This window comes from Chenopodium quinoa, unplaced genomic scaffold, assembly GCF_001683475.1.
Source record: "Chenopodium quinoa cultivar QQ74 unplaced genomic scaffold, ASM168347v1, whole genome shotgun sequence".
In the NCBI taxonomy this organism is placed as follows: Eukaryota; Viridiplantae; Streptophyta; class Magnoliopsida; order Caryophyllales; family Amaranthaceae; genus Chenopodium; species Chenopodium quinoa.
In genome coordinates, this window is record NW_018745617.1 from 4,947,248 (window position 1) to 5,019,336 (window position 72,089).

The window sequence follows — 72,089 nt, forward strand, 5'->3', positions numbered from 1 at the left end:
TTTCCACCCAAAATTCACTAGTCTTGGGCGAAAACCTGGGGTCTGGGCCAAAATCGACATTAAAAACGAGATTAAAATAAATAAAACCGAGCTACTAATCTAATTAGCAACTTAAACCAGAAAATTAAGCCAAAATAAACCTTGAAAAACATGATTATAAAAATAAACGAGCGGGGCTCCGATACCGCTGTTGGGGTTTGGTGAGTCCGACTCACCGCGGAAACAACCCCTACCCGAGGAACCACTCGCAATAATTAAAATCATAAAGCATAAATAAATAATCACAAAGAAAAGATAACAAATCTTACCCTCGAAGCGAGCTTCGCCCAAAAACCGGGGCTCTTACTTGAAAGCTACGAGCACGTCAAGCGCCGCGCCTCCGACGGTATCCACCCACAAAAAGGGCGAACACAACTTTAAGGTACGCTACCTTGGGTTAGCAAGGTCCGGCCAAAACCCGAGCGTTATATGAGTTTAAGAGTTTTCCCAAAATTTATGGAATGCTCTTTTTAACTCCCACTCAAGCACCTCACTCCAAATGCCAAGGTTGGTATTTATAGAGGAAAGTATGAGTGGGAATTTCTATCCCATCAATGTGGGATCATGAAATTCCACAAATTAATTTAAAGTTAAATTAAGGATATTTTGGATTTTAACACCTGACAAAAGGCTGAAAATGGTTTTTAACACCCCCCAAAAAAAAACTTTTATTTTAACACCTCCCAAAAATATAAAAGTTGGAAGTTAACACCAGTTAACGATTTCCGTCACGGAAATTTAACGTGGGTCCCACAAATTGGCTTCAACTTCAATTTTCACCCAGCAAAACACGAAACTTCCTCTCTGAACCTTCATTTCATTGATTTTATCCATTACAGATTTTTGGTGCTCATAATTTACAGATTTACAGATTTTTGGTGCTCATAAATCAAACCATACAAAAAATAAATAAAAATTCAACACCGGTTCATCTTCTCCTTCGTTGGAGAACAAAGCGACTGAGAACTTCCATTTTTTTTACCACCAATTCCGCCGCCCATAAAGGGCCCTGTACGGCTACTGACCAAGCCTTCGCAGCCAGCAAACATGTTAACTGGGGACCGGCCACCAAAATTAAATCAACCACCCAAGAAACCAACCTTGCCCCATCCCGTTAGCCACCCAGCTCCCTCCCCCGACCGACGACCGGCGAACCCATCCCACCCCTTTTCCCCACAAACGCAACCCAACCCTCTCCCTTTTCCCCTGCTGCCCCGACCCAAGCCACCACACCGAAACCACAATCAAAGATCTGAATCGCCGCAACCACCACCACTACCACCACTCTTCTGCAACACTTTGCTCCAAACCCTAACGAATCGACCCGCCTTAACCTTTTCGGCCACCCTAACCCCTAAACCACCACACCGTAACTTTTTTCGGCAAACTTAAATTGATTTCTAGACGAGGTTCGATGGATCTGCGATTTGCTCTGATTTCGGGAATTGATGTTGGGAATTGATTTTTTGCGGTTTGAGTGAGGAGGTGGCTGCAGGGGTTGCGATTGTGGGCTGGTATTTGGAGAGGAGCTGATTTGGTTGCGAGAACGGGGAAAGGGAAGGGGGGTGGGTTCGGTTGGCAGCGTAGGGGTGGGGGAAAGGGAGGGGGGAGGGAAGGGGTGGCAGTTGAGGGGAGGGTGGGCAAGAACGAAGGAAAGAGTTTGGGATGGCAGCCATGAAGATGAAGGGAGGAAGAAGACGAAGAAAAGATGAAGGGAGGAATAAGAAGAAAAAATGGGATGGCAGCCACGAAGGTGGGTTTCGTAAAAAATTGAAAACGAAGGAGAGTTGAAGCCAATTTATGGGACCCACGTTAAATTTCCGTGACGGAAATCGTTAACTGGTGTTAACTTCCAACTTTTATATTTTTGGGAGGTGTTAAAATAAAAGTTTTTTTTTGGGGGGTGTTAAAAACCATTTTCAGCCTTTTGTCAGGTGTTAAAATCCAAAATATCCTTAAATTAAATTAAAATTGCAAGCTAATAATAAATGTACAAGTGGCATTACCATGTGAGATGGGTTGGTGAGGACCACATGGAGAGTAGGGGACCATACTTGCTCCCTACTCAATGCTCTCCTTGTGCCACATGTCCTCTCCCACTTGCTCCCATATTCCATGCTTCCCCTTAATCCACGGCCCTATGGCCCGAGCCAAGCCACGAGCCAAGCCTGAGCCCGGCCTGAGCCCAGCCCGCACCTAGCTGCTGCTGCTGTGCTAGCGTGCCTAGCCGCGGCAGCTAGCTGTTGCACGCACCACGTGCTGCGGCTGCTAGCAGCTGCTGGCCGTGGCTCGGCTTGGTGCTTGCTAGCCAGCTTTGCTAGGACATTTTTGCCCCTAGCATTCGGATGCTCGGGGCACTCTGATGTTAGGGGTATTTTGGGAATATGGTCGATTTATTATTATTTTTGCGCATCTCGTCTTTTATTATTTTGACTCGACTTTCGACGATCGGTTTCGACGCTCTAAGCTCGAATTACCGATGTCTAAAATATTTAACAATCGGGCGACGAATTAATTTCTTCCGAATTAATTCGTCGAGTTGGTTCGTATATTTTGCTTGGGTGTGACCCGAAGGGTTCAGTCAAGATTAAGTTGTAATATTAATTATATTAATAATACTGATTGGAAGCGGCCTCCACCCAGGTATTCCGATCACTTGACCTTACTGAATATATTAGCTTTCTAATAATTCTGAACCCGCTATCAGAATAATACACTTGTTCGAAGGACACCATTCCTTTCACATAGGGGGTTTTATCCAATTTCTTATGGGGCACTCTATTGAGTACATAACAAGTGGAAAGAATCGCTTCTCCCCATAAGTTATCGGATAAACCGGAACTAAGAAGCATGGCATTCATAGTCTCTTTTAAAGATTTGTTTTTCCTTTCGGCAATGCCATTTGATTGGGTGTGTAAGGTGGACTAGTTTCATGTATGATGCCATTGGCTTCACAAAAATCTTTTAAAGAATCTTTTCCACTTTTAACCACCTTTATCGGTTCTAACTCTTTTGATTTTAAGGTTTAATTGATTTTCAACTTCGGCTTTGTACTTTAAAAATGCACTTTCGGCTTCATCTTTAGTTTTAAGCAAATAAACTTTGGTATAACGAGAAAAGTCATCAACAAAAGTAATATAATAATTTTTACCGCTCCTACTAGTGCATTTTTTAAAGTCCGCTAAATTCGAGTGAATCAATTCAAGTAATTTGGTACTTCTTGAGACCACTTGCTTATTAAATGGTTTCTTAGTATGTTTGGCCTCAATACAAATATATATTTGTCAAGTTTATCATCCATTGGAAAATTAATTAAATTCATGTCCTTTAACTTTTTCAAATAAGAGGAATTCAAGTGTCCCAAACGGTTGTGCCAAACATCCAAAGACTCAACAATATAAGCAAAAGAAGTACTTCCATTCTCATTCATAACATTCAAAACAAACAAACCATTATTGAGGTAACCTTTCCCAACAAAGACTCCATTCTTAGTCATTACAATCTTGTCGGCCTCAAAGACAAGTTTAAGGCTGGCTTTGTTGAGAAGGGCTCCCGAAACAAGATTTCTCCTAATAGAAGGAACATACAACACATTATTTGAAAATAAATTTTTTCCGGAGGTGAGTTTGAGATGGACCTTTCCTTTGCCAAGGACTCCCGCGGTGCTACTATTGCCCATGTAGACATGACCACCATCGGTAACATCTTCAAACTCGGTCATCAAGGCCTTATTTGCAAAAAAGTGCCTAGATGCTCCGGTGTCCAAAATCCACTCCACTTTGTTCTCCACCAAGTTGGTTTCTACCACCACCGCCGCAATGATTTCTTCTTTTTCCACAACATTGGCTTGGGAGGTATTGCCATCTTTCTTTGCACCATGCCTCCGGTTGCATTGGTATTCTTTGTGTCCAACGATCCCGCACACATAGCAAGCACCCTTTGGCTTTTAGATTTTGTTGTTTGGAGTGAGATTGTTTTTGGACTTGTTGTTTCCCTTCTTCTTAGAATTGTTCCTGTTTTTAGACACATTCAAGGAAGACTCGACAAGATTAGCTTTAGAAGAATTAAGAGACAAATTCTCAAACTTATCCTTAAGGGGATTAGCCTTTTCGGTTCTCATGTGACTAATGAGCTCTTTGAGGGTCATGTCCTTCTTCTTATGCTTCAAAGAGTTACGGTAGTCATTCCAAGAGGGAGAGAATTTCTCCAAGAGAACATTAGCTTGAAGGATCTCACACATCTTCATGCCTTCACCAAGAATTTCAGTCACCATGTTCTCATATTCATGGACTTGAGACATGATAGGCTTCTCATCATCCATCTTGAAATTGAGCAACTTGCCCACCACGTACTTCTTTTTCCCGGCATCATCCGCTCCATATTTTTTCTCCAAAGCGTCCCAAATAACCTTGCTTGACCTGAAATTGACAAACAAATCAAACAAAGTATTGTTCATATGGTTGAGGAGATGTCCACGAACAAGCTTGTTGTCCTTCTCCTTCTTCTTCAAGGCATTGGTGATGGCCGTCGGAATGGGATCTATTGCAATCTTGGCCGCTTCCTCCGCCTTCTCCAAAACTTCAATGACATCTTCATTCAAAACATAATTTATTTCCACTTGTTCAAAAAAGATTAGTAGCTTTTGTGTCCACCTCTTGTAGTTGTTACCACCAAGAGGTTCCAACTTCGAGAGGTCGGGAAGAGACTTCATAATACTATTACCAATAGACATAATTTCGTTTTCAAATTGTTGTAAATATAGAAGAAATCTATAGTAATAGTATAAAGAAATAACAAGTAGACCGAAAAATTGATCTCACAAAACAAAGGAACAAATGGAGTGTCGTGATGCAAATCACTGACTTGAAAACGAAATTCCGGCGCAACCACGGTGCTCAATTGTATTCGCCGGCACGTTCCCTAAGGTTAACACACCTCTTCCACACAAAGGCACTTTTGGGTAGAAGGTTGGAGTCAAGTATCTTATGCCCAAAGAGAGATGTGTTTAAGCTATTGTGTTTGAATGTATTTTCAAGTGTATGAAATCAGAAAAATATTCTCTAATTTATAATAGAGATTGAGGTAGATGAAAAGATCTTAGAGAGAATATTCTTGAACAAGAAGAATGAAATCAGAATTTTTATGGTGGTTAAAACACCATAATAAACCTCTTAAATGGGGGGTTACAAGAAATCAAACTAGAAGAGTAATCCAAGGGATCCGTTGGAGTTCAACGGACAAACACGCGCCCGATCGGGCGGAGCTCGCCCGATCAGGCGGACACTCTTTTTTTCCAGACGTCTTCTCGCGCCTGATCGGGCTGCGGAACTCTAGAATTTTACGACTCTTCTCGCGCCCGATCGAGCGGAGCTAGCCCGATCTGGCAATGGGGCTCCAGAATTTTACGACTCTTCTCGCGCCCGATCGGGCGCCCATATCTGACCCTTTGAATTTCCTTTCTTTATTTCCAACAAAAACATCATAATCAAACTAATCTATCTCCGATAAAATGAGAAAACATTGACCGTAAAAAGGTCCTTCCATGCCATTTCTTCTTTTTTCCGGTATTTCTTGAATTATCTCTTGGTATTGTCAGTTTTTTTTCGCCCCAATTTGATTTTAATTGTTCTTAGTTCCCCATGTGATTTTAATTGTTCTTATGTAATTTTGTGATTGTGGAATTAAGTACTTTAATAGAGATGGTGAACAGAGATAGAGAAGAAATAGAAAGTAAAATGTTCAAAAGTAATCAGTTTTTCAAGGAAGGTGAACGGAGAATGGAGGAAGAAAGTTCAAAACTCATAAATGGTTAAGGAAATGTAAGTGCAATTTCCCAATAAGAAAGTGTAAGAAAAATTACCACAAAATTATATATGGAAATAATATGGTAAACAAACATTTTGATGGGTATAATAATCCGTGCACTATTCATAAAAACAAACTTCTAGATTTTGTTTTATAAGGCAGGGATAAATAGTACGCCCTCCGTCCCTAAATTACATTCCTCTTTCTAGCATTTATTCCTCACATAATAGAAAGAAAGAGAAATGTAATTTAGGGACGGGGTGAGTATTTAGTTTTAAAAAAAATATTTACTCGGTACGGAGTACAGTTCTTTTTAGACGACAAGATGTGATCTTTGTTTATGATTCTGGTCTTGGGATTTGATCATTGATCATTTGCAGTTGCAGAGGAGTTAATGTGCCTTGAAGGAAGTTGCCGACAAATGGATGTACTCTTATATCAATCCGAATTATACTAGTAGCTAAATCTAGAAGGTGGACTATATTTTAAAATATGTAATTCATCTGTCTCTAATTGTTTGCTCCACTTGTCTTTTTTACATGTCTCTAAAATATTACTCCATACTACTTTTGACATGTTTTTTCACTTGCAATCTCTTTATCTCCTCATTGATATTTGTGTCAAACTGTCAACCCATGTACACCATTTTTTGCCCAAGCCTTAATAAAGTGATTTTTTTTGTTTAGGGCAAACAACTGGGGACGGAGGGAGTAGTTGTGAACTGAATTTTATTTACACAACTAGGTTAGCTCTTGTGCCCTGCACGATAATTTCTAATAAATAATTTTTAGAATTAACACTATATTATAATTTTCAATAACTATTTTTAAAATTAACACCAAAATAAAAAAAATAAAAAAAAAATTTACTTTCGTATGTTATATTCATATCAATTGAATGGAACAACAAAATTTGGCAAGAAATAATTACACTAATAATAATCAACATGTGCCGGACTTGGCAAATTTTATTGAAGTATCCATATTTAATTATAATATAGTATTAATTGATTAATATTCTAGTCATAAATAATTCAAGGAAATAGCAAAAGTTTCATTAGTTGATTTAATATGGGCATTTCATTGTTGAAGCTTGTAGCTTGGCTTCTATTAAGAAAATATATAATCTTATTGTAATAAATGTACTACGTACTACGTACGACATACATAATACATACATATATAATACGTACATATATAATACGTTCATATATAATGTATGTCTTTCCTAAAATAAATACTCCGTATGTCACAAATATGATAAGAATATTTTTTTATTTTATTTTTTGCTTAATTTAAGTTCATAGTTTTCAATTTTTTTTTTTGGAAAGACGCATCAAATCTTCTATAATACTTTATATATGTAAAGGATTTGATTCTTAAATAATTTTTTTCACAAAAAAAAAAAAAAAAAAAAACTAAAGACACACTAGGAGATGACATGTGTTATTGTTGGTGTGTCTTTTAGTATATAGTTATTGATGATTGATATTTAGTTATTTGCTACGTAGCTTTTATTTTTATTTTTTTAAAAAAAAATCCATTTTTATGTGTTATTTCTGTTTTAAATTATGTGTAACAATTAAACATTTTTTACTCATACTTTATATAAAATCGTTGCAAATAATTTTAGTTTTTGGTTTAAAAAAAAATGTAGTATTCTTTTTTTACTTTTTTTTTAGTTCTATTAGTACCAATTTCTTATAATTTCATTGAAGGGTCTAACCTTTACTAACTAAAATTATTTTCACCATTGTATATTTGTAGTTAACTTTGACCCGGAAAAATGTAGATTAGATCCTTAACAATGAAAATAAATGGTTTATAGTCATAACATTGAAAAAAGTAAAACTCTCGACTCTAATTTTATACTTAACTAATTAGGGTTTGTTCTTAGATTATTTTCAATTCAGTTCAGCTCTAATAAGTTTATGTCTAATGATATTACTTGATTTAAAGCCAAAATTTCATACTTTTAAGCTTATATTGAAACAACGACAATAATAAATTATTATTATTATTATTATTATTATTATTATTATTATTATTATTATATATTTTAAAAATGTTTTGGGGTTCCATGTTTAAATATATTTTTCATAAATATTTTAATTACATAGTAAATTTTTCATAAATATTTTAATATGTATATTTGTATATACACATATATATAATAATAATTCCCTCAAAAAAAAATATATATATATATAATAATAATACTAATAAATAATCAAAGATCATTATGTTGAATTTATATTTTATGTAAAGAAAAAAGATAATAAAAAATAAAGTTTCTCAACAAATAAACACAAAATTGATAATATTACTTGATAGAAATTATGGAATACAAAGGATAATATATAGCAAATAAAATAAACTAACTAATCGTATCAATTAGGGAGATATTCCATGATCTTAGCCACTACTGCACTACTCTCACGTACTACAAAACTCAATGACAAACTAATAAAGTAAGCATACCACTAACTCTCCAACTAACTTGAAAAATAGCACTAAAAACGTTTGAATCATTAATCCAACACACCCCCTTGATTCAAACTTACAAACAATTACATTTAACTTAATCTAATTTTATGGACTAAATAAACTCATACTTCAATCTTAATAAAACAGCAAACTGCTAGAATCAAGAATGAAGAAATGAGAGTTTGTTCTCTTCTGTGACTTCTTGAGTGAAACCTTGCGGCCCCTCTAATATATACATGCATATTAGGTTAAGACTAATTAAGGAAAGACAGCTATACAAGCCTAAATATATACAAAAGATATACATCAATAATATGCCTAATACTCCCCCTCAAGTTGGAGTATGAAGATCTCGAATGCCCAACTTGCGAAGAAGTACTAAAAATTGTGATTTCCCAAGAGCCTTCGTAAAAATGTCCGCTAATTGATCAGTTGTTTGTATGTAGGACGTAGCAATATTACCAGACTTAAGCTCATCGCGAACAAAGTGACAATCCACCTCAATGTGCTTCGTACGTTCATGGAATACTAGATTTGCTGCAATATGTAATGCCGCCTGACTATCACAATACAATCGCATAGGTCAATTATGTCGTACACCAAGGCAAAATAAAATAGACTTCAACCATTTTAATTCACAAGTAGTCGTAGCCATTGAACGATACTCTGCTTCAGCGGAAGATTTAGAAACCGTAGGTTGCTTCTTTGTCTTCCAAGAGACCGGAGAAGACCCAAGAAGCACAAAATACCCAGTTAAAGATCGTCGTGTCATAGGACAACTTGCCCAATCACTATCACAAAAACCATATATCTGTAAATTGCACTCACGACGTAGCAAAATTCCTTGGCCGGGACACCCTTTGAGATATCTAAGGACACGAAGAGCTTCCTCCCAATGGGCTATCAAGGGAGAAGACATGAATTGAGCCAACACATGCACTGAATAGGATAGCTTAGGTCGAGTTATAGTCAAGTATACTAACCGCCCAACAAGGCGCCGATACTTCTCAGGTTCGGAAAATAACTCCCCCTCAACACGAGCTAATTGATGATTTTGCTCCATCGGAGTAGATATAGGCTTAGATCCTAATAGACCGGCCTCACTTATGATATCAAGAACATACTTTCTTTGACTCAAAAACAAGCCATCAGGACCACGAGCTACCTCAATGCCAAGAAAGTATTTAAGGACCCCGAGATCCTTCATATGAAAACAATCACGCAAATATGCCTTAAATTTTAGTATCGCATCATGACTCGAACCTGCAATGATTAGATCGTCCACATAGACAAGAACATATAATGACACATCCCCCTTAGTGTAGCAAAACAATGAATAATCTACTGTTGCTTGTTTAAAGCCAAATAATTTCAAGGCAGAAGATAATTTGGCAAACCATTGACGAGGTGCTTGCCTAAGGCCATACAAAGCCTTTCGAAGACGACACACCTTACCACTCGAACCCGATGGCGTATAGCCAGGGGGTAGTTTCATATATACCTCTTCCTCCAAGTCTCCATGAAGAAATGCGTTGTGGACGTCCATTTGATGAAGTTCCCAATTTCAAGTTATAACAACTGCTAAAAACATGCGTACTGTCACCATTTTTGCAACGGGAGCAAATGTTTCATTAAAATCAATACCAGGCAATTGTCTGCTGCCAAAAACAACAAGCCTCCCCTTCAATCTCTCAAGACACCCGTCTTGTTTGAGCTTAGCCTTATACACCCACATGCTACCAAGTGCGACCTTTCCGGGAGGCAAAGATTCCAACGTCCATGTGCCTTGTCGTTCAAGAGCATCAAATTCTTCTTTCATGGCCTTACACCATCCTGGATGTTTAACCGCTTCAGAGTAAGATTTTGGTTCAACCCAAGTAGTCACCGCCGCAAAAAATTGCCTATGTTTCACAGAGAATTTATCACAGTTAACATAATAAGCTATGGGAAAAGGCGTACCTGAGGAACGCTTTGGAGGAGATGAACTAGGGAGTGTGACAGGAGTATTGGTTTGAACTGTGTTGGTGATGAAGCCTTTTAATCTCGTTGACGGAGTTTGGATACGTTGCCCTTTACCAAGAGGTGCTTCAATAGAAGGTTGTGAGCTAGTTTGAGGCTGCCACAACTAGGCTGCGGCAGGTGCATGATCGCCACACCCAGGTTGTGAAGCTTGCTGCTCCATTGCAAGTTGTTGCTGGCAGGCCACGGGGTGGCCGTGGCTGATGAGTCTGTGCCACGACCAGGCCATGGAGCCTGCTATTTATCATGGGGAGCAGCAACAACATCGACATTATCCTTAACCTCATGACTCCCCCTAACTCCAATATAAAAAAAATCAGAGAAAAAAAATCGTCTTATAGAGCAACCTGCTCTGATACCATGCTAGAATCAAGAATGAAGAAATGAGAGTTTGTTCTCTTCTGTGATTTCTTGAGTGAAACCTTGCGGGCCCTCTAATATATACATGCATATTAGGTTAAAACTAATTAAGGAAAGACAGCTATACAAGCCTAAATATATACAAAAGATATACATCAATAATATGCCTAATATAAACCGATCATGCTCCTACGAACAATGCACAACACAACGACAATAAATTCACGACTTTAACCCGACATGCTTTAATTCTCGACACATTCACGGTACTACGACTACAACTTTCACGACACATGACTTTAGAAGAGAAAAATCCTCTTCTTCTTGAACTTTCTGAGCAAGATTGGATTGCTCTTTCTATTTATTAATCCATAGTTAAAAATCACTAATCAATAAGTTCGGTTCAATTTATTTCAGTTCAGTTCAATTCAGTTTAGTTCATTTCAGTCAATGAGAACAAGCCCTTAGTGTCCGAGCTAATTCTACTTCATACCTTTTAAAAAAAATAAACTTCATACTTATTAAATAAAGAAAAAAAAGGTGGGTTTGAGGAGGAAACAAATTAAATTTATTATAAGTAAATAGAAAATAGATTTCACTTTTATACAATAACAACACTGTAGATTTTTTTTCTAGTTATTTTTAATTTTTTGTTGTAGTTATTAATGTTGAAAGATGGGAGGACAGAAAAGAGGGATTGCACTGTTATTGATCTGATCTATATTGTAATTGTATAATGTAACCAAAAAATAAAAATAAATGCCTTTAAAAAATTTATGAGTGTGGCCATTCTTGATAAACAAAGTCATAATTTCGGAATTTCCACACCTTTGATGTAGACATACCCATTTAGCTGGTCTAATAAATAGGTTGAGCCATTTGAGCTAATTTTAGGAATTCCATTGTAAATCTAAACTTTTATTTTCTCCAATAAGTATTTGTTAGTTTGATCATGGATTTTAAGAGCATAACTGAGTTTTTAGAAAACAAAACTATCTTAATTACTGGTACTACTGGCTTCATTGCTAAGAGTACGTGTTCTTCTTACTCTCGCTCTTCTAATAGCTACCCACCTTGATCTCTCTCTTTATTATTAATTTTTTATAACTTGTTTGTACGATGAATTATTTATGTAGTTCTCTTGGAGAAGATACTTCAGATTCAACCAGATATGAACAAACTATACCTTCTTATAAGGGCTAGTGATGTTCAAGCAGCCGACGCTCGGCTACAAGATGAGGTATTCATTTGCCGATCACGTACAAAGGTTATGTAACATAGCTGATAATGTACTTAGGCCCTGTTTGGTTTGATGTAAAAGGTTTTCATGGAAAATAAATTTTCTATTTTTTCTCATTTTCCTTTGTTTGGTTTGTTAAGGAGTGGAAAACAGTTTTTCAAGGGTGGAAAATTCCATCCTTAATGATGGAAAACAATTTCCTTCCAAAAACAAGGAAGCCACATTTTCATCTTTCCTCCTTACCTGTTTTTTTTAGTTCTCTCTCATTTATCCTTACATTTCCACTCTTATTTTTTATTTTTCTTGGACTTTTCTTGTATGCAACCAAACAAAGGAAAACTAATTTGCAATTGTGTTTTTCCTTGAAAATATGTTTTCCATGAAAACTAATTTTCCATTGAAAATGTTTTACATTAAACCAAACGGGGCCTTATTGTGGATCCAGGTGTTAGGAAAGGAGTTGTTCAACGTACTTAGAGAAAAATGGGGATCGAGTTTTGACTCAATCGTGTCGGAAAAAATACGTGCAGTTGCCGGTGATACTTCCGACGAGAACTTGGGACTTTCAGATGATCAGCTAAATGAAATGTCCAGCGATATAGATATAGTTATTAACGTAGCTGCAACCACAAGATTTGACGAAAGGTAACGGTTAACTCTGCAATACTAATTTTTTAAATTATAGTTAAGAAACATTTTGTGAATTAATACTCCATATGTGTTAAATATCTAATAACTGTGAAATTGAACTAGCAAAATTACGAGTGCAAATTTACGATAGTCATCTTGAAGGGCAGTGTCCATTCTACACCCATATATGAGCACATTGGCCGAAAAAATTAGGTGTAAAATTACACCCTATATATACATGTAGCTTGAAAATTGTCATGAAATTTAATTTCTGTTTGATTGGATCTAGTAAAATCAATGATAATGAGTCAAATATTGGTTAAGGTTGTGTCAGTCCAACATCAACATGTACTTGTTTATCACAAAAAATGTCTTAATTAAGATGTGTACATATCACAACATGGTTTGAAATTTGCAATACTAAAAACGATATAAATATAGTTATTAACGTAGCCGCAACCTCGTTTAGCAAACAAAAAATATATCGATTTGTGAGTAAATATTTTTTGCTATAAAATGAGGCACTTACGTTATTTATTTTTGCTGATTCCGAGCTCAATTCGGTACCTTTAAGTTTAGAACCGAATATATTTCGACACGTAAACCAATGATAATATTAAATTGATTTACATTTTACAATATATAAGAACTTTTAGGGTGCAATTTACAAATTGTTTTTTAAATCCTGCAATTTGAAAATTTTCATAAAACATCCTTATAAGTTTATGCCTACATTCAAATTACAAAGGGTTGATGTTAAAGATCACATTTGCATGTTATTAGAAAACAAGTAACACAATCTTGTCATTCTTATGTGATAAGAATCATAGTAATGAAAGCAAAATAAAATGAAAGCTAAGAGAATTAATAAATTTTATAATTATGGATATATAATAATTTAATTTTATCTTGCGTGGTTATTAATCACTATTTCCTCTATCTCTTATCTAATGGCCTGTATGGCTGTATTCAATTTTTGGGTAGTCATAACTAGATTAATTCCATACGTTGCACGGTTTAAATAGATTTTATTTGTTTAAAATTATTGTCAATATTCTTTATTCGAAAAAGTTTAATCATAATCTTATCAGAGGTTTTTCTGTGCGGCAAGGATTACTTGTTGGGTGTTACTTGTATTCTAGGGTTACTTATATTCTGGGGTTACTTGTAGGGTGTTGCTTGTATTATAAGGTTACTTGTATGGATTACTTACTTAGTTGTATGGGTGATTATGAGGTTACTTATATGAGTTTCTTGTATCGTGGGGTTACTTGTATCGCGTGGTTACTTGTAGGTGTTACTTGTATTCCGAGTAACTCTTACAAGTAACTCTAAACCAAAACCTCATACTAAACCAGTAACACCCTACAAGTAACCCCAGAATACAAGTAACCCCTGACAAAACCAGTAACACCCTACAAGTAACCCCTAACCAAAACTAGTAACACCCATACTAGTAACCACAAAATACAAGTAACACCTGCAAGTCACCCATGACAAAACCAGTAACACCCTACAAGTAACCCCTGACCAAAACCAGTAACACCCATACAAGTAACCCCATAATACAAGTAACACATACAAGTAACCCCTCAGAAAACCAGTAACACCTTACAAGTAACACCTGCCGCACCATGTGGCCAGCCGCATACAAAAATTTGTATAATCTTATTTATTAATTTTGAAAGAAATATTGTAATTGTTTAGTTTTAGAACTTAGGAAAAAAAATAGATAAAAAAATGATGATGTCAAAAATAGTTTTGGCGGGAAAAAATTTCATAAGAAATTGACAAGTGTCCTTAATGATGTCAGCATGTTTTTGTTTTAGTAATATTTAATAGATTAGTGGCCTAATTCTATTTAAAGAGTGTACTTTAAGATAAAATTGTTTTTTTTATGAGTTGTCATCATTTTTCTTTTTATTTTTATACACTTTTGACATCATTTTCCAACATTTTTTCTCACCACCCCTTCATTAATTACCAACTATCTTTTCTTTCTCTCTATCTCTCTCTAATTTCTCATGCAAATTTGTACTCTTAGTCGTTATTGTTAAAATATCTACAACTTTCTTAATTCCCGTGAAAAAAAATTCCAAATAAGCCATTAAATAAGGACTAAGGAAGTACAATTTTAAAAAATATAATCTAATAATTTAATTATATGTAATTTAAAGATATTATGCTACAATAGATTTTACGCAATAGATAGTTGTACTACAATTACTATTACAAGTTGTAGCAATTAAAAAGTTTCAACTAGGATCGTTCGTTTATAAATATTAAAACCAACATCGTATCTTTAGTTGACTAGGTAGATAATCACTAAAAACTAATGTAGAATTTACGGATAAACTAATATTAATCGAGATAATATTAAATCATCATATCTTTAGTGTATAATTTAATATTAAAACCAACATCATGTCATTTAATTAATGTAAATGGATAAATTAATCCACTCCCTCCATCCCTGAAAAAACGACCCATTTGGGTTGATTTCGCAGGTATTAAGAAACTTAATTTGCAAGTATAAATATATGGGAAAACACAAGTCAACAATAATTTGCAATTACTCCCTCCGTTTTTAAATACTTGCTCCATTTCTATTTTTTGCACTATTCATTTACCCTACTTTGATTAATGTTTGTGATTTGCAATCATCTCAATGAATAAATTATTAATTTTCAATTGTTAGAAGTTATACCTATTGATAATTAAAGATATTAGTGATCAAAGATTAGCATCGGCATGCGTGTCCAAGAGAAATGGAACAAGTAATTAAAAACGGAGGGAGTAATACATAGAGAGATGGGACAAATATCTGAAAAAATACAAGGGTAAAATAGGGAGACGGAGCTACATGACAATGCAAAAATATTTGAGGATATATTGGTAATTTTGTTATTTTAATAGATGTTGGGAAAAACAAATAGGTCATTCTTTTTGGACTAAAATTAGGTCAAATGGGTCGTTCTTTAAGGGACGGAGGGAGTAGAAAATTAATACTCCGTACATTGTACCCTTTTATAATCTTGGTCCTGAAATTATTATTTTGATAAAGTAACTCGTTTACCTAGTCTAATCACTCTAAAATTAATGTAGAATTTAATATTAAAACCAACACCATGTCATTTAATTAATGTAAACCAAGAAATTAATCTAAAAAATATATACATGTAGTACCTAACCCTTCTATAATCTTGGTATTGAAACTATTATGATAAATTAGCTTGCTTACCTAGTCCAAAAGCGTGCCAAAAAGGTGTATTACATTTAAAAGAAAATAGAGGAAGTACAAAAAGATATTGAATTAAATTAAATTTTCCTTCATAAAAACTACGATCGTTGAGTAGATCTTACACTATGAAACATCTTCTGCTTATATTGCTGGAAAATACAGCCTTGTTGGAGAGATAATCTAACAATATTTTGTAGCTGTAAGAATGTTTTCCTTTTGATTCATCTGTCTGTATTCGAAAACTTGATAACTTTTTCACTAACGAAATATTTTCACGACAATCCATTAAATCTAATATGATGGATTCAAAACTAAAAAATTTCTCCCCTAAAAAGAGGAAATAAACTTTGTCTTTCGAAGGCAGTCGAAAAACTCTTGTCTATCGAAGTAGATCGGAAACCCTTTTCTTTCGAGTGAGAAAAACCCTTCTAAAAAAATAAGAATCATTATTGTAAATCCAAAAAAAAAAAAAAAAAAAAAAAAAAAAAAAAAAAAAAAACCTTTTAATAAACAAGGATTGAGTGTTTCCACCGGTTAAAATTGATGAAAGCCCCTTCAAAATTCAACAATACAGGCTAGGGTTTTGGCAAGAGGGAGGAGGAGAGATGACAGAGTTTTTGTTATGTTAAAAGAATTATAGACAATTATAGAGAATTTCATTTATTATCATTTATTGGAATTTATTCTATCTTGCATTGGAATTTGCTATCAACTTTAATTTTTAATGCTTTTATTAGCTGAATTTTGGGAATTAAAGGCCCGTTAAATGAAAAGAATAGAAAGCAAAAATTAGATAAAAGAAATGTTATATGTAGCCTTAAGGGCTATATATAATCATTAATTACATTTTTGAAAGTTTTATAAAATTAGGAATTCATGACAAAAATATGCGTAAATCAGTATAATTAGTGTCTATATTTTTTGTATGATTTACTAAATTTATACGATTTCCTAGTCTATATTTAATGTTTATACGTAGCCCTATGGGCTATGTATATCATTTTTCATTAAATAATTGAGTGCTCCTTTTAGCGCATATTCTTAGGTGCACACTCATGCACCTAAAAATAGGTGTAACAATAGCACAAATATGAACATTAGCTTTCTTCTCCTCTATTTTTCACCTTCGTTTTTTATTTTCTCTCTCCTCTGTTTTTTAATTCCCCCTTTTTTACACTTTTTTTTTTATTAAATTTGTTTCTTACAACATGAAAGTAGTTATTAAGTATGAATTTTTGTGTGAATTTCGATTTTGTGCTTTAATTTCGATTGATTAAGGTTTATATGAATCTTTGAATTCACAAATTATACTCGGTTTTTTCTCCTTCCTTCTTTAATTCCTTTTTCCTCTATTTTTTTCTTCTATTTTTCTCGTTTTTTCGAGTTAACGATTGAATTTGTTTCATATTATATGGAATTGGTTGTTTATCTGATTTTTTGAATTCATATGAATTGAATTTTTTTAGCTTCGATCAATTTCATTTGTGTATGAATTTCATCCGATTTTCTAGCATTGTTTTTTTATCAATGAACATAATCATGCAAAATATGAACATATGCATAGGTTCCCTTAAATGTGAACATTAGCTTTTCAGAATGTGAACATAGGCATAAAACATATGAACATATGCATTTCAGAAAGTAAACATAACAATTCAAAATATAAACGTAAGCATTGGTTTCCTTAAAGTGAATATAACCATTTAAAAGGTGAACATATGCGTAAAAAAATATGAACATATACATTTAAGAAAGAGAACATATGCATAAACAGACTTAATGAGAATATTATGAACAACAAATATTTACTATGAATATATACATTATGAACATATAAAATATTATTATGAATATAAGGCATTTAATTGTGAACAAAAAAATTGAAGAAATAAAAAATAATATGATTATGAAACATATGCATCATAAGTATTAGAAATATGAACATATGCATTCAAAATATGAACATATGCATTGGTTCATTTTTGAATGCGTATGAACATAATTAAGCATTTCAGAAGGTGAACATATAGATAAAAAAAAATATGAACATATGAATTAAGAAAGTGAATATAAGCATTTTAGAAAGTTTACAAAAGGATTCAAAACATGAACATAAGAAATTAAAATATGAACATATGCATTTCGCAATGTGAACATAAGGTATCCGTTTAATTTCACTAATTTTTTTGACAATTCCAATAAAAATTTCGAACAATAGCGAGTATCGAATAAATATTCAAACAAATTTAAGTGATAATCATATAAATTCAAACAAAATTAAGTGAAATTTACATAAAATTGTCTTTTTTTAAGGGAGGATCCTTTTGATTTTGCATCTCTTCTCTAATGTCCATTAATGTTTTTGCAGTTTTTTAGTGAGGAAATGAAATAGAGGAGAGAGAAAGTGAAAAAGAGGAGAGAGAAAGGGAAAAAGAGGAGAGAGAAAATCATATAGAAGAAAAAAGTTTTGAGTTTGGAGGTGACATTACATTTATTGGGTGAGGGTGGGTGTATTGGATATGAGTGCGTGGGTTTATTGTTGTTTCCGTGTTTTTTAGTTTTAGGGCTTTTTTTAATTGGTTTGTGTGTAATTGGGCTTTTTGGCTGCATTGTTACACCAATTTAAGGTGCACAAGGATGCACCTTAGACTAATTGCTCCTTTAGCAATTGGTTGAGAGGTTTTATTGGGCCTCTTCAACCGATGATGGGCTCTAGGTCGTTGCACTTATGGCCTACCCTCAGAGCCGGGCCTAAACATACACAAAACATTTTGTTAGTATCAATATAATTCCTTGCTGTTATTAAAATGATCATTTAAGTACAATTTAATACCATCGAATACTATTGTCAGAGTTATTTTGACTCGACATATAAGAGGCAAAGAAATTCTTAATCATAAACGCCAATGACGTATTATTTCATTAAATGAGTGTAGGTACGACGTTGCATTGGGCGTGAATACACTTGGTCCTAAGCATGTTGTCAACTTTGCAAAAGCATGTGCTAAAATACAGTTGTTTATCCATGTATCAACAGGTAAGAAATTAAACTTCTATTTTTTAAATATATGTAAAAGACCAGCTAACTCAATCAAAAGTCCAATCTAATACTCTTGAATTTATTTATATTCGAGTAATTTGACCATGCTCTTCATACGAGAATCCCTTTGAGTTTAAAGTATGCATGTAGCTTAAGTGTTTTCATGCCAATAAATAAATGGTGAATGAGATTTAAACTCGTGAAATCTATATTACTCTTGCTATACCATGTTAAATATAACCAAATTAAAAGTTTGGCTTGATAATTGGAGTTTTGAGGTTAATTTATTATATATATAATAAACTATGTTCAAGAAGTAATGATTATGAAATTAAACTAAATAATTTTATATCTCAGCATATGTATGTGGAGAGAAAACAGGTATAATATCGGAAAAAGCACATGTCATTGGTGAAGCTTTGAATGGTGTGGTTGGTTTGGACATTCATAATGAGAGGAAGATTGTTGCGAAAACTATAAGCAATCTTAAAGCCAATAATTTTCGTGAAAAGGTTATCAGACAAACTATGAAGGATTTGGGTAGTCAGAGGTATGAACTATTTAAATTTTATTCGTTAAAACATACGGAGTATACGACACATTTTTTACTTGCATTTAAAATTTAAATGTATGGTCATATTCTCTTCGCTTTATTTTCGAAGAATTGAAATAATTTTTTTTGCTGTAACCATGTTTTTTTTGAAACAAGAAATCATGTTATTTTTATTAAATTTAAATTATTCAATGATTTTTTTACCTATTTGTTCTTTAAAATTATTGATTTTTACTGATTAAAATTTTTTTTTAATTGAAATTAATTTTGTTAAAAATGGACGTATTTTTACTGAATAACAGTTATTTTTACTAATTATTATTTTAGGTGAAGAAAACAACATCAAATCTAGCTAACTAAATAATATTTTATTTTAAATATTAGTTTATTATTAATTATTTCCTTTGGATTTTCATATAACAAACCAAATTACCTTTTTTTTGTTTGTGTACTTTAATTTACTAATACCTCTACCCAAGTTTCCATATATAGTGTTTGGTTTACTAATTGAGATACATAATCCCTACATTTGGTTGATTACAAACTCAAAAATGAAACTTCAGGCTTTATTCACTTCTCCCAATTTATGTTAAGGGCTTTGTGTCAGAAACTACCTATTAAAAGCCATTTGTTTTAGAAACTACCTAATAATATAATGCTGTAAGAAACTACCTATTAAAATGAAAATGTTGTAAAAGACTACCCTTTCATCGGATTTTAACCGTTGACTAATTTTTCCGGCGTTGACCACCCACTTGCCAATCACGTGAACTTTAGAACCTTTATTTTTCCATATCCCACCAACAATGCCACCTATCATGCGACCGGCCGAGCATGGTCAATGCCGGAGAAATTAGTCAAAGATAAAAATCCGACGAATAATAGCTTTTTTACAATATTATTTGCTTTAATAGGTAGTTTCTTACAATATTTTTATGTTAATAGGTAGTTTCTTACAACACTTTTTTATTAGATATTTTCTCACAAAAAATTACTTTAAAAGGTGGGTTCTGACAAAATTACCTTATGTTAAACTGAAATTTATCTTTACAAAGCTGAAATTACTTTTGTTGAAATTAAATTATTTATATTAATATGAAATTGATTTTACAGAACTGAAATTATATACTGAAAAATTATTTACTGATTTTATATTATATTATTTTTTTTAAATTACTGATTTTAAATATACAGAGATTAATTTTACTTAATTGATATTTTTTTTTTATCGAAATGAAATAATTTTTACTGAATTTTTTTTATTGATTATTATTTTTACTTTAGCCTAATGTTGATGCACTAGTACATAATTAATAGGGCAAAGATGTATGGGTGGCCAAATGCTTACGTATTTACTAAAGCAATGGGAGAGATGCTTGTCGGAAAGCATAGAGGCAACTTACCTGTGCTAATCATGAGGCCTACCATTATGTGTAGTACATTGAAAGAACCGTTTCCCGGCTGGGTTGAAGGTTGTAGGTATGTATTAGATTTTTGGTACAAGTGCTTATCAATGTGACTATTAATTTTCTTCTTACTAACATTTTATTATCAAAAGCAATACATGCATATTCAATAACTAAGAAGCGGAGAAAGTATTAAATTTTAATCTTGATCGATTGATGTTGGAGATAGTTGGACTTACCATCCAGCTAATTAATTCATATAATGGCCTGACAGGACTATTGATAGTATTGCCGTAATGTATGGAAAAGGATATCTTGGTTTGTTCTCTGGAAATGGAAGCTCAATCATGGACTTGGTTAGTCTTCTACTATTCTCTAAATATGTGAGTAAATTTTAGAACATGTGAATCAAATTAAAATTTAGAACATTTGAGTAATAGTTTAGAACAATTGCGTGAGTAATAATAATTTACAACATCATATTTAAGAATTAGAACATGTGAGTATAAGTTTTTTTTTTATTAAAATTAAAACATATGAGTAAAATTTAAAACATCTGATTTAAAATTTTTAACATGTGAATAAAAAATTTAGAATACCTAGTATATAATATAGAAAAAGACATTTTGTGAAAAACTACCTTATAAAACACTTTTTTTTTTTTTTTTTTTTTTTCAGAAACTACTAAATCAAAAAAATATTGCAAGAAACTACCTTATAAAAGGGTAAATGTTGTAAGAGACTACCATTAGTCAGAAAGTCACCGTTGACTTTCATTTTCCGGCGCTAACCACATCAGGTGACTTTTTATTCACCCTTTCCCTTCTTTCTTAATTGGCACATGACATGGTCATCAACACCGGAATGTAAAAGTCAATGATGACTTCTCGACTAGAGGTAGTAACTTATTACAACATTTACCATTTTATAAGGTATTTTCTTAAAACATTTTTTATTAGGTAGTTTCTCACAAAAGAAAAAGCATATTAAGGTAGTTTTTCACAAAATACGTGAGTAAAAATTTTGAACATACAAGTTAAAATTGGAACATATGCTTTCCAATCCAGAACATATAACTAAAAAACTTATGCATTAGGAACTCTCCTCGTGAGGAAGGTTTGAAGGGTTTTAGGTACTCTAAGCGGAATTTCATGAATCTCATTCATACGCACCTAAACAGAATCTCATGCATATACAAATAAAGGATAACATAATAGTTTAGAATTAACCTTTGAAGCGCGAATCCTCTTAGCAATCTTCTTCTCTAGCGGAGATAAAGAGCCTCAAATGCGACTCATCTATTTGGTCCACCGGGTTGAATCAACACTCCACCAATGCTAGTTGGACGAGAAAAACCTTTCACCTTTCTTGGAGTAGAGAACCGATATTAGAGAGAAAATATGGAGAGGAAAACTTACGTTGTTTTCAGAAAACTTAATACTGTACTATTTATTTTTCCAAAAAACTAATTAATATATAATCACATTATCATTAATTAGGTTAGGGTTTTCCTCTCCCCTTTCCCTCCTTGGCCGATCACCCTAAGGCCTACTTTGGGCTTCGGGTTCCTTTATTGATCCAAACCTAATGTGTGACCTTGTAGGATCCGTTTAGGCGGGCTTCAGATTTGTTACTTACTAACCCAAAGTTCTATAACATTCTCTAGCAAGACGAATAGACGACCCAAATAAACGAATTACTATCTCCATAATACGATCCATAATTATATTAAGTAATTGCACTAAAGTCGAGGACACATTTCCTTCAATCTCCCACTTGTCCGAGACAAGTATGCAATATTCAAATTCCTTAAGTCTCTTAGTGTCTAATTTGATAATATGATCACATCTCTATGCTATCCATACTAGCGTTCAAATTATTTCTTGAAATCCGAGTTTGAATTGCTAAGAAAATGATCATCTTATGACCCATTTGAGCACGGCCATGCATTTTCAATTCTTACTCTTCAAGAGGCCAAGATACCCATGCTATCAAACATAGGAGGACCTATTCAATCTTGTGGCAACCAAAACTCCCACTCAACTTTTGGCACAACCAGAGTGTTGCCTTTATAGTCCCCCTTTTACGGCATGACGTTTGACAACATCAAAGTTACACTAATCATTGAATTAAGTAGTGTTCCACTCGTGTCTAAGGAATCCACTAATATAATTTGTGAAGTTTTAGAACTTCTAAATAGGTCTGTTCGATCATGTATCGACTATACATATCCATATGATTGACTAAACATCTCCATGTTTCCATAGCCCATGAAAAAACACTATCAATCAATCTTATATGCTAATCCTTTTATTAAGTCATTTATGTCCAAATTAACAACTCAGATTAGGAACTTAAATATTTTATGAATTCAGTTCACTTATGGGATTTCATTCATCAAATCACGTATTTGACAAGCCCATTAAATTCAATAAAATATATTGGACATTTTATTTATTACTAAACCAAAATTAAATAAAATAAAATTTTCATACCATATAAACATAAAACATGAAAATCATTTCTTTAAATTTTAACAAGTTTCTCTAAACAAAAAACAATCTAAAGCCATTCTAACACTTGCTTCAACCCTACAGCCCTAGCGTGACGTTCATGCTTGGGTTGAGGGAGAGGTTTAGTGAGTGGATCAGCAACATTCTCATCCGTGTAAACTTTGCAGATCTTGACATCATTCTTGTCTACGTACAATCTCGCGAGTGAGGTAATATTTCCTCATTACATGCTTGGATTTGTCGTTTGATCTTGGTTCTTTTGCTTGTGCAATAGCTCCATTATTATCACAAAACAACTCAATTCCTTCTAGAACACTAGGTACAATGCCTAGCTCTGTTAGGAACTTCTTTATCCAAACAACTTCCTTAGCTGCTTCTACTGCCGCTAAATATTCTGATTCTGTCGTAGAGTCTGCTATAGTGCCTTGCTTTGAACTCTTCCAGCTCACTGCTCCTCCATTCAGACAAAAGATGTACCCTGATTGCAAGCGATAATCATCTCTGTCTGTCTGGAAGCTCGCATCAGTATAACCTTTAACAACCAACTCATCTACTCCTCTATAGACCAAAAACATTCCTTCAGTCATTCTCAAGTACTTTAGGATGTTCTTAGCCGCAGTCCAGTGTGCTTCATTTGGATTTGCTTGGAATCTGCTACATAAGCTCAGAGCAAATGCAACATCTGGTCGAGTGCATATCATGGCATACATGATAGAACCTATAGCCGAGGCGTAAGGTATGCTACTCATCCGCTTCAACTCATCAGGATCAGATGGGCACTGACTCTTGCTAAGTGAAATGCCATGTGACATGGGAATGAATCCTCTCTTAGAGTATTCCATGTTGAACCTTGCAAGAACCTTATCAATATAAGTCTCTTGGCTCAGTCCAAGCATCCTTCGAGACCTATCTATATGGATTTTGATTCCCAAAATGTACTCAGCTTCTCCAAGGTCTTTCATGGAAAAACAACTTCTCAACCATTCCTTGACTGACTCAAGCATTGGTATGTCATTTCCTATGAGTAGTATGTCATCTACATACAAAACCAAGAAGACTAAGCTACTCCCACTAAATTTCTTGTAGACACAAATTCTTCTTCACTCTTGAGAAAACCAAACTGTTTGATTGCCTCATCAAATCGAAGGTTCCAGCTCCGAGACGCTTGCTTCAATCCATAAATGGATCTCTGAAGCTTGCAAACTCTTTTGGGATTTACTGGATCCTCAAAACCTCAGGTTGTGTCATGTACACATCCTCCATCAAGAACCCATTCAAGAAGGCGGTTTTGACATCCATCTGCCAAATTTCATAATTATAATGTGCAGCAATCGCCGAAAGTATCCGAATTGACTTAATCTTTGCCACTGGAGAAAAGGTTTCATCATATTCTATACCATGTATTTGTTTGAATCCTTTTGCAACCAGTCTTGCTTTATAGATATAGACATTTTCATTTTTGTCTGTTTTTATTTTGAACACGCACTTGCATCCAATAGGTTTGACCCCATCAGGCAAGTCGACTAGGGTCCAAACTTTGTTCTCAGACATGGAGTCCATTTCGGATTTCATGGCTTCAAGCCATTTCTCAGAGTCTGGGCTCGTCAAAGCTTGTTTGTAGGTAGTAGGTTCAAAATTTTCCAAAATCAATATTTCAAAGTCTTCCGTTAACAAGAAATCAACCAACTACTTGTTTGGGATCCTTGTTCTACTCGACCTACGTGGGGCTTGAGCATCAATAGAAATATTCTCTTCAACATCTTGAAGATTTTCGCATGAATTAGATTCAAGTGGGACGATAGGAGTTTCACTTAATGAATTAGCTTGCTCCGGCACCTGACGTGTCATAGCAGAGTCATGCGCTGGTCACCCTAAGGCCCACTTTGGGCTTCACTTAATGAATTAATATATAATCACATTATCATTAATTAGGTTAGGGTTTTCCTCTCCCCTTTCCCTCCTTGGTTGGTCACCCTAAGGCCCACTTTGGGCTTCGGGTTCCTTTATTGATCCAAACCTAACGTGTGACCTTGTAGGATCCGTTTAGGTGGGCTTCGGGTTTGTTACTTACTAACCCAAAGTTCTATAGCATTCTCTAGCAAGACGAATAGACGAATAGACGATCCATAATTACATTAAGTAATTGCACTAAAGTTGAGGACACATTTCCTTCAAGGTCCCCTAATGTTTTCTTTAGAGCATTTGATTCAATTTGGAACACATGAGGAAAAGTTTAGAACATCATATTTAACATTTAGATCATATGAGTTAAAATTTAAAACATAAAATTATGCAAAAAAAAAAAATTTGATATTATGAAAAGTTTATTAATACATATCTAATATTTTATGGTAAAATTTGTCTTTAATATATAAAACAAAATCCCATAAAATAAAATTAAAAAAAATCTAGGATCAAATATGTCAATTATTTTGGATAAAGGAAGTAAATCGGTAATACTTTTGGACCAAATTTACCAAGTCAACCTGCAAGTAAATCAGTGATTATATATGCAGATACCGGCGGATATGTTTGTAAACTCGATTATTGTCGCAATGAAGACTCACATAAATCAATCAAAATTGATTTATATCAAGTCGGAAGCTCATACAGGAATCCAATATCTTTTAATGAAGTGCATGATATTCTTTTTCATTACTTCACTAAAAATCCATGGACTAACCGCGAAGGTAACGTTGTCAACATTAGAAGAAGTTTGGTGCTGAGCAACGTGATGATATTTGAAATCATTTTCTGGATATTGCACCTGTTTGTACAAATGGTTAGTTATTTATTTCTGATTTATTCGAAGTTTAATTACATACTCCCTATTATACTACCTCCGTTAATTTGTACGTGGTTGCAATAAAAAAAGGTTTATTTGTGAGTTATAAGAAATTCCTTTGTTGTAACTATTAATTAGCGGAGGTGGTGTAACACAATATACTCCATAGTTAATTATGATAATGCTAAAAGTTGTATATAGGCATTGATATAGTATTTCCTAAAATAATATTATGATAAAAATATGCGTAGATTACATATGATTCTTGATTATATATTTTATTTTACTTCTCTTGCTTTGTATATGCTGCTCTTATTTTACGCTTAACAAAGTGTTTGATATGTTTTTATAGGCTTTAGTTTTTCCTTGTAGTCGAATGGGTGGTAGTACCTTCCAATGTAATTTGCTTAACATCGAGAAAAAACTGAAAATTATCACAAGGCTCTTGGAATTATACAAACCTTACGTATTCTTCAAGGGCATGTAAGTTCAACAATTGCTCAGTATACATTATCTGTTACGTATGGAGTAATTTTTAACCACATAAACAGTAAGGGAAAAAAATAAAAAGATTTTAAAAACTAGAGGAAAATGTTTTCCATTGTTCTATTAGATATCCTTCTTGTTTTTTTAAGAAAAATGACTATTATTTTTTTTTTTTTTTTTTTTGGTGTTTAGAGAGCCACGCGGGAAATAATGTCCTAAATAACTAAATAAGAGTTTTATGGTTTGCAGTTTTGCGGATATAAATACAGAAAAGCTGCAAATTACTGCCCGTGAAAATGGTTTAGATGAAGATGCTTTCAACTTTGATCCCTTAAGGGTTAATTGGAAAGATTATTTCTTCAATATCCACCTTCCATCAGTTGTTGAGAGCCTATTCTAATAGTATGGGGTGTTTGTGTTACATTTGCAAGGCCCCTAGCCACTCTTTCCATTTGAACAAACTCGTTACATAATTATTAATTTCTATTGTGCTAGATACATATTTAATTAATTATTAATTCTACTATTGTACTTTTGTAAATGCTGTAAGATTTTTAAAAAGGAATATATTTATATATTTTTTTAATTAGAGAATATCTTTTTTTTTGACAAAACCTCCACTTAGCAATATTATTAAACAATCAAAAGAGCAGTATCATTACAAATAGCTCCCTGTATCTCAACAGGGGTGTCTTCAAGCCAAACTCTATACTCACTAAACTTAAAACTCATGTTTGCTAAGCAATGAGCAACAACATTACCCGTCCTTCTCACGAACGAGAATAAAATGCACTGACAATGATGCGGTTCCAAGACATCAATATTGTTATTATAATCATTTTTATTGTTATTTTTAGTTTATTATTAGATGACCGAATTTATTAGGATATTTTTGTTAGTTTAATTCGGTTAGTATAAGATAAGCTTAACTTTAAAGATCATATTTGCAAAATATTATCTTTACAAGTTAGAGTCAGTTTCCTAGTTAGATTAGAATTTGTTTTACCGATTTTTAGGCTAATTATTTAGCTTATAAATACGTGATGGTGTTTAACGAAAAGTATGATTGATTGATTTGAAATTTATAAAGTTTTACGTAAGCTTGTGCTTGTGTATTCTTGGCCTAGTTTAGGTTTTAAGCTCGTGTTGCTTAGCGTTTCTTGACCGAGACTCAAGATTCCAAACCTTTCAACTGCGATTGAAGGTTATATCCATCAAAATTCATATCAAATTGGTGTGAATTTTGATGGATATATCCCAGCAGCCACACCAATTTGGTATGAATTTTGATGGATATAACCTTCAATCGCAGTTGAAAGGTTTGGAATCTTGAGTCTCGGTCAAGAAACGCTAAGCAACACGAGCTTAAAACCTAAACTAGGCCAAGAATACACAAGAACAAGGTTACGTAAAACTTTATAAATTTCAAATCAATCAATCATACTTTTCGTTATACACCATCACGTATTTATAAGCTAAATAATTAGCCTAAAAATCGGTAAAATAAATTCTAATCTAACTAGGAAACTAACTCTAACTTGTAAAGATAATATTTTGCAAATATGATCTTTAAAGTTAAGCTTATCTTATACTAACCGAATTAAACTAACAAAAATATCCTAATAAATTCGGTCATCTAATAATAAACTAAAAATAACAATAAAAATAATTATAATAACAATATTGATGCCTTGGAACCGCATCAGACAACCACAGGACAGTAACAAGATATCCCTTACCACATTCCCAAACGCACATGGAGGTGGGAGACCCTTCTTCATATGGTGATATAGCTTAAGATTATCGGTCTCAAGTATAAACTTGCTGAACCCCGCTTCCATAGCAATTCACAAGCTTGCTCTCATTGCGATAGCCTCGCCCACATCAACAGCGAAACTTCCTTTTTTAGTCGAGCAATAAGCTACAACAGCAGCTCCAGAGTCGTCCCTTAACACTCCACCTATCCCCAAAATCTGGCCGTGGAAAGCTGCGTTTGTATTCAGCTTTTACAGACCAGCAACAGGAGCCTTCCACACTGAGGAACATTGCAGCCCCTAACTTACAATATTCTCCCTTAAATTTTCTTCCTCATACTCTCCAATCAAACCCATAGCCTTATAAAGAATGTCAGATTCCCTTCTCTCTTTTTTCTCAAAAATCCATATATTTCGCTTAAGCCAAATTCCCCAAGCTATGCTCCAAAACACATCCCACCATTTCGAGTCTTTGTATTTATCTTGCATCAAGCAACACCAGCCCCTAAAGCTACCCATATCCACCTGTCTAGTATCAAGACGAAGCACATAATGTCTCCATATGGAGCTAGCAGCACGACACTCCAAAATCATGTGTGCTGTAGTCTCCTCCCCCTCCCCATACATAGGGAATATTGTATCAACCTGCATACCTCTAGCAACAAGGCGGCTCATCACAGGCAGCCCCTCCCATACGCTTCTCCACGCAAATAGCTTCACCTTTGGTGGTAAACCTGCATGCCAAATATTCTGCCACTTGTAAGGGGATTGACCTGCAGACGAAGAAGCTTTGCATCTCCCATCTTCTTCAATTAACATATGGTAGGCCCTTCTGACAGTAAATGACCCATCTTTCGAATGACGCCAAGACCAACCTTCTTCCTCCTCGAATAAAGGGATGGGAATACAACAAATCTCGTCAATTTCCCTTTAGGTAAACAATTCCGAGAGAGCCTCTAAGTTCCGGCTTTTATCTTCCCACAATTCATTCACCAAATTCGGAGCTGAAACCCTATCACCCCTTGTTGATATAACTTTAAAACTTGGGAGATTAGGCAGCCACAGATCCTCCCAAATGCGCACATTCTTACCCTTGCCAACTGATTTAAAAGCTCCTCTTTCAATCACTTCTCTTGAACTCAATATGGATCTCCACGTGAAGCTCATATTCGGGACTACTTTAGCACCAAAAAAATCAGAATTCGGGAAATATTTCCCCTTCAAAACCCGTGCCATGAGTGAGTCCTTGTTTGTCAGCAATCTCCACGCCTGTTTAGCTAGCATAGCCTTATTGAACACCCGCATATTTCTAAATCCTAGACCTCCCTGCTTTTTTGCTCGATACAATTTATCCCACGCCACCCAACTCATCTTCCTTTCCTCCCCCTTTTGTCCCCAAAAGAAACTCCTACACATTTTTTCCACCACATTAAGAATGCTAACGGGGATAGAAAAACATTGCATCGCATATGTTGGGATAGCTTGTGCAACTGATTTGATAAGAATTTCTCGGCCTGCTTGAGAGAGATAATTTTCCTTCCAACCTTTTAGCTTCTTCCAAACCCGATCCTGAATACTCTGAAAAAAAAATTTCTTAGAACTTCCAATGTAAGTCGAAAGACCTAAGTACTTATCATGTCCTTCGACAGCCTTAAATGACAACTTCATCTGAAGCATATTTTTCTTCTCGAGATCAATGTTTCGGCTAAAAGACACCTCCGATTTTTCCATATTCAGTTTCTGGCCTGACGCCGCTTCATAGGTTGATAAAATATCCAGAACTTTCTCAGTTTCTTCTTCGTTTGCCCGAACAAACAACAAGCTATCATCTGCAAAAAAAATAGGTGAGAAATAGGCTCAACATGTCTACCCACTTTCACCCCATGGATAAGCTTGTTTCTCTCTGCATCCCGAAGTAATGCGGACAACCCTTCAGCACACATAATGAACAAGAAAGGGGATAGGGGATCCCCTTGACGAAGCCACCTACTGGGCTTAAAAGGTCTAGAAGGTTGACCATTCACTAACACATCAAAAGAAGCCGAAGACACACACTTCATAATATTCCTCACAAAAATCTTCGGAAAGCCAAATTTCACCATCATTTTTTCCAGAAAACCCCATTCAACTCTGTCATAAGCTTTGCTCATATCCAGTTTCAAACCAAGAAAGCCTTTCTTGCCTTTCTTTTTTTTTTTCCGCAAATAATGAAAACATTCATACGCCACCAAAATATTGTCTGTTGGGGTTTGGTGAGTCCGACTCACCCCGGAAACAAACCCCGACCCAAGGAACCACTCGCAATAATTAAATCATAAAGCATAAATAAATAATCACAAAGAAAAGATAACAATTCTTACCCTCGAAGCGAGCTTCGCCCAAAAACCGGGGCTCTTACTTGAAAGCTACGAGCACGTCAAGCGCCGCACCTCCGACGGTATCCACCAACAAAAGGGCGAACACAACTTAAAGGTCTACTACCTGGGGGTTAGCGAGGTCCGACCAAAACCCGAGTGTTATATGAGTTTAAGAGTTTTCCCAATATTATGGAATGCTCTTTTTAACTCCCACTCAAGCATCATTTCCAATGCCCAAAGTTGGGTATTTATAGGGAATGATGGAGTATGAAAATCTCTCCCATCAATGTGGGACAATGAGATTTTCACATTTTATTTTAAAGCTAAAATAAAATTATTAAGCAAACTAGTAATAAATCAACAAGTGTCAAGCATACATGAGAGAGTAGGTGAGGACCACTTGGAGATGGGGACCAAACTTGTTCCCCACTCTCTCCCTCACCTTGTGCCACATGGCAATCCCACTTACTCCCATATTCCAACCTTCCCCTTATTCACGGCCTTATGGCCAAAGCCAAGCCACGAGCCAAGCCCGAGCCCAGCCCTCACCAGACTGCACCTGGCCCGCACCCAGCCCGCACCTGCTGCTGTTGTGGCGTGGTGCGGCTGCGGCGGCTGCTGCCGTGGCGCAGCGCGGCTGCTGCTGTGCCTAGCCGCGGCTGGCCGTGGCTGCCAGCACGGTGCGCCGGCTCGTCTTGCCCCTAGCATTCGGATGCTCGGGGCACTCCGATGCTATGGGTATTTTCGGGAATATTGTTGATTTATTATTATTTTGCGCGTCTCGTCTTTTATCATTTAGACTCGACTTCCAACGATCGGTTTCGACGCTCTGAGCTCGAATTATCGACGTCTAATTATTTAACACTCGGTCGACGAATTAATTTCTTCCGAATTAATTCGTTGAGTTGGTTCGCATATATTTGCTTGGGTGTGACCCGAAGGGTTCAGTCAAGATTAAGCTGTAATATTAATTATATTAATATTACTGATCGGAAGCGGCCTCCACCCAAGCATTCCGATCACTTGACCTTATTGAATATATTAGCTTTCTAATAATTCTGAACCCGCTATAAGAATAATACACTTGTTCGAAGGACACTATTCCTTTCATTGTCCGTAATCAATCTACCCGGAACAAAACCACTTTGAGATTCACTAATGATATATGGTAGTACTTTTTTAAGTCTGTTTGCCAACACCTTGGGCACAATTTTATAGAGCACATTACACAAACTAATAGGCCTATAATCAACAGGAGGCTCACATTCTTTTTTTTTCGGAATTAAAACATGTGTCTGATTAATAGGACCTATTTCACTACCATTATTCAAAATACTCAAAGAGTTTTCAATCACATCTCTACCAACCACATTCCAGAATTTTTAGAAAAAAATAGCAGACATACCGTCGGGACCTGGAGCTTTTGTAGGGTGCATTTGGAACAAAGCTTCCCGTACCTCCTCACCATCAAAAGGAGCAGCCAACTCGGCAACTTGAGCAGCCGAAATTTCCGAGTCCACCTTGCTTATCACACTGTCCGAATCACATTGACCCCCTGTTGTGAAGAGATCATCAAAATGGCGCACTAATACTTCAGATATTTGCTCTTCCTCACAAAAAGTATTTCCAGCCGCATCTTGTATTTTTCGGATGTGATTTCTTGACTTTCTTTGACTCGCTTTCGTGTGAAAAAACGATGTATTTTTATCACCATTTTTGAGCCAGTCTTGTCTACTTCTTTGTCTCCAGTACAATTCCTCCCTTCTCTCCAACTCATCCATTCGTCCATCCAAAGAACGCATTTCTGCAATAATCTAATCAGATTGAGGCTCACTCATAAGACTCTCCATCCTAGCTCTGCAGTCCTTCAATTCCTTCACAAAATCGCCAAATTTTTTCCGACTCCATGCACTCAAATTTAACGAGGTGTGAGCAATTTTGGAGCAAATATCACCCCTTCCTTCTCTCCAAGTATTTGTCACTATATCACCAAAGTCTCATCTCGGATCCACATTTCTTCAAAACGGTATTTTTTAATTTTTTTCTTCTTTTTTATGTTTCCCACTCCCTCATTAACACACAACAAAATGGGTAAATGATCCGACTTCCTCTTCGCTAAATGTGACACAAATGAACCCGGGAAGAGATCTTTCCATTCTTGATTTGCAAAAAACGATCTAACCGCTCTTGAACATTCTCATCACCCCCTTGGTTATTTGTCCAAGTGAAATCATGGCCCACATATCCTAAGTCAACAAACTCACAATATGCTACTACCTCCCTTAACAGCCTCATCAATTCGAAACACACTGCCACCCATTTTTTCACTTGACATAAGCATCAAGTTGAAGTCTCCCCCACAAAGCCAAGGGGTAGTGGAATCCCTTTTCAAACTCTCTATCAAAAGCCGAGTCAGATGCTTGTTCTCAGCTTCCGGATGACCGTAGACACCCGTGAACCTCCATCTTGGCTTATTTGACATTTTAATCCAACAATCAATATGGTTCAAAGAATAAGACTTAATCTCCACCTCAACCATATCATTCCATAGCTTCGCAACTCCACCACTACGCTTTCGTCCTTCCCCATCGCAACTTACAGCAAAAATGTTATTAAATTTTAGCTTATTTTTAACTTTCTCCATCTCATGCTTTTTTAACTTCGTTTCCGAGAGGAAAATGATTTGGGGTTTTTCAAGAATAATTACATTTCTCACCGCACTAGTTGCCGAGGGGCTCCCCAAACCTCGAAAATTCCAAGATAGAATGTAGTTCATTGATCACTGAGAGCCCATGGAGTGGGGCCCGCCACATTTTTAGTAAGGATCTCGGTTCTTCTCTTTTTATTTCCACTCACCTCTTCTTCATCATCTACCACCATATAAGCACTACACTTTTCATCCTCTCTATTTCCCCTTTTTTTTCCAGCCATCAGATTCTCTTCTCCCTCCCTCTTTTTTATTCCCTTGTTAAGCACCACCTTCTTTAGCTCCCTACCCTTTCCTCCCATTTCCCCTTTAGCATTAGTAATGCGTTTTATGGCATTCCCCCACCCCCCTCACTACCTTCCCTAGTATCCATCATTATCACTCCCTCAATATCATGTATAGTTCTCTTTCCCTCCTCAAATTACCCTTCACACTTCCCCTGATCGCACTCCCCTTCCCCTGCATTGTTCCCTCTCTTCTCTCCCTTCCCCATCAGGTTCACCTCCTCCCCTTCCATGTTCGTATCAGTCCCCACAGTTCTCAACACCATCTTATTTCCACTACTATCCAAAACTGGAAGTAGTGCAGCCTTCTTACTCTTCAATGCTTCATGTTTATGCTCACTTGGCGAATAGAAAGCCAGCCTTCTAGCAACCCCCACTTGCCCTAACTTGATCACATCCGAGTCACTGTACACAGGCACCTTCTTCGAACTTGCTACACTTTTCATACGGTCAACCCATGTCTTCTCAGCCTCTCGTTCAATCACATCTATTTTAGTTCTTTTCCTTGGCGATGCATGTAGCCACGGACCATATTGGTACACCAACTTTGCAACATCCCCCTTCTCTTGTTCTTTGTGTTGGCATTCTCGTTCTGTATGCTCCAATCTTCCGCAAAAGAAACAAAAATCCGCAAGTCTTTCATACTTAATATCCACCCATCGAGTTTGATTTTTCCCCATAGCAAGGAATAGGCCTATTCTAAGTGGTTTATTAATATCCACTTGCACCTTGATACAGACACAATCCCCCCACCCTAAGGGATCAGATTCATCTACTTCCAAAAAACCCCCTAAAAATTCTCCTACATCATACATGACTTCCAGCGAACGTTTGTTTAGGGGTACATCCAACAAGCGAACCCACATAGGAGTATACTTGAACACAATTTCAGAGGGTTGCTCATCACCTATAACTTCCTGCAATAGTAGAAGTTTCTCATCAAAGAACCAGGGTCTACCTTCAAGAACACGTTTTTTGTCCTCCACGCATAGGAATTGAAAGACGAAAAGGTTCGTTTCAACAACCCTAATCGCAAATTTTTCCTTTAATCTCCAGACATTCGATAATGTTCTTTTCATTGCTTCAATATTATATGGTTTTACAGTCCATAATTTCCCCACCAAAGTGAGGTTTAATTTGGCCTTTGTATCTTCACTCACTTTCTCGACATAATCCCCACCTAGAATAACACCTTCCTCATCCGTTATCCGAAGTTTTTCCCAATCTTTCACTAATTCACCCCCCATATTCGAAATCAGCACACGAATACAAGATAAATTAATGTTATTAGAGTTGCAAATTGATCGCAAAAAGATGAACACTAGATATCGCACTCGCAAACCCTAAGTCGGGACTAACTCACCCTATCAAATTATTAATAATGTAGCTAGCTAGTTTATTCAATAACACATGTTGTTATTATGGTTAAACATGTGTTATTGAATAAACTAGCTAGCTACATTATTAATAGTTTGATATGGAATAATTTCTAAACTTATATATTTGATTAATTAGTATTTTTATTGTAGATGTGCTAAGATTTCAATAAAGGAGAATATTTTTATATATTTATTTTTTAATTGGAGTATATCTATTTTTTAGACTAACAACAAGTATGGTTCATAATTTCATAAATTATACATATATATATATATATATATATATATATCAATTCTAATTCTATAAATGAACTAGATTAAGTCCCATATAACTAATTAAATTTTACGGAGTATCTGTATATACTATACTAAAACAGGGTACACTAGCTTCATGACTGCCACATGTCCTTGTTTTAGGTTTTTTAATAATTTTTTTTTTTTTTTTTTTTTTTTTTTGGTAAAATGTATAATTGTCAAATATCCTATTATTAAGATACTCCGAGATAATATCTTGACTTTATTAATATTGTTTCTCAATTAACATTATTCATGGGTTTTCAACATATATTTAGTTCATATCATTTGACTTTAGATTGCTTAATTCAAGGAGAGTATATTTTGTTATTTTGTACTCCGTAAATTATAATTTAGGTTTCCTTATTACACTACAAGAAAATACATTTTTCACAACGATTGAAGTCGTTGCAATATACAATTAGTCGTTGCTAAATACGTATTTTGCAACGACATTTGTCGTTGCCCGTAAGCCTATAGCCAAAGGCTTTAGCAACGACTATTGTTGTTGCGAAAAATATTTTTTTTGGCAACGACTTTATTTGTTGTGAAAGATTTGTTGTTTCTGAATATGCATTAAACTTGATCGATGGTAAATAGTTTTAGACAACCAAAATAGTCGTTGCTATAATTAGTTTAGGAAAGACAACGACAAATGTCGTTGTGTTACATCATTGTTTTTGCAACAACAATAGTCATTGCAATAATTAGTTTAGGAAAGAAAACGACATTTGTCGTTGTACTACTTCAACGTTTTTGAAACAACAATAGTGGTCGCAAAAATTATGTAATGTATGATTTTGATTGTTTTTAGCGACAACTACACTATTGTCACCTAATTTAATTTTTAGTAATAATTATTTATTTTAGTTTTTTCATAACAATTACCATGATACTTGAATTTACCATTTTGAATATATAAAAGATGGAAGTTGTTCCAAGTACAAACATTTTCCTTGTTTGCCCAAAATGTGACATCAATGTCACATAATATTCAGAATATACATAGTTTAATGTCATGCCCAAAAATTGGTAGTACTCTATTCCTACCACAACATTCAAGATAGTATTTCATTCATTCCAAAAAAAATACAACATCAGTTCATTCAATGCCCAAAATACCCATCTTCTTTCAACATCCACAATGAAGGCACCTTAGCAAAACTTCCATATCCTAATCTGCATACAATTGGAGATATAAATTAAATAGTTTCGATAACAACTTATCAAAGGTTATAGTTAGCAAATTCCGTAACATTAGTTTTAGCATACAATTTAGACATCACTTATACAAGTTTACAGTGAGTAATAATAGTTTTACTTAATCTATGATAGCCAAATAATAGTAACAAATTTAATACTTCATTTGAGTTATCAAAATATGAGTTATATGTAAACTGATACTTTTTACAAGAAATTACCAGTTTAGTGTTTTTTTTATTTATTTTATTTATTTTTTAATTTTTTTTTCTTCCTAATTTATATATATATATATATATAGTATTAAGTCAAGTATAAGTGATACATAGAAAGTGTAGCAGGAAGAAAAATAAAGAAGAAAAGGGAATAACAAGATTTAAAGAAAAAGAAAAGAAAAAATAAATGTGATCTTTGCCACAAAAAAAAAAAAAAAAAAAAAAAAAAAAATAATAATAAGTTTTAATTGATGATGAGTTTTAAATTTTGGTGGGCTATGTAAACCGAATTTTGCAACTAACATCCAGTTTTGCAACTTTTAAGGTTAATGAATATATAGCGCAAAATAAAATACATAGTAAAAGTTTTACCTCTATCTTAATTACTAGATACCTCTGTTTGCAAGCTGCTGCAGCAACTCTCTTTTAAAATCTTCCATAGCTTGTTGGTGTGCTTTACGCTTTTCAACTTCTTGTGGCTGCCTTTGTTTACAGTCTTTAAACTCTTGTTGTTGCTTTTGATGTCTTTCTTCTAGCTCTTTTATCCTTTGTTCTTGTTCTTGTATTTTCTGTTGTTGCTCAACAAGTCTTCTTTGTTCCAATTGTTGTTTTCCTTTAGAATAACCACGTAGTGCAGTCCCTTTTCCACGAACATACCCAGACCTTGGCTCTAAAACTTGAATTAATATCTCTTCTTGTGTCATTGAATTACCAACAGTAGCAACTTTTTAACCATTTCAACGACCTTTTTCTCTCGTTCAACTACAAATGTATTTGTAGCTAGAGATTCTACTGAAAAATTAGTGCCCAAGGGACTTGGCCTTTCCCCAATCAACTCCACCTTATCATGCTGATATGCATCCACATCCAAATGTTGTTTATCAACATCATCATTGGCATATTATAAAAATCCCTTGGTTGAGCCTTTACAACAAAGTCCCAATCCTTATCTATGGGATCTTGTATAAAGAATACTTGTTCCACTTGTGATTCTAGGACAAAAACTTCATCTATCTTTAAAGTTCGTGTCTTATTAACACTAATGAATCCATATTCATCAACCTTATACCCTCTACCATGGTAGCTTACATCGAACCAATTACATTTGAAAACAAAAACACGATTTCCACCAGGGTAATGCAGCTCAAATATATCACCTAAAACACCAAAATACTCCTTATCTGAGGAGTCATCACCTCTAACCATCACTCTAGAATTTTGTGTTTTTCTATATTCCTAGCGGTCATTAGTGTGAAACCTATAACCATTTACAATGTATCCAGTATAACGCCTTGCAACCCTTAAAGGACCACAAACTAGATTATAAAGATCATTATCAACAAAATCCTCTCCATGCAACTTTCGTACCTAAAAAAAATAAGGGTGTTAAATGATGATAAATAATATAATATGTATGTATTGATAGTGAAAAAAAAATAGACATTATATTACAATGAAAATAAACATACACGATCAAGTATCAATTTGGAAAATTGTGCTTTATGCCTTTTTTCTATGTTTCTTGGGCATTCTGTTTGAAATTCTAACTTGTGCTCGCTGCAAAAAAATTAATAAATTGGAATTTAAATTAAGATAGTGTACTTAATAATTATAAACAATTGATATCGTAACAAATAAACTATTCCACCAAACTTACTTAACAAACTCGACAAGTTCATCACAATTATGTAGAATATAAGAGTGTATTTGATCACTCTCCTCAAAATCAAGATGTACAAGAACACCTTGTCCAATGCTACTCACTTTACGATTGAACCTCTTTCTATAATCATCATTTCTCGCTTTACGATTGAAAACAGTGTCAAAATCATTCATATACCTAGAGCAGAATGTTAGACATTCATCAGCAAGGTATCCTTCAACTATTGAACCTTCTGGGTGTGCTCTGTTACGAACATATGATTTCAACGTTTGAATGTATCTATTAAGTTTAAAGTGCTTTTTAAAGTCAGTGAATTCTCAAAATTATATTATTACTAAAAAAAAAAATTAACTAACATACCTCTCAACTGGATACATCCAACAATAACGAACTTGCCCAGTGTAGGGAATATTTCAAGCATTACCCAAAACTTGAACCCCACTGTATCATACACTAAAGTACGGTGGCGTCCAAAGGAAAGGAAGCTAGAGCAAAAGAGTTGCCAACAAGTTTTAGGAACTTGTAAATTGTTCACGAGGTGAAGGTTACACCCCTTAATGATCCAGGAGATTGTCACCTCCAATAGGTCTGGATCCATGACTGGAAGTTCGGGGATGAAGGTATAAATCCAACCTAAAAGAGAATGAACCTGCCCTAATAATAGGCACCTACTTTATTCTTCTTGTATTCATGTGCGCTTTCTGACTAACATGCAATCAATAGGATTAACCCTAAACCTGTTTATTTATGTTGGTTGAATATTAATGCACAAACAAAACTATTATTGGCAATCACTTGTATTATAATCAAATTAACCCTAAACAAGATTATTAATTATCTTATTAAGCGTGATTAAAAGTACCAATTTCATTTAAACATGCATAAAAGGCGTGATCAAGCAATAACAATAAATATAATCAAGCAACATAATAATAATAATTATTATTCATAACAATAAAAATAATCATAATCATAATTATTATAATCATGTTAAAGCATAATAATAGCAAGATCCTAGGCATGATACTAACAAGATTAATAACAAACCCTAGCATGTCACTAAACAATAAAAATCAAATATTTAGCCCTAACATGATACTAACATGCATATTAATAAAAGACAATAAAAGGGATCATAGAAATCATAATTGATCTAAGAAACTTATTCTTTACCCCCTAAACATGATACTAGGAAGATCAAAACACCCTAACATGACACAAGGAATCATAATAACAACATAGGCATGATTTCTATATCATAATAGCAATAAATCAATTAAAGCACTTACTTGGATGTCTCGTACCTCTTTCTAATAACAAAATACACACGTTAATAACTTCAAGGAAAATAATAATCAAACAGTTAAATTAAATAATTGAAAGAGAGATTTAGGACCAAACCCTCAGAAATTAAAACCTTTCACGTCTAGGGAGAAAACAACTTCGAACAATGCTAGGTGTGTCTAGATCTTGTGAATGCGGAATTTTGTTTGAGAAAAGCTAGTTTAGAAAAGAGAGAGAGAGAGCAATCAAGAATTTCTTGATGAGAGTTGGTAAGAATTAGATGAGAAGAATTGAGAATTGATGATTGAAAACGGAGGTTTTAGGAGCTATTTATAGAGAAAATAAGCCGGATATGATAAAAAACGAATCAGAATTTCGAAAAGAATAAAACACGAATGCAACGCCAAACACGCGCCTGTCGTTAGACGCCAGGCGACAGACATGTCGTATGGCGCTGCAAATAATTTTCCACGCGTTTTCTTATTTTGATAAAATTTAAACATACGAGAGGGTAAAACTGTATTTTCCTTAAAAACACTTCTTTTATTCTAATTAAAACTCTCAAAAGTCAACTAAAGTCAATTTATCAATGCTAATCAAATTAGGATTCAAAAGATCCTTCTAGAAGATTCTAGAAGACTATAATCAATCCTAATCACATTAGGAATGATAAATCATAATAAGCCCTCCTCTAGATCATTGGGTCGCATATAAAGATCAAACCGGGCCCAGTTTAGCTATTTGGCCATAACTTCCTCATTATTCATCGGAATTGGGCTTATAATATATCATTGGAAAGCTCTTTTCGAACCCGACCCAACTACACCATTATTGGACCCTTGCCATGGACCAAACCAAACTGGATTGGCTATTTTATTAAAATAGGTTTTCAAAAACAGAGAGAAAGAGAAGAAATAAAAACTAACCGCAACACTAGACTTTCCACACTTTCACTTCATTCGATTATGATTCGACGTGAAAGGTACTCATCACTGGGTTTGGTTTTGGGGAGACACAAATGGGTGTCTACACCCAGAAATCTTTGCCTTGGCTGCCAAGTGTATAACTAAATGAAACATGACATCAAGAAAAGCTCGTGGAAAAATCATCTCAAGCTTACACAATGTGTAAGAGATTTTTCTTTCAATATCTTCCAGTTTACCGATGGTTATACTCTTTGAACACAAATTCCTAAAAAAGGAACTTAACTCTACTAGAGGTTCATACACATACTTTGGTAAAAAGCCACGCGTTACAAGAGGAAGTAACTGCTCAATGAACACATGATGATCATGACTTTTCAAGCAAGAAATCTTTTTTCCATTATCCTTTACACAATGAGAAATGTTTGATAAATAGCCATATGGGGATTTTATTTTAGTAAACATATCACATATGGGAGCTTTGGCACTTGAGCTTAGAGAGTAACATGCAACAGGAACACGTACTTTATCACCATCCAATATCGAGTGCAATTCACTTCTAACTTTCATCTTCATCAAATCTATTCGAGCGTTTGTGGTATCTTTGCTCTTGCCTTTTATGCCCAACAAAGTACCCAAAATGTTATCAGAGACATTTTTTCAATGTGCATAACATCTAAGTTATAACGAATTTTAAACTTACTCCAATAAGGCAAATTAAAAAAATGCTTCTTTTATGCCACCCATACAGACTATTGGAGGCATCCATTTTTCTTTTGTTACAAGTCTTCCCAAACTTTCCTGGTGTAAAACGAGACAAGTGTTGTAGTACCTCTTCCCCACTCAATGGAAGCGGTGCACGCCTTTTCTCCTTTTTATTGTTAAAGGAAGCAGCATCTTTCTCCATATATGATCAAGTGGAAGCCAACGTCGATGATCTAAATAGCCACCCTTGATCAGCAAAGATGTTCATTTCATTTCTTTATGGCAGCATGGGCATGCAAAATGGCCTTTAGTGGTCCATCAGGAAAGATCTCCATAGGCAGGAAAGTCATTGATTGTCCACAACACTACTGCATGCATCTGGAAATTTTCCTTAGAAAAAGAATCATATGTCTCAATTCCAATGTTCCAAATCTCTTTCAATTCATCAACTAATGGCTGAAGATATACATCTATATTTCTTCTTGGGCTAGTAGGTCCGGGTATAAGTAAAGTTAATATGAATGAATGAGCTTTCATGCATACCTATGGAGGTAGATTATATGGAATAAGAACAACAGGCGAGGTACTATGCTGTGAATTATTAAATGGTTGAAACCCATCACAAGCTAGTCCTAGCCTTACGTTACGCGATTCTTTGCCAAATGTAATGAATTCCATATCAAATGATTTCCAAGCAATTGAGTCACAAGGATGCCTCATTATATCATCATTGAACTTATCTTCACTATGCCATCGCATATCTTCAGCTGTCTATCTAGACATGTACAACCTTTGTAGCCTAGGCTTCAATGGAAAGTAGCGCAAAACCTTGTGAGGCACCTTTGTTATACTTTTAGAAGAACCTTTTTCATCACTTTTTCTTCTCGATAGACCACATGTGGTAGTCAAATTTTCTTTCTCTTTCCAATAAATAATGCAAGCATTTTGACAAGCATCGATCTTTATATAATCAAGACCCAAATCTTTAATGAGTTTCTTTGCCTCATAATAAGAATCAGGAATTGTAGAGCCATAAGCTTGACGTTGTAACTTAAGTAAGCTATCAAACGAACTGTCACTCCACTTATTGAGGACCTTCAAATGCAACACTTTCACAATATATGATAGTTTAGACATTGTTGTACCGTCTATAGTTAATGGTTGTTGATACTCTTTTAATAAACGGTAAAACTTGTGTGTATCAGTAGGTTCTTCAGGCATCAGGTTGTTTTCATTAGATGTATCCTCATCTAGCCCCACGTTCATAGCAGCTACACCATAAGCATCTTGTAACATGGCAAATCCACTATCATGATTGCCAAAGTCATTGCCATGGTCGTTTTCCTCATCACTTGAATCATCATATAATTTTCCATGGAATTCCCATGAAGTATACTTCTCATACATTCCCCATTTTAGCAAGTCAAATCTAACATCACATTTTCTTTAATTTTATAAAATATATTACGACAACATTACATGGACACCTAATAGTGATAGTTTCTTTTTCATTTTCTTCAACACTAGAAAGGGCAAAATCTAAGAAGCTATCTACACCATAAATATAATCAGAGGATGAACGATTCTTTAATTTCATCCATGCCTTATTCAATGCCATATCCTAACATAAAAAAAACTATATTATTGAAATATCAAATTTTTATACCGGAAAAAGTGATAACAATTTTCATAGCTCAAATTTATGCTTTAACTTGTATTCTACAAATACAAAAGTTCGAAAAATGAACTCATTTTGCACAAAACTTGTTTCTTCAATCTTCTTCCCCTCACTCATATAAAATTACAGGGCACGAAACAAAACAAATACAAGAAATCCATAAAACTAAACCTTGTTAAAGGAAAAAAACAGAAGACTAAAATTACCAACCAATATTATATTCCTTGTCCTAATGACTTATAGTGTGTTTTTTTGTATTATACGTATGTTAACTTGTTAGGAATCGATCCTTTCTTAGAGTAGTAGTACATATAATGCCTTCAAGTTGGAGTATACAGGGTAAATGGCAATAAGAGATGGTCCCATCAGTGCTACTAAAGTACTAATATATAACTATTATAATTTAGTTGTCATGACTCGTCCTCTTCAGTGCTACTAACCAACAAGATTAGAGGTGTCAATCGGGTTAACGGTTCGGTTTTCGGTTTGGTTTATAAGTTTTGAGTTTGTAACGGGTCGGTTTATAACGAGTTTAAATAATTAAGGGGCCGGTTCAGTTCGGTTTTAAATAAAATCGGGTCAGTTCGGTTTGGGTTTTTTAACTACAGTTTCTATTCGGGTCCGGTTCTAATCAGATCGGTTTGTAATCGGTTCTGGTCATAATTGGTTCGGGTTGAACTCTACAGTTTGAAAACCGATTTTTTTGGTTTTAAGTGGGTTTTGGGTCAAAACAAATCGGGTCTTTATCGGGTCAGGTTGTAATCGGTTCAAGTCATAATCGGTTCAGGTTTAACTTGGTCAGTTTGAAAACGGGGTTTTCCAATTTAGAACAGTTTTCGGGTCAAAACAGATCGGGTTCTAATCGGGTCAGATTATAATCGGTTCGGGTCGTAATCGGTTCCGGTTGAACTCAGTCGATTTAAAAACGAGTTTTGGTTCAAAACAAATTGGGTTAAATCCTAACTCACAAAGTCACAATTAATTAATCATGGTCATAAAACAAGTTGGGTTGATTGAATAGTGAGTTAAACAAATCAAGTGAGTTAGGATATAATTGGGCAGGTTATGAAGAATTGGGTAAAATCCTAACTCACAAAGTCACAATTAATTAATAAGGGTCACTAAACAAGCTGGGTTGATTGAATAGCGAGTTAAACAAATCAAGTGAATTAGGATATAATTTAGCATGTTTTAAAGAATTGGGTTTATTAGGTCATATTGTACGTATAACAAGTTATGACTTATACATTAATACTCATACACGAATTCAAATCAAATGACTTAGGTTACGAATCATACACGAATTCAAATCAGATCAAATTAAAATCGAGTTATGAGTTAAACAAGTTAGGTTGAATAGGTAACGAAAATTAGAACAAGTTGAAATTTGGTTCCAGTCATAAATATGCTCGGTTAATTAATATGAGTTATAAATAAGTTGGGTTAATCGAATCATGAGTTGAAACGAGTCAATTGACTCAAGTCATAATAAAGTCGGGTGATATAGATAATGGACTTATCGGGTCATAAAATATTCAAAATGTATTAAACATGTCAAAATTGAATAAAGATTTAGAGATTTTAAACAAATTACATTGATCGAGTAATGAATTAGAACGAATTTAAGTGTAAACTTGCAATTGGTCAGGTTTTAAACACGTTATATACTTATAGTAATAATTATAATTTATACTTTAATTTTATTAGTTGTATACTTGAATTTATATTTTGTTTTAACTAGCAAGTTTGGGCCTGTTCTCATAGACTGAACTGAACTGAACTGAACTGAATTGAACTAAGCTGAGCTGAACTAAACTGAACTGAATTTCAACGTATAAGAACAGACTTTCAGTAAGTTACTAATAACAGTAAGCTAGTAATAGTTAGTAAGTTAGTTATAATCTCTTTAACAGTATTAACTATTGAGTTATAATTCTCATTGGCCACTCGATAAATACACGGATTAGAAGCCATACCCCCATTAAAACACCCTCACAACCGCTAATTAAACCCATCTTTAATCCAATAGCCTTATTCATCTTCCCAAAATACCTGTCAAAATAAAAAAAAAACCTTCCCAAAATCACCAATAATGAAACCTAATCAAAATCGGGAAACTTCAACTCTGCTTCAATTTTTTTCATTCAAACCCTAAAATCACGGTTATCCCTCTTCAAATATCTTTCAATTTCAACTTTAATATCACGGTTCATCACCAATTCACCACCCAATCGGGCGATCAACAAGAACTCACAAAGAACACGCCTCCGCTACACAGGTAATAATTGAACTTTGAAAACCCTTCTTCTTGTCTCTTCTTTGTGTTGCTAAATTTTGCTTGAATCTAAAAAATCTAGAAGTGAATTCTTGAATATAAGGAAATTTTATGTAATTCCCACAAAATTTGGTAGTGAAAGTAAATTTTGGGTCTTTAAGACATAATGTTGAACAGGTGGTGTGCATATTGTATTAGATGTATACATGAATTCTTAGGTTTTAATTTGTGATAGCTTTAAGTGATAAATTAATTACATGTTTATAGCTTTAAGTGATAAATTTGGGTTGCTTAAAACAGGTTAGTCATTGTGAATAAATTAACTACATTGGTTGTTGTCATATATATACTTTTTATTGCACAACAACTATTTCACTGCAAAAACCTGACCCAAATTTTCATTGAGTGCCTGCGCTATATTTGGAGGGAGGGAAATGAAATTTTCAGTTTTGCTACAATATTTGTAATGTTGAAATTGCAGTTGTCGCAAATAACCTTTGTTGCAATGACGTACAATTTGTTGTTGCATAACGTCGTTGCCATAAATGTGTTTTCTTGTAGTGTTAGCACACTAGAGAAAGGTATTTCTTCAACCTAACTGTAAGGAGGGTGATCCCATCGTAAGGGGTGCTCTCCTTAAATGCCCATGGCCACTTAAAAGCCTAGGACTTTACACTTGTTAGGGTGTAGTAGGATTTGAATTCCTGACTGTTTGGGGGACCTTGAATTAGAATTGATCCTATAATTACCCTTTTTTATAAGAAACAAGTAGGGAATCACCAATGAGTTTTAGGAAAAACTCATAAACCTCGTTCATGTCTTTCTTCTATGTGGAGTTCATGGAATAATTAGCACGAATTATAAGTTTACCCATGCCCAAATTGGTCTATAAACCAGAAATGAGTTCGGGAGGGAGGGTACTAAAATAACGTTCATTTTAGAGGGGAATCGTTATCCTAGCCCTAGTGCGACCTCTACTAGCTCTTCCTTTTTTACAATTTCATCACCAAACAATATATGCAACGCGATACCTAAAACTATGTTAGTTGATTTTATTTACAAGCATTAATTCACGTAGGAATTACATCGTAATGTCGTTATTATTATTTAATCAAATTCGTGAAAAGAACAAGAAAATAAACAATATTCGCCTTGGCTTATGTGATCAACAAACAATTATTTAATTCAATTCTAATATTTATTTAATGCAAGATACTATGTGGAATTGATTAATTAATTATTTTAAAGGTGATCAAACAACACTAATTAATTAATTAAGGCTCTTTTAAACAAGAAAATAAATGTGATTTAACTAAGTGCTCGGGAATTTACCACTTCTCTTTTCTACATCTCCTTTTAGAACACTTATGGACTCCTTATTGTTGGGGAACCTCCACCGTAGTAACAAAATATCAAAAGGGTGAGTGTTTAGGACAAGAGGGGCTAGGTTGCACAAGTTCACAAGTATTTCGCAAGAGTTTTAGGTTATTTTTTCTGTCTAATTAAGCCTCGGTCTAAGCTTGTATTTATAGGGAATGATTAGGTTTAGGGTTACGAGCATTCTGCCACAGCAGGTGTCGCACGCAACAGGATGAGTTGCGCGCGGCATCCCTACGCAAGTGATTGGGTTGCGCTGCTATGCGCAGTGCAACTAATTGTCTTGCGCGCGACTTTATGGTAAGATTCGATTTTATATTTTCCGTATAATTCTGAATCTTCCGCAGCGCAACTCTGGAGGTTGCGCAGGGTGTCGCGCACAACTGATTAGCTGCGCGCGGCAGCCCTGCGCGACTTTTAGAGATGCACGCGGCTATTCAGCGGCAACACTAAGATTTAACATAGGCGCTCCTTAATCCGTCATTATTGGATTTTAAGCACGGGCTTAAGCCTAATTACGATTGGGTTTAGTTAATTGGACCTTTGTTTTGGCTTTTTCTTTAATTTGGACTAGTTTTTTGTGTTTTGTGGCTTAACCAGTTATCTATAAGCATTCTTCACTTTGATCCAACACGAAGATGGTTTTATTTATCGTCATTGCACTTCTTGTCGGGACAGGAGGCCAAAAGTAGATGTCTAAAGTTACCCCCCACTTTGATCGAGTTTAGAATAGACGATGATCAAAATAGTTAAGGAAATAAATCCGAGACTCATTCTACGAAGTTCTTTAAGGATAGAGAATCTTTCAGTAATATTTAAGCATGTCGAAACAATCCTTGGTTCGCTAAGTGTTTGGAACAAGTAGCTAATAAGGCTAGAAAAAGTTTTTCCTAGTCTTAACACGCTAAAGAATCTGGATTGATCCTTTGCAATTGTAGAATGCTTTTACAAGTAAAGATGTTCTGGGTGATGTCAAGTCATGAGAAGAGATCGGTTTTAAAAGGATAAAAGGGGAAGATTTCCTCTCAATCTTGTCATCGTTGGTCTAAAGTCCCTCGATATGTTATTGAAACTTTAGCCTGACTTCAACAAAGTAAAAAGATGAAAAGGGGTTTTTGGTATTAGAGCCGAAATGGTCCGGTATTCGAGCCGAAAGTCCACAAGATAGAAATACATGTCTCAGGACTGGAGGCATATATCCAAATCCAGTGAGAGGGAAGAAAGTCAACAACTCTCTCAACAGTTTTGTCCACAAGATGAGTACACGTGTCTCAAAACTGGGGGCACATGACTACATAGGCGCGACATCGTCTCGTCGCTTCTTTATACAGTGGATGATTTTGACACCCTAACTGTCCGGTAAGTTAGTGTAGACACCCATTTGTGTCTCCCCAAAACCTAACCCGGTGATGAGTACCTTTCACGTCGAATCATAATCGAATGAAACGAAAGTGTGGAAAGGTCTAGTGTTGCGAAAAGTTTTATTTCTTTTCTTTTCTCTTCTCTCTATTTTTGAAAACTTTATTTGAAGGAAAACAGCCAATCCAGTTTGGTTGGTCCATGATATGGGTCCAATAGTGGTGTAGTTGGATGGGGCTTGCAAAGACCTTTCCAACGATATATTATAAGCCCAATTCCGATGAATATTGAGGAATTTATGGCCAATTTACTAAAATGGGCTCGGTTTGAGTTTTAAGTACGGCCCAATGATCTAGGGGAGGGCCTAATATGATTTATCATTCCTAATGTAATTAAGAATGGTTTTGGTCTTCTAGAACATTCTAGAAGGTTCTTATCATTCTTAATTCAATTAGGATTCTTTAGAGTTTTAATTAGATCAAATAGCATTTTCGAGTGAAATTATATTATTTTATCTTCCAGTACGGTAAAATTATCAGATTTTCGAAAACGTGTTAAAAGCAGGTTTGGCGTCCAACCCCAGGCCTTGGTGCCTGGAACCAGGATTGGCGCCTGGCGCTAGCCACTAGTCCTGGCGCCAATGAGCCAGGGTTGGCGCCAAGTTGTTTTTGCGATCTTCAGGCTCTGTTTTGATAAATTATCTTTTTTGGATGTTTTTCTCTATAAATATCGTATCAAAAACTCCGTTTTGAGGGACGGATTTACATCTATCATTCACCAATTCTCTTTATTCTTAAGTCTTCATCAACTATCTTCATCATTCACCAATTATCACTCATCTACAGTCAAATAATCCTTTTCACTCATCTCTTTTCTTCAACTTTCATCATCATTCATTCATTCTTTATTTTCTAATACTTTTCTTGTTTTACACAAAATTCCGCATTCACAAGATCTTGATACACCTAGCCATATTCGAAGTTGCCTTCGCCCTAGACGTGAAAGGTTTTAATTTCTGAGGGTTTGGTCCCAAATCTTTATTATTTAATTTAATTGCTTTGTTTATTATTGAAGTTACTAACGTGTGTATTTTGTAATTAGAAAGAGGTACGAGGCATCCAAGTAGGTACTTTATTGATTAATTGATTTTATGATGTAGACATCATGTTTATATTATTATTATGATATTCCTAGTATCATGTCTAGGGTGTTTTTAATATTAAGCATGACTAAGAATATGATGCTTCCGATGTTCTTTCTAACATTTATGATTATGATTGATGATGATTATTCATTATGTTGCTTGATATGCATATTATTGTATATTGTTATTGCTTGATCACCTTTTATTGCAAGTTAAAGGGAATTGGTATTTGCAACCACGCTTAATAAGATAATTAATAATCTTGTTAGGTTAATTGTGATTATAATTCAAGTGATCGCCAATAATAGTTTGTTTGTGCATTAAATTCAACCAACATAGATTAAACAGGTTTAAGGTTAATCCTATTGATTGCATGTTAATCCGAAAGCGCACATGAATACGATCAGAATAAAGTAGAGGCCTATTATTAGGGCAGGTTCAATATCTTTTAGGTTAGATTTGTACCTTCATCCCCGAACCCTATTTTGGTTCATGACCTTATGGAGTTGACGATCTCTTGGATCGTTAAGGGGTGTAACCTTCACCTCGTGAACGGTTTACAAGTTCCTTAAAAACTTGTTGGCGACTCTTTTGCTCTATCTTCTTCCCTTTTTGACGCCACTGTACTTTAGTGTATGATCACAGTGGGGTTCAAGCTAGTGGGATATTTAAAGGCTTGAAAATATTCCCCACAGTTTTTGGCGACTCCACTAGGGAGGATTTCTATTTTAATTCCTGAATTTGTTTCGGCAATGATTTAGAATGAGTGGATGAGACTCGAAAAGTTCTAAGTATTTCATGTGCGTAATTTTGATTAACATTATTGTCATATGCATAAAAAGGTTCTCATTAGAAAGACCATCCGTAATGAGTCAAAAACATAGGATTTTACACGTAGGAAATTTGAGAAATGTCTTTCACAACTAGGACTGAAATAACACCGCGCGAAACTGGATGATTTTATCGAGCACAAAAAGCTGCTGAGGCATGTGGGAAGTAGCGTCAGGGGCCAGAGTTTGGCGCCAAATTTTTAGCCGTAGCGCCAGACGCTAGTATTGGCGCCAGGCGCTACAGCTAAAAGTTGGCGCCAGTCTCTGTTTGCTGGCGCCAATTTCCCCCAATACCGAGCCAGAAATATGCGTCCTAATTTCGACCGATTTTTCGTATTGTTTGCTCGATCCTACTTCCTGATTGAATTTTTTCTCATTTTTCTGAAACCCATATGTGTTTTACATATGGACATAACCCTCTGGGAATTCATGCTCTATCTACCCGATTGAACGCTCCTGGCAACAAGGGGTACATCTGAGATGTTGAATTCACCAAACCATGGAAGTGAGTTTTTTCTAAAAAAACTCGCGGTGTTCTATCCACACGCGTTAACCCTTCACGGTTAGGCTTCTACGCGGTGCATCTGAACAATTAACCATGGACCCTATTTGACTAAACCATATCCCGAACTTTAGAGAACTAGCGCCATGGTTTGGTTGCGAACTCATTGCATCATATTGTGCCTACTTGACTAATTGTGCATTATTTTTTGCGCATATATATTCTATGCTCCTCCTAACCGTTTGTTGATTTGTGTCGAGATTATAATTAATGACTTAAAGAACTTTGCCTAATTAATTAATTAATTCGAGTCAATAAAATTATTCTTCTTTTAATCGGAATTGACCTAGTACGACTTTAGGCATACCCAAGTTGACTAAAATATCGATAACAGTCCCAGACCGAGGCTCCAATGTTGGTGCCAAAATCTGGGCTGTAGCGCCACTGTATGGTGTGTAGCGCCAGACATTTACTAAAAATTCTGGCGCCAACCACCATATTGTGACGACAGTCCTGTCGCTTGGCCGACAGTTCGGATTATTTGTCGAGTCATCACCTAATGTCTAATTATTCAGTTTCCTGTTTAATTCGGTTAATTCTGCTTAATTGAATCAATATTCGAGTTTAGGCACTAAGTCCCATGGTCTTACACAAGAGTCCAAACATGTCTTTTACACTCAATACACACACTATTACACATGTCTTGACCATGATTAAGGGAGTCTTGTGTGCGCGCGTTATTTTTTTCGTCATTTTTTAGGGGGTTAAGTCGGATATTAATCCTCCAATAAATAATAGTACTTAAGTACATTATTGCTCCCTAAAAATATGCATACTTTTTTCTTTTTTTTTAAACAAAAGCCATAAAGTCAAATTGATTCGAGTCAAGTAATTAAAACGCAAACTGGCTTAATGTACAGCGCGTGGTCAAGAAAGGAAGGACGATTAATCAAAGATAACCTCTTCGTACAAGTCCAACTTTTCGACAAACCTATAGATCGCAAGAGGAAAGCAAGAGTTATAATGGCAACTCAGGAAGAAGTTAACGATCTCAAAAACCAATTGGCTACTGTAACTGAGACGCTAAAGCTTCTCGCACTTGTCCAGCGACTACAAATTTCAAGAACTCACATCCCAAGGGGTCTCGGTGGATAAGGAGCTTTTTCCGCAGATGTTCAGTGCCAACGACATCCCAAAGTTTAAGGCAATCGACAACCCCTACTTCCATCTAAGGGCATTTGAAACAATAATGAGTATCAAGGGTATCGATAAGAAAATTTTCCCTTCTCTGTTCTCGCTATCTCTCGAGACCGTTTGCCAGCAATGGTGCTTTTCTCTTGAAAAAGAGAAGACCTCTACCTGGGAATCCATAGCAAACGCTTTCGTTGATAGGTACAAGTGCAACGTTCAAGTCGAAACTGACCATAGAGAACTTGAAATTCTCAACCAGAAGTAGAATGAAGGCTTCACATCTTTCTTTAACAAGTGGAGAGAAACCTCAGCTAAAATGATTGAGGTACCAAGTGAAAAAGAGTCCGTGAGATTGTTCATTAAAAATCTCCAAGAAAAATATTCAAAACATCTTAAATATCAAAATAACCTTCACACCTTTAAGGCTGTTTATGATATTGGGATTAATATTAAAGATGACTTAGCTAAATCTAAAGCTGCCAACAATAACTCCAACAGTGGCTGGAAAGGAAAGAAGAACGATAATCCTTCTTCTTCCAAAACCGCCCACTCAAATAATGTTATCACCTTTAATCTAGGAGAAGTCCTTGCCATGAACAACCAAGGACAAAAGAAACCGTTTAGGAGAAACTTCACTCCTATTGGCATGAGTTATGACACCGCGTTTGATCAACTAAATGCAAAAGGTCTTATAACTCCCATTGGACCATTTGGAGATCCACTAGTTGAGAAAAGGTCGCCAAATTGGAACCCCAATGCACATTGAAAGTATCATCAAGGTAGGGGCCATTCTACTGAAAGCTGTTGGAAACTTAAGGAAGCTATCCAAGACCTGATTGACAGTAATAAGTTGTCGTTGCCTCCTGCCAGAAGAAACCGAGTATTGATAATGCACCTGTAGCTCACACATTGGTTATCTCTGATGAAGAAAGCGAAGTTGACCCCTCATCTCTCATTAAGCCTGTCAAAGTGACCGAAGAAGAAGAAGAAGAGATCTTTTTCGATGTCGAGGATAATCCTCCAGAACTAGCAAATGAGGTAGAGATACGAATACTCACACTATATCTGAGGGAGACATCACAACTATTACATGAAACTCTCAAAATTCTGAATGAACTTCGCAAGGAATATGATCAAGAACCTAAGAGAGAATTCACACCAGTAAAAAAGACTTATGAGGCAAAATACTTTCCCTTACAAGTCACCGAAAGACCCAAGAAGAGCAATAAAATTTATACTCCAATTGGGATCCCGTATGCACAAATGTTTAAAATGCTCTCCGAGAGTGGCAAGGTCAAACCTCTCGAACCGAGACCATTTGAATCATTAAAAAGAACAGATAGATATTACTGTCAATACCATCAGTCAGGAGGACACACCATAGAAAACTGCTTCAAATTCAAGGATTTGGTGCAGAAAATGATTGATAGAAAGAAATTAGTCCAAGTTCAACAAGAAGAGGATATAAATGTTGATGGAGTATGGGACAGTGATGAAGAAGATGTCTATCTAAAAGACATATTAGAACCTTCACCTTCCATATCATACACCACAGACGACATTTGGGCTGAAGAAGATGCATCAATAGACGTCCTCACAAGATCCGGGAGAATACAACCTCCTGTTTCAACGCAACCCATGCCTACCGTACAACAAGTTCCCATACCTATCATCGAAGACAATGACATTGTTAAAAAATTCAAGAAGACAAAAGTTGAGATGAATGTATGGAAACTTCTGGAAACATCTCGAGAACATAGGTTGGCTGTGATGAATGCCTTGGATATAATAGGGATAGATTCTGACACCACTCCTGAGGGACTAGCTAACTTCCTCACGAGTGATCTCCCTAGTCCAATTAATCTAATCACCTTCTCTGATAAAGATTTACCCCTGGAAGGTGACAAACACTACAAAGCGTTAAACCTCACAGTAGTCTGCAAAAGAATGAATGTTCCCATGACGCTTGTAGACAATGGATCGGCTATAAATGTCTGTCCACTTAGGACTGCGAGGATGCTCGGCATAAAGAATGAGGATTTAACTCCGTCCACACAAGGAATAAGAGCTTACGATAATACTCGACGTCAAGCTCTTGGCAAAATAACCCTGAATGTGACGGCAGGAGCAATAGAACATGCTACTACTTTTCAAGTGGTAGACATCAATGCCTCATTCAATCTGTTGTTAGGATGCCCTTGGTTCCATGATCTAAAGGTCGTCCCTTCATCTCTCCACCAACAAGTGAAAGCTATAGTTGAAGGAATCCCCATCACCATTGATGCTTCGCCAATGAGGATCAAGTGAATAGAGAATCCAATCATCAACGTGGAGCACGACGAAGATGATGAAGACCTATGGGGCTTTAACGAAGAAGTCTCCTTAATCCAAGAGGATGAAAGGACATCTCTTTGTCACGACCCCCATTCCAACATGATTATCAACACTATGCTGAAAAAACAAGGACACTTCCCTGGGATGACCTTAGGAAAGAAGAAGGGGATAGCAAAATCGATAGAGTCACGGAAAGATCTCAAGCGAGCCCAGGACAAATTGAAAGCACGTAGGGACGCTCGCATTCAAAAGAAAACAATTCCAATGGATCAGTACCCTCTTACGCTTAATGGTCAGTTTATATAAGAAGGAAAGGACTATCCATGCTATGAATTTCCCGAACCATTTGTTGTAAATGGCATACGACAACTAGGATTCGAGATTTTCTTGGATTGCTATTTCACTGATGAAATCCCAATTCTCGTCCATAAGGAGAAAGCACCTCCATGCTTTGACTTTAACGTCATGGGATTACTGTTTGGGCGAGAAAAGAATGAGCCAGTTTATGAGGAAGACAACTCCTCATTCATTCAAACGGTCCTACAAAGCGAAAACTTCGATCCCTCGAAGCTAATTACTCCAGCTGAAGGATTACTGCAAGGGTGGCGTAAGACTATCAAGGTGACTACTCGAAGTGGGAGGAAGATATCAATCATGATAGGACAAGGGCCAATGTTTGAAGAATCGTCAGGGTCAGAGTCAGAGTCTGAGTCAGAGTCTTTCCCTTTAGAATCTTCTAAGTCTTTAGCTATAACGCCTTCCCTTCCTGTCTCTTCTCCTAGGATATTTAGTGATCCAGTCCCTGAGGACATATCACTCTTTGATGTAATGATCTCAGAGTATAAAAATATCGCTCATTCTCCTTACTTCTCGTGTTCTTCCCTAACCCAAGATGACAAACATTGCTTAGCTAACGATGAAAAAGATAAAGAATTTGTTAAAGCAATGGAAACACTTGAAAAGAAAACACCAGTAATTGAAGAGACTGAAACAGTTGACATCTCAAATGATTCAACTCATAAAAGAGAAGTTAAAATCGGACTAACATTGAATAAACAAGAAAGAACCGATTTAATTAACTTGCTTAAAGAATTTATCGATGTATTTGCTTGGTCATATGAAGATATGCCAGGCATTAACAGAGAAATAGCTCAACACACTATACCATTAATTCCAGGAATGAAACCTGTAAAACAAAAGCTACGTCGAATGAAACCCGACATAGCACTTAAAATAAAAGAAGAAGTTCAAAAACAAATAACTGCAGGTTTCATCAAGGTATCCAAATACCCCGAATGGGTCGCTAACGTCGTCCTAGTTCCAAAGAAAGATGGAAGGGTAAGGATGTGTGTCGACTATCGAGATGTAAATAAGGCAAGTCCAAAGGACGACTTCCCTTTGCCACACATCGATATTCTAGTAGACAACACAACAAATCACGCGCTCCTCTCATTCATGGATGAATACGCAGGGTACAATCAGATTCTCATGGCGGAAGAAGACATGGAGAAGAAAACTTTTATCACACCATGGGGTACTTACTGTTACACGGTAATGCCATTTGGGTTGAAAAACGCAGGTGCAACTTACCAACGTGCAGGAACTGCCTTACTCCGTGACATGATGCACAAAGAAGTCAAAGTATATGTAGACTACATGATTGTGAAATCAAAAGACCGTCCAGGCCATCAAGTAGCCTTAAGGAAACTTTTCGAAAGGCTAAGAAAATATAATATGAGGTTAAATCCCTCAAAATATGATTTTGGAGTAACCTCGGGCAAGCTCTTGGGATACGTCATAAGCTCTAGAGGAATAGAGATAGATCCAACCAAGATTAAAGCAATCATGTCAATGCCACCGCCCAAGACCGAGAAACAGATTCGAGGATTCATTGGCCGGTTACAATACATAAGTAGGTTCATATCAAAACTAACAACGATATGTGAACCAATCTTCAAAAAGCTCAAAAAGAATATACTAGTAATATGGGATGACGAGTGTCAAAAAGCCTTTGACCGGATCAAAGCCTATCTCGCAAATCCTCCCGTATTAGCGCCAGCACTTCCCGGAATACCTCTTAGGTTATATTTGACGGTTACCAAAGAGACAATGGGAGCCATGCTAGCACAAGAGGTAGAAAATAAAGAGAATGCAATCTATTACTTAAGTAAGAAGATGCTCGAATACGAAACACGCTATACACCACTCGAAAAATTGTGCCTCGCTTTGGTGTGGGCCACAACTAAGTTGAGACATTACATGTTGGTGCATACCGTTTTCGTGGTATCTCGATTGGATCCACTCAAATACTTGTTCGAGAAATCAACGCTCAATGGACGTATTTCAAGATGAATAGTCAACTTAGCCCAGTTCGATGTACGGTTTATGCAACAAAAAGCTATTAAAGGATCCATGGTGTCAGACTTTCTGGCAGACTTTCCAATAGAAGACTCGACACCAATAAAGGACAGTGAATTTCCAGATGAAGATTTGATGGTCACCGAAGATGATACTTGGACCTTGTATTTTGACGGAGCCTCAAACCAAAAGGGATGTGGTGTCGGAGTGCTACTAGTATCACCTAAAAAAGAACACGTCCCAATCTCAATAAATCTTGATTTCGACGTTACCAACAATGCTGCTGAATATGAAGCATGTGTGGTAGGCCTTGAAACAGCCCTGACATTGGGAGTAAAGAAGTTAAGGATATTCGGAGATTCCTCTCTAATCATCAATCAAATATCTAAAAGGTGGAAAGTTAGGAGCGAAAGCCTAGCTCCTTACCAAACTTATCTGGAAACTCTTACCGATCAGTTAAAGAAGGTAGAATACACATATCTACCTAGAGAAGAAAATAAATTTGCTGATGCCTTGGCAAGATTAGCCTCAATGGTTAGGATTCCCACGGATATCGAGCAAATGTCTCTAACTATCAAAAAAGGCACAAACCGGCATATATACAGGCTATAGAAGATGACAATCCAGTCCAAGACGAAGATGAAGAACGAGAAGAAAAACCATGGTACACAGACATTCTCAACTATGTCACCAATGGAGAATACCCTCCTCATGCTGACAAAAGAGCTAAGCGAGCCTTGAGACTTTTAGCTTCTCAATATGTACTCATAGACAACGAGCTACATAAAAGGGTACCTAAAGGTCGAGCCCTCCTATGTGTAGGGAAGGTGGATGCACAAAGAATAATGAGAATGGTCCACGAAGGAATCTGTGGAACTCACATAAATGGCAAAATGTTAGTCCAGAAAATAATGCGAGAAGGGTATTATTGGACTACCATGAATAGGGATTGCCATCAATATGTAAAAAGATGCCCTAAGTGTCAAATTTATGCCAATTTACAACACGTTCCTCCATCTTTGCTCTACACCTACACATCACCATGGCCATTCTCTACATGTGGAATTAACATAATTGGAAAGATCGCTCCTCCAGGGACAGGAAGCCATGAATTTATTCTAGTAGCGATTGATTACTTTACGAAGTGGGTTGAAGCACAATCATATGCTATACTCACCGCAAAACATGTAGCACTTTTTATCGAGAGAAATATCATTTGTCGATATGGAGTCCCACATGAAATGATAAGTGACAATGGAACTCACTTTCAAGCCGAATGTGAAGAATTGCTACATAAATATGGTATCCAACATCATCATTCGTCCCCTTATAGACCTCAAGCAAACGGAGCAGTCGAGGCAGCTAATAAAAATTTAAAGACTATCATCGAGAAAATGAAAGAAAATTACAAGGATTGTTCGACAAGCTTCACTTTGCATTGTGGGGTTATCGCACGTCAATCCGTACGTCAACAGGAAATACACCATTTTCTTTGGTATATGGAATGGATGTCGTACAACCTGTCGAACTAGAAATACCATCTCTACGTATTGCGCTTGAAAGTAAACTCGATGAAGTCGAATGGACTAGGGCACGATATGAAGAATTGATCCTACTCGACGCAAAACGACTAAAAGCTCTACATCACACTCAGTGTTATCAAACTCGTATGGCTAGACATTTTAATAAGAAGGTCAAGACAAGAAATATGAAAATAGGAGATTTGGTATTAAAGGCACTAAGGAAAAATGTTTTAGATCTAAGGGGAAAGTTTAGAACTAATTGGTCTGGCCCCTACATTGTCAAAACAATCCTGTCAGGTGGTGCAGTAAAATTAACTGACATGGATGGCAATGAATTCTCAAACATGACCAATCTTGACCAACTTAAAAAATACTACCCATAATTACTTGAGTAGGATACTCAAGAGAGCTACGTTCGGCCTGATTCCTTAGGAAAGGGTACGTAGGCAACCCATTACGGGTGCGGCCACTTTATTTTTCGACATATCCGCATTCCAGAATTAACAAAAAGTAAAAAAAGTCGGAAAAGCAACTGGCGTCGCAGAACAGAGCCTGGCGCCAGCAAAAGGCCATCAGCGCCAGACGACAGTATTGGCGCCTAGCCACAGACCTCAATATCTAGCGCCAATTCGCAATTATTGACTCCAATTCAATAATAAAATCTGGGCGAATTTCGGCATTTTTCGGAAAATTTTCGACTTCCGTATTCGAAGAATTTCTGGAAAATCAATTTTTTCGGTTTTTTCATTGCTTTAATAAAACAAATTTAAAGTAACAATTTAATTGAAAGCTGAAATTTCATTAATAAAATAAAATTGCTTTGTTAATGAAATTTAAATAAAGCTGAAATAAATTAACTTTAAATAAAAACTAAGAATCTAATAAATCGAAAGCTAAGCAATGTTCTAATCTTTCTTCTCCTTCTTTGCTCTTTTCCAATTCTTTTCTGCCTCCTCCTCTTCATCCATTACTTTAGCCAGTAGGCATCCTTTGGAGGACCTACATTCAATCTTAGAATAGATTGTTTCGCCTTCAACTAGCACCCCATGCTTCTTTTCTACCCTAGTCTTCTTGTCTATAACTTTCCTTTTCCCCTGGTCTTTAGTAGTATTCCTCTTCTTAGGTATTATAGGTGTCTTGAACTTAATTCTTGCACCTAAGCGTTCCTTGGCCGGTGTCACCCTGTCACCTAGACGATTCTTCACGTCAGTCCTACCCTAGTCAATTGAAGACTTCTTCAGCAACCACTTCTTTACATCATTAGGCAAAGAAGAGGGAACCTTTTGGGTAATCACTCATAAAGGTCTAGCGCTCCAGTACGTGTCAAATTTATCTACTTCTTGAGATATGGGATACTCATAGGGAGGACGAAGATCCCCGGAAGGAATATTTTAAAGCAAGCCATATTGTCTCTTTACTCTGCAGGGATAATAATATGTCATGAGAGACAAGCTTGGAAGACGGCAGAAAGGTTGCTTGTTAACACCAACCATCCTTTTTATTTTCCACCATGGGATGACCCACTTGATAGCAAAGTCACGTGATTCAAAGAATTTCTTCCACCCATGGCGCCCAATTTTAGGGATGCGCTTCTTTCTTCTTACAAAGCAAGTGGGCGTATAACTTTCAATGTCATCCGGAGGGCTAATTAATCCTAGCCTTTCCATTAGCCACATCTAAAAAAAAAATAGGAAAAGTTAGGAATGCAAATAAATTAATATTACAATACAAAAATATATTTTTTAATTTCTGTAATTAAAAATATTATTTTTCTACCTGTAATAAAATTGGAGAACCGCGAAGAGGTGCTTTTGGGTCCCTTTTCAACTCATCTAGACTAATCATAGTCTCTCCAACTATTAAAGGCATCAGATTTCTCCCTGATTCAATTTGTTCTAGCACAGTGGTTATAATTGATCGACCCTCATTACTTTTACCACTACTAAGACAATATTGATTAAGCATGCAGAATAAGAACGCCCTTCTTCTATATATGTGAAGAGATTCAGAAAGCGGTTTATCAAAATAATAGCGTGCAAATTCCTTTAAGTTCACCACGTTGCCATTCACTATCCTTGATAAATCCCTTTACTTCAAATTAAAGAAGCGCTCAAAATCCTTATAGTAATATGCATCTACTCTAGGGATCACTACCAGGTCTATTGCAGGAAAGCCTAAAATAGCACCAAATTTCTCTGGCAAAGGGCTAATTTCATCATACCCTATTCTAAAACAATGTGTGTCAATGTTCCAATATTCTAAAGCGGTATGAATGAAATCTATGTCTAGATCTACCCCTTTAATGCCATATATTCCCCCCAAGTCAAATAAATCCAATTCTTTTCTTTCTCTAGTATTGAGCGATCGACACCATTCATGAGAATATTGGGTGAAGGTTTTAGTGGCTAGAGACATGATTATTATTTTTCCTAAAGAGAAGAATAACGTTTTCGCTGGAATTATGTGAATAATCAGCTGAGCACGGGGCTATTTATGCACAAATTTCGAGGAATTTCAACCTGACTGGAATACGTAGTCAGCGTCAATTGGCGTCACACATCCGAAATTGGCGCCACACAACAGCTCTTGGCGCCACACGCTAGCAATAGCGCCTGGCGCCACGCGCCACAGGCTGGCGCCAGCTGGCGCCAAGTCAGCAGGACAACCGCGTGTGCTCAGTTTACGTTTTGATATTAAATTGGAGTCGGTTAATGACTTTATGGCCCGGTTTTAATTTCTTCTAAATATCTTTCTATCCTTTTCTAAATTAATTAAATATAGCAATTATGTTTAGTTAATTTTTTTTATTCTTTTTTTGGATTTTATATTAAAATTCAAAAATCAGCCTTTCTCTCCGTTTTATTTTTCCTTTTTATTTTTTCTTTTTGGGGGAGAGAGTCGGATAATACCCTCCATCAATAATAAAAATGACGGAATTTTTGCGCAAATTTGTTATCACATTTTCACACACTAACATACACTAACATAATAATAATACATAATAATAGATTTACAGAACAGAGTGTCTAAATAACAAGTCAAAGGCAAAGTTCTCTAAAAAGTCAAAATAAAATGCAAATACAGAAATAAACTACGGCGCCGGAGGACGTAGACCCATCATGCCATAAAACTGTGCAGTCTGAGGAGTCACCTCTCCACCAGCTCCAGCCTCAGCACCAGTTCCAGCCAAGGCCAACCTGAGGCTGAGACCGCGGAGGCTGCTGCGATGACGAGCCGACCTCGTACATCCCACCACCTCTGAAAGCCGAGGTAGCCTCTCCTAACGTTGCAGCCGGAACCTCCTCAGAAGAAGACCCTGAGCCCTCAGCCACATCGGCTCGAGCAGCCTTAGAACGACTACCTCTACCTCCTGACGAAGTGCGACGACATCTCAAGCTAGACCTCGCCGGCTCTCTTCGCCCCTCAGGCCTCGTACGGGTGTGAGAAGCAATCGACTGACCCTGCAAAAAGAAATAAATCAGAAACAAGGTGAAAACTGAAGCATAGTGCAGAAACAATAAGTAAAGAAAAGTTACCTCTCGGACAGCGTCGTCTCGACGACAGGTAGCTGCGTTCCTCATCCGGACGAGTTGGCTCAGGAAGGCATTTATGCATCGTGCCATAGCCAAAACCACCTCGCTTGAGAACTGTCAAGGAAAGTTAAGTCAGTAAAAATGCATGATAACTGAATACAAGATTCTGAATTAGAGCTAGACTTACCCTGGTCTGGTGACGAGGAATCGACCGCTCCACGAAGCGCTCGCCCTCAGGAGCCGGAGAAATCATCTCCTTGATCGGCCCGTACATCCCCTGGTAATGGATGGACATATGGGGTGGCACAAACTCAGTGGGACCATCCTGATAAAACAGAAAAGAAATCAGTAAGGTGTTACTTGGGGGCTACTCAACGAAAAACAAAAGCCAAGAATCTTACCCTCACATCCTCGGCCGGCATGGGGGCTGGAGCTAACAAAGGAAGTAGCTCCTCAGCATAACTCTGCCCAAGGATCACATGGGACCGCTAAAGAGAATCAGGCTCCTCAGCCATGCTCGACAACTCTCTCTCGTCGAACATGTGGCGTGGTGGAGGAGCAGGAATGACAAAGACATCGGAAGAGTGCTGTCTAGCAACTATCTCTCCTAAATACGCAACTGCTCCGTAGGTCCCCAGAAATTAACGGAGCTCAGCAGAGTACTGTGCGGCTAATCCAGGGACTGTCCAACCACCCCATGGCCGGTATACTACCTCAGGTCCCTATAAAAAATATCAATCGGGTAAGAACATGAATAATTGTCGCAGAAGAGCAAGATAAGCACCAAAAAACGCACCGAGATGATCCGACTCCGGACACGTGCAGTAGACAGGTCCACATGGTGGCCGCCCCAAGAGGCGCTCACCGGATACCCCCTCGGCGATGGTCTCGCTGGCGCAATGGAAGGAAAGTATTCATAGAACTAGACCTACAAAAGGCTAAAGCATGAGTAAATGCTAACTAAACATATAGGGCTAAATGTTATAGGGAATAATGTTTACCTCTAAAACTTTCCAGAAAGCGGACAAAGAGACATTCGCCCTAAGAGACCTGTGGCGACACGAGTCCCTCAGTGCGTGAACGAAGTCAGTATAGCCAAGCTGGCCCAGTCATAAGTCCCAATCCGCCGGAGATCGCGAACAGCAGGGAGATAGTAAAGCAATGCCCTACTACCCCTATCAGGGGAGAATGTCTCTGACAATAACATTAGCACAAAGATGCGCACCCGCTGGTCTCGAGTGGTCGTATCGTCATCAAGAGCCGCTGCCAGCGTCGAGCGGCGAATCCCTCTAGCACTAAACTGAGTCGTCTCGACCTCACCTCGAGCCCGAACAGCAATCGGCCCCAGTAATTCCTCGACCTCTGGAGAAAAGACGTCGATACCGCCGTCGAATGGCAGCGGCACAGAAGAGAACTCCAGTCCTATGATGAGACTGAAGTCTGTAGGAGTGACCATCATCTCACCCCATGGAAAATGAAATGTGTTGGTGGTGTCCCAAAAGAACTCCACCAGAGCGCGTACTACGTGGTGACCCCCGCTGGAGGCGATCATAGCCTCGGAGGTCTCATAAGGCAACCAACCCGCAAGACTCCCATAGGAGTCTCGACTCTCGATCTCTGGCGATATGCATCCTATACAAATCGCCGAGACCATCGCAGCCAGAGCCGTGATGTCGTGTCCTTCCCGGCTCGGTTCCCCGTCTCACCTTCTTAAAAATGTGGTGGACAGGGGCAAAGAACAAGGTCCGCTCATCCCACTCTGGGAACTGACCAAGCGAAGTGGACGGTGTAATGTCGTCCTCCACGGGCTCATGCTCCCGTCTAGTGTTTCGGGACCGTGAACCAGAGCCTCGTTGTCTAGCCATGCTACATTGTACAGAATCATCATAAATCAAGGTTCTATAGTATCTAAAGGTTTTCCTAGCCGCATGATACTATGTTCGCAAAAACAGAGTACGTGGTACTAAAACAGAGCAGAAATTCAAATAGAGCATGATAAGCATTTTTCAAGCAATCAAACAATTTCTTGCAACACTATAGTGATTATTGTGACAAATTGAACAAGAATTTCTAGCAAAAACATCAAGAACGAGCCACATTGTTTTTCACGACCTTAGGAGGTCCAACAATGGCGGATTGCTCATTTCTTCGCCAAATTCAGTCTACAATTCTCAAATTACTCCCAAGGAAATATACAAACATAAACAAGCAATTTCATGGTATAAAGTTTGATAAACAAAGCAAATTGAGCATTATAAGTTTCGAATTTTCATCAAATTCGTTAATGAACATGCCAATAATTCATAAAAACCGGTGTGAGTTGGAAGGAAACTTACATAGATCGGGAATATGGATGAAAAGAGCTTTGATTTGCAACAAATTTGAGAGAATTCGGTTGAGAAACGAATGAGCAACGATCAATTGAAGTTTCGGCTTGGCGCCAGACGCCAATTTCAGCGCATGGCGCTGATCGATTTTCAGCAATGCCAAAGCAGTCAGCCACCTTTTGGGGTAGTGCTAGCCTTCTGCAATATATTTTAGGTTCCTTGGTACGCCAGTTAGCCCTCTGAGCAATTTGACATGATTAGGTAATCGGCTTGATTACATGAAGTGATCGACCTGATGAAAAGATCGTCTGACTAAGCTTAAAGCGCCTAAGCATTGACTCATTAGCAAAAGGCACCGACATACAGGTTCATTAGCAAAAAAAAAGGGCACCGACATATAGGTTCAAGAGCAAAGAGCGCCGACGTACAGGCATAGCTAAAAAGCAAAGTTCAGGCGAACTTTTAAAGATCGACGGGCGTGGATCTTCGGTATTTTCCTTTGGGAGATTATCGCATCAAATGAGGATGACTTCAAGAGAAGATGTCTTCGACATCATTCCCTTGCTTGCAGAAAGTTGTCACAAAACAACTGAAGGTAATTTCGGGCGAAATTGTCTTCGATCATAGTTGGTGAGGCATGAAAGGTGATCATGATGCGAATGAGAATTATTTCAGGAGAAATAATTTTTGATGATATTCCCTTGGACGTGGAATATTATCATGGCGGAGAGGATAGTTTCAGGCGAAGCATTCTTGGAATTTGGAAGCAGTTACAAGGCGTAGCGGTTTTCAAGCGGGATGGCATTCTCTAGCTTGCAGGAGGTCGTCAAAACAACATAAACAGCAACAAATCGGTTACTTTCAGAGACGTGTGCTCGACGGTGCAAGTTACACGTTTCTTAACTCTTTTATCTGTTTAACTAATGCTAGTTTTGCAGGTATCGGTGTTATAAGATTGATTTAGGATCGCAGAACGTTCTGAATCATTCTCCGTCCCTATTTGAATCAGTCTCCCCAAAACCAAACCCGGTGATGAGTACCTTTCACGTTGAATCATAATCGAATGAAACGAAAGTGTTGAAAGGTCTAGTGTTGCGGAAAGTTTTATTTCTTTTCTTTTCTCTTCTCTCTGTTTTTGAAAACTTTATTTTAAGGAAAACAGCCAATCCAGTTTGGTTGGTCCATGATATGGGTCCAATAGTGGTGTAGTTGGATGGGGCTTGCAAATACCATTCCAACGATATATTATAAGCCCAATTCCGATGAATATTGAGGAATTTATGGCTAATTTACTAAACTGGGCCCGGTTTGAGTTTTAAGTACGGCCCAATGATCTAGGGGAAAGCCTAATATGATTTATCATTCCTAATGAAATTAAGAATGGTTTTGTTCTTCTAGAACATTCCAGAAGGTTCTTATCATTCTTAATTCAACTAGGATTCTTTAGAGTTTTAATTAGATCAAATAACATTTTCGACTGAAATTATATTATTTTATCTTCCAGTACGGTAAAATTATCAGATTTTCGAAAAACGTGTTAAAAGCCGGTTTGGCGTCCAACCCCAGGCCTTGGCGCCTGGAACCAGGATTGGCGCCAGACGCCAGCCATTGGCGCCTGGCGCTAGCCACTGGTCCTGGCGCCAATGAGCCAGGGCTAGCGCTAAGTTGTTTTTGCGATCTTCAGGCTCTGTTTTGATAAATTATCTTTTTTGGATGTTTTTCTCTATAAATATCGTATCAAAAACTCCGTTTTGAGGGACGGATTTACATCTATCATTCACCAATTCTCTTTATTCTTAAGTCTTCATCAACTATCTTCATCATTCACCAATTAGCATTCATCTACAGTCAAATAATCCTTTTCACTCATCTATTTTCTTCAACTTTCATCATCATTCATTCATTCTTTCTTTTCTAATACTTTGCTTGTTTTAAACAAAATTCCGCATTCGCAAGATCTTGATACACCTAGCCATATTCGAAGTTTCCTTCGCCCTAGACGTGAAAGGTTTTAATTTCTAAGGGTTTGGTCCCAAATCTTTATTATTTAATTTAATTGCTTTGTTTATTATTGAAGTTACTAACGTGTGTATTTTGTAATTAGAAAGAGGTACGAGGCATCCAAGTAAGTACTTTATTGATTAATTGATTTTATGATGTAGACATCATGTTTATATTATTATTATGATATTCCTAGTGTCATGTCTAGGATGTTTTTAATATTAAGCATGATTAAGAATATGATGCTTCCTATGTTCTTTACAACATTTATGATTATGATTGATGATGATTATTCATTATGTTGCTTGATATGCATAATATTGTATATTGTTATTGCTTGATCACCTTTTATTGCAGGTTAAAGGGAATTGGTATTTGCAACCACGCTTAATAAGATAATTAATAAACTTGTTAGGTTAATTGTGATTATAATTCAAGTGATCGCCAATAATAGTTTGTTTGTGCATTAAATTCAACCAACATAGATTAAACAGGTTTAAGGTTAATCCTATTGATTGTATGTTCATCCGAAAGCGCACATGAATACGATCAGAATAAAGTAGAGGCCTATTATTAGGGCAGGTTCAATCTCTTTTAGGTTGGATTTGTACCTTCATCCCCGAACCCTATTTTGGTTCATGACCTTATGGTGTTGACGATCTCTTGGATCGTTAAGGGGTGTAACCTTCACCTCGTGAACGGTTTACAAGTTCCTTAAAAACTTGTTGGCGACTCTTTTGCTCTATCTTCTTCCCTTTTGGACGCCACCGTACTTTAGTGTATGATCACAGTGGGGTTCAAGCTAGTGGGATTTTTAAAGGCTTGAAAATATTCCCCACAGTTAGTAAGTGCACTAACTACCGTATTTGCTCCCATTCAAGAAGTGCCTATTCCTGATGGTTCGGCGCGCTTGTCGACTCGTAAGCTAACGCCTACAGTAATTCTCTACCTTTTAGTCCCGAGAGGTAGATCTCGTAAAGCTTGGGCTAAAGTGAAATTTTACGCAACACCTACGCCGTAAAATTTTGCGCCATACGATACGCCATTTGCATTTTTACGCTGCATGAAAACGCCTTTCTTTTTGCTTCAGACATGAAAAAAGAAGAAAACCCAGACATTTGTAACGTCAGTACAATAAAATGACAATCCTGTCTATGGGTGCTTTTACGTAAAGCACCACCACGGAACGTCTTAAGGCACTCTTACGAAAAAGGTTCAAAATGTATGCTTGGGGAAGGCACAAAGCACGGTGTGCATGCAAGAATGATGCAAAAAAATAACAAAGAAGAAAACAAACTACAATATGCAAAGCAATTTAAAAAGATTTTGATAATTTGCACGCCATTACATCTAATAACGAGAAAAAACTGTTAAAAAAATGATCAAACGAATCAAAATCAAGATTCCGGTCATTTTATTGACCAGTATCCGCGCGCAACTCAGGGGGTCGCGCTGGCCAGGCGCGCGCATCGTTCTGAGTTGCGCTGGTATGTCACGCGCAACTGCGAGATAATTAAATCAGCAAAAAGAAAATCGCAAACGCGATTTTTCATTTCGCCTTCTCTCTCCTTCCTTCATCTGTTTTTGCCCCTTTCTCTCTCTAAAGAGCTTGGTTTCTTGCGATTTTCAAAGCTAAAGGAAGCAAATTTTGTCCTTAATTCATATTTTCCATAATCCAATGTAAGTTTTTTTTGTTATTTTTCGTTTCATTTAGGCTTAATTTGGATGATTTTTGAACCGTTGAATCGGGTAAAATGCTAATTTGGGGGTTTTCGATTCAGTCCATTATTCTTGAAATTTTTTTTTCCATGTTGTTATTATATGTTTAAGGAGTGTTTTGCAACAAACTTCATGAAAAATGGTTAAGTATTGAACCTTGTATGAGCATTTCTTTGTTCAAGTTCGTTCTTGCTCTTTTTCTTCGAATTTTGCTTGATTTTATTGTTTTTTCTTGCTCATTTAGGTTATAATTGCTGATTATGAAGTATATTATAGTGATTTCATAATTCATTCTTGTGAATTTTGAATTATTGTAAAATGGCGCGAAACATACTCTTAGCTTACTCTTACCATGTTCAAACTTCAAAATTTTTTGGTAGACAATAACCATGTTTATATTACTATTATTCGTCTAGAAGTAGTTGATTCTTTGAGATTTTTGAAATACAATCCCTTAAATACTTAGTTGAAACTGGTATAAGATGGCTTTTGTGGGTGTTAGAAGCCCCCATTTACAGAGTTTAACTGCAGGTATCGTAGCCCCCAAGTATGGGTGGCATTCAATTTTCGTGTTTTGCCCTATCGGCAGCCGTTATGCTGCCAAAATGGGTCTAGAATACGTATATTAGTTTAGTTTAAGAAATAAAGTAAACTAATTAAAGAAACTTTATCAATCATAGCATTGACTCGTCTCCATTCGTCAATGCTGAGAAGATTCTCGCTGGTCCGGACGAGGTAGTTAACCCTCGAAAGAGGGTGACCCGTCCTCGAGAGGTGGTTTGAGAGCGGCGCGTCGCGGCCGATTGACGTCGCCAGAAGGATGTGGTTTGGGAGGCTCCTCCCAACTGGGACCCTAGGGTCCTTAAGTGGGACCCAGACCATCATGTTTTGATCAGAAGGTGACGCGGAATCGTGAGTTTTTTGCGCCTTTGATTCTTTCTCTTTTTTTCTTTTGTTTCTTCTCCTTTTTAAACCATAACCATTTTTTTATTTCTATTCTTTTATTTAGAGCGAGCCTAACATGCGTTTATAAGGCTCTGGTGACTAGCAAGCCCGTTTTGAGAGTTTGCCCGAGGTGGCAAAGGAGATTGTAGCACTTTCCGGGATTGACTCCCAACTGGAGGCTCTTTGGGATTTATCGAGTCAGCCTGCATCGTCAGCTTTCCTCCGTGGATTGCTGGAGTTTTGATGGGATTCCACCAACAGTTTCCACTTTCCATGGGGAGAAATGACGGTTACCCCTTTTGACTTCTCTATTATTATGGGTTTTCCTTTTGGAGGCGAGCCCGTAGTCACAGAGTTCGTTAAGGATTCAGACGAGAAACTGCGCGACCTTCTGGGGGACCGTCTTGCGTCGATCCTTACGTATATGCGTAGTCTTGTCCGTACTCGATTCTTGCCGACAAGTTGTAGGCTGACGAGCTTGATCGGCAGTGTACACCTGAGAAGCTGGCTCGGATATACATTGCTCACGTCCTATCTGTGACCATCTGGAGTGATCGAGGGGAGTGTTTCGCCATTGGGTTACTTATTTGCCTAGAGATTTGGGGCAAGTAGGTGACCGGAGTTGGGCGAAGGTGTCGTATGCCCGTATGCTTACAGCTATGGGCAAGGCGACACGGATGATGGATTCCGCGGCAGCTACTGAGGTGCCTCAGATCTCCCTTACGTGGCATGGTTGTATCCTTGAGGTACGTGTTTTAAGCTTCTTTCGGTTATAACTTTTGCTTTGCTTCTTTAGGCATATCTTTTCTCGGTTTCAGGCTTGGGGATACTCGTACCAGCCTTTCTTAGCCCCTAGGGTGCTCAGGGCTGCTCGTTTTCCTATCGGCCATCGATTGGTCGCGATTAAGAAGAGACAAGCCAATTCTGCCGACGACTTTCGCTTGAGGATATTTTCCGCGACTGATGCGTTGGTGAGTATTCCAAATACAAGTGCATTTTTTTAATTTAATTATTTTCTGACGAATTTTCATGAAATTGTGTTTTATAGATCAGTCTCTGTCCTTGGAGTTTGATCGTCGATGTCCCTGAGGCTATCTGGTCTGGCATGGTTCGTTTCCATTTTTGGGCTGTAGACACCCATTTGTGTCTCCCCAAAACCAAACCCAGTGATGAGTACCTTTCACGTCGAATCATAATCGAATGAAGTGAAAGTGTGGAAGGTTTAGTGCTGCGGAAAGTTTTAATTTCTTTTCTCTTCTCTCTGTTTTTGAAAACTTATTTTAAGAAAATATCCAATCCAGTTTGGTTGGTCCATGATATGGGTCTAATAGTAGTGTAGTTGGATGGGGCTTGACAAGAGCTTTCCAACGATATATATTATAAGCCCAATTCCGATGAATATTGAGGAAGTTATGGCCAATTTACTAAACTGGGCCCGGTTTGAGCTTTATGTGCGGCCCAAAGATCTTGGGGAGGGCCTAATATGATTTATCATTCCTAATGCAATTAGGAATGGTTTTAGTCTTCAAGAATCTTCTAGAAGGTTCTGCTCATTCCTAATTCAATTAGCATTGATAAATTGACTTTTGTTGACTTTTCGGAGTTTTAATCAAAATCAAATAGCATTTTCGAGGAAATTATATGATTTTATCCTCCAGTACGACAAATTTATCTGATTTTCGAAAACACGTTTTTCTAAACTTTGTTTTTCATACAAAATTCCGCATTCGCAAGATCTAGAAACACCGAGCCATATTCGAAGTTGCCTTCGCCCTAGACGTGAAAGGTTTAATTTTTGAGGGTTTGGTCCCAAATCTCTATTTCAATTATTATTCAATTTAATTGTTTATTATTTTCCTTGAAGTTACTAACGCGTGTATTTTGTTATTAGAAAGAGGTACGAGGCATCAAAGTAAGCACTTTAATGGTTTTAATTGATGTTATGATGTAGAAATCATGTTTACATTGTTATTATGATATTCCTAGTATCATGTCTAGGGTATTTTTAATATTAAATATGATTGTTATGATGCTTCCTATGTTCTTCCTAATATTTATGATTGTTAGTATCATGTTAGGGTTAAAGATTTGATTTTTATTGCTTAGTGACATGCTAGGGTTTGTTATTAATCTTGTTTGTATCATGCCTAGGATCTTGCTATTTTTATTATGCTTTAATATTAACATGAATATGATTATGATTATAATTGTTATAATTTATGATGATTATGAATATTATTATTGTTATTATTATTTTGATGATTATATTTTTATTATCATAATTATTTATTATTTATTATGTTTCTTGATATTTATTTTTATTGCTTGATCACACCTTTTATGCATGTTTAAAGGGAATTGGTACTTGTAATCACGCTTAATAAGATAATTAATAATCTTATTTAGGGTTAACTTGATTATAATTCAAGTGATCGCCAATAATAGTTTATTTGTGCATTAATATTCAACCAACATAGATAAACAGGTTTAGGGTTAATCCTATTAATTGCATGTTAATCAGAAAGCGCGCATGAATACGATCAGAATAAAGTAGAGGCCTATTGTTAGGGCAGGTTCAATCTCTTTTAGGTTGGATTTGTACCTTTATCCCCGAACCCTTATTTGGTTCTAGACCTTATGGAGTTGACGATCTCTTGGATCGTTAAGGGGTGTAAACTTCACCTCGTGAACGGTTTACAAGTTCCTAAAAAACTTGTTGGCGATTCTTTTGCTCTATTTTCTTCCCTTTTGGACGCCACCGTACTTTAGTGTATGATCACAGTGGGGTTCAAGCTAGTTGGATTAAAGCTTGAAATTTATTTCCTATAGTTTTTGGCGACTCCACTGGGAGGATTTCTATTTTAATTCCTGAATTTGTTTCGGCAATGATTTAGAATGAGTGGATGAGACTCGAAAAGTTCTAAGTATTTCATGTGCGTAATTTTGATTAACATTATTGTCATATGCATAAAAAATATCTCATTGAAAAGACCATCCGTAATGAGTTAAAAACATAGGATTTTACACGTAGGAAATTTGAGAAATATCTTTCACAACTAGGACCGAAATAACACCGCGCGAAACTGGAAAATTTTATCGAGCACAGAAAGCTGTTGAGGCATGTGGGAAGTAGCGTCAGGGGCCAGAGCTTGGCGCCAGCATTTTAGTTGTAGCGCCAGACGCCAGTATTGGCACCAGGTGCTACAGTTAAAAGCTAGCGCCAGTCTCTGATTGCTGGCGCCAACTTCCCCCAATACCGAGCCAGAAATATGCGTTCTAATTTCGACCGGTTTTTCGTATTGTTTGCTCGATCCTACTTCCAGATTGAATTTTTTCTCACTTTTTTGAAACCTATATGTGTTCTACATATGGACATAACCCTCTGGGAATTCATGCTCCATCTACCCGATTGAACGCTCTGTGCAACAAAGGGTACATCCGAGATTGTTGAATTCACCAAACCATGGAAGCGGGTTTTTTCTATAGCTCGCAGTGTCCCATCCACTCACGTCAACCCTTCACGGTTAGGCTTTCGCGCGGTGCATCCGGACAATTAACCATGGACCCTCTATTGACTAAACCATATCCCGAACTTTAAAGAACTAGAGCCATGGTTAGGTTGCAA

General features: G+C 36.4%; 4 protein-coding genes and 1 pseudogene across 4 annotated transcripts; 1 reads left to right on the top strand and 4 right to left on the bottom strand.

Annotated features, from left to right (window-relative positions):
* Positions 1 to 9,894: 9,894 nt before the first annotated feature.
* Positions 9,895 to 10,512, bottom strand: LOC110716769 (uncharacterized mitochondrial protein AtMg00820-like). The gene is made up of 2 exons (XM_021895400.1): positions 10,487 to 10,512; positions 9,895 to 10,231 (listed from the first exon to the last, which is right to left on the bottom strand). Exons 1-2 carry the CDS (start codon positions 10,510 to 10,512, stop codon positions 9,895 to 9,897), a joined length of 363 nt encoding a protein of 120 aa, XP_021751092.1.
* A 753-nt stretch (positions 10,513 to 11,265) lies between these two features.
* LOC110716708 lies at positions 11,266 to 27,154 on the top strand (annotated as a pseudogene).
* A 1,296-nt stretch (positions 27,155 to 28,450) lies between these two features.
* Positions 28,451 to 29,176, bottom strand: LOC110716770. Its single transcript, XM_021895401.1, has 2 exons — positions 28,667 to 29,176; positions 28,451 to 28,606 (listed from the first exon to the last, which is right to left on the bottom strand). The coding sequence occupies exons 1-2, from the start codon at positions 29,174 to 29,176 to the stop codon at positions 28,451 to 28,453; spliced, it is 666 nt and encodes a 221-aa protein (XP_021751093.1).
* Positions 29,177 to 29,287: 111 nt separating this feature from the next.
* Positions 29,288 to 32,516, bottom strand: LOC110716771. The gene is made up of 2 exons (XM_021895403.1): positions 32,120 to 32,516; positions 29,288 to 30,186 (listed from the first exon to the last, which is right to left on the bottom strand). Exons 1-2 carry the CDS (start codon positions 32,514 to 32,516, stop codon positions 29,288 to 29,290), a joined length of 1,296 nt encoding a protein of 431 aa, XP_021751095.1.
* A 3,968-nt stretch (positions 32,517 to 36,484) lies between these two features.
* Positions 36,485 to 37,497, bottom strand: LOC110716772 (ataxin-8-like). The gene is made up of 3 exons (XM_021895404.1): positions 37,188 to 37,497; positions 36,651 to 36,663; positions 36,485 to 36,557 (listed from the first exon to the last, which is right to left on the bottom strand). Exons 1-3 carry the CDS (start codon positions 37,495 to 37,497, stop codon positions 36,485 to 36,487), a joined length of 396 nt encoding a protein of 131 aa, XP_021751096.1.
* Between the last annotated feature and the right edge of the window lie 34,592 nt (positions 37,498 to 72,089).

Coding starts and splice junctions, on each gene's coding strand:
- LOC110716769 (XM_021895400.1), bottom strand. CDS start 10,512: ATGGAGCAGCAAGCTTCACAACCTGG. Junction 10,232..10,486: donor CAGCAAGCTTCACAACCTGG/GTGTGGCGATCA, acceptor TGTGAAACATAG/GCAATTTTTTGCGGCGGTGA.
- LOC110716770 (XM_021895401.1), bottom strand. CDS start 29,176: ATGTTAATTGAAGAAGATGGGAGATGCAAAGCTTCTTCGTCTGCAGGT. Junction 28,607..28,666: donor AAAATTTAAGGGAGAATATT/GTAAGTTAGGGG, acceptor GGTCTGTAAAAG/CTGAATACAAACGCAGCTTT.
- LOC110716771 (XM_021895403.1), bottom strand. CDS start 32,516: ATGCGTTCTTTGGATGGACGAATGGATGAGTTGGAGAGAAGGGAGGAA. Junction 30,187..32,119: donor AAAAGCTCCAGGTCCCGACG/GTATGTCTGCTA, acceptor TTTTTTTTGCAG/ATGATAGCTTGTTGTTTGTT.
- LOC110716772 (XM_021895404.1), bottom strand. CDS start 37,497: ATGACACAAGAAGAGATATTAATTCAAGTTTTAGAGCCAAGGTCTGGG.